The sequence below is a fragment of the Triticum urartu genome, chromosome 3A (assembly GCF_056163025.1).
Source record: "Triticum urartu cultivar PI428250 chromosome 3A, HENAU_Tu73, whole genome shotgun sequence".
NCBI lineage: Eukaryota > Viridiplantae > Streptophyta > Magnoliopsida > Poales > Poaceae > Triticum > Triticum urartu.
This window is the reverse complement of record NC_141875.1, coordinates 306,014,711-306,086,610: the sequence shown is the minus strand read 5'-3', so window position 1 is coordinate 306,086,610 and position 71,900 is coordinate 306,014,711. Positions and strand designations below refer to the sequence as shown.

Genomic DNA, 71,900 nt, shown 5'->3' with positions numbered 1-71,900 from the left:
GGGTGAATATCAAGCGTCCTCTCCGTGTCCGTTTGGACTTGCATATAATCTAGGAGTCCTAGAAGCGGTTGGGTAGCCCACGCCCGTATTGATGAGAATCCCGGGATAAGGGGACACGATCTCTGCTTTAACAAGACGTGCCAAGGAAACCGCCTCGCATGATGCGCTGAGGTGGGATAATGAAGCGACTCGGATAAAGGCTTGGCCGTGGTGTGACACGCTACGGAATACGTCAGCGGACTAGATTGGCGTAAATATTATTCTCTCTATGGCAATATGTGGAAACTTATTTTGCAGAGTCGGACACTATCTTCGTGTTCAAAATCTTCTATGAAGTACTTGGAGGAGGAACCCGCCTTGCAATGCCGAAGACAATCTGCGCGCCGAACTCGTCGTCATTGACGACTGGTTCAGGGGCTACTGAGGGAGTCCTAGATTAGGGGGTGTTCGGATAGCCGGACTATACCTTCAGCCGGACTCCTGGACTATGAAGATACAAGATTGAAGACTCTGTCCCGTGTCCGGAAGGGACTTTCCTTGGCGTGGAAGGCAAGCTTGGCGATACGGATATGAAGATCTCCTACCATTGTAACCGACTTTGTGTAACCCTAACCCTCTCCGGTGTCTATATAAACCGGAGGGTTTTAGTCCGTAGGACAACATACACATCAACAATCATACCATAGGCTAGCTTCTAGGGTTTAGCCTCCTCGATCTCGTGGTAGATCTACTCTTGTACTACCCATATCATCAATATTAATCAAGCAGGACGTAGGGTTTTGCCTCCATCAAGAGGGCCCGAACCTGGGTAAAACTTCATGTCCCTTGCCTCCTGTTACCATCCGGCCTAGACGCACAGTTCGGGAACCCCTACCCGAGATCTGCCGATTTTGACATCGACAGACGGCGTTCCACGGACGTAACGGAGCACCCGCTTGATCAGATTCTGGTGACACACACGAGGGTCGTGCATGTGGAGGCAGATCTGTTGGACCACATAGGAGAGCTCAGGGCGCGTGATGGTGAGATACGGCAGCGCTCCGGCGAGGCTGCGGTAGGCCGAGGCGTCGTCGACAGCAGGCCCGTCAGCCTGCGGCAGCTTGCTCTTGGTGTCCACAGGCGTGGGGGAAGGCCTGCAAGTGTCCATCCCGGCGCGCTTGAGCACGTCCTCGGCGTATTGCTGCTGACAGAGGAAGAAGCCAGCAGCAGTGCGAGTGACCCGGATGCTGAGGAAGAAGTGCAGAGCTCCCAGGTCTTTCATGGAAAACTCACTAGTGAGCTGGCGTACGATGTGTTGAAGAAGAGCCGGAGAAGATGTCGTGAGCACGACGTCGTCAACGTAGAGCAGGAGGAACGCGGCATCCGCGCTGCGTGCCAGCGTGAACAGGGAGGAGTCAGAGCGCGTGGCGACGAACTCGATGGTCTTGAGGTGCCCGGCAAACCGCAGGAACCAGGCACGGGGCGCCTGTTTGAGACCGTAGAGTGATTTGGCCAGTCGACAAACTTGATCGGGCTTGCTGGAGTCGATGAAGCCGGCGGCCTGCAAACAGTAGACCTCCTCCTCAAGCGTGTCGTGGAGGAACGCGTTCTTGACGTCCAGTTGGTGCACTGGCCAGTGGCACGACGCAGCGATGGTGAGAACGGAGCGGATCGTGGCCGTCTTGACGACAGGCGTGAAGGTCTTGCCGTAGTCGACGCCGGTGCGCTGGCGGAAGCCGCGCACGACCCAGCGGGCCTTGTAACGCTCGAGGGAGCCATCCGCCCGGTACTTGTGCTTGAAGATCCACTTGCCAGTGAAAAAGTTGGCGCCCGGCTGGCACGGCACCAGGTCCCAGGTCCGGTTGCTGACCAGAGCCGTGTACTCCTCGCGCATGGCCGCGCGCCAGTTGGGATCGCACACGGCCACATGGACAGAGCTGGGCACGGGTGAGACCGCCGTCGTGGAGGTAGCCGTAGCTGCATCATAGTACCGTGGGTTAGGCCGGACGATGCCAGACTTGGACCGCATGAACATCAGCCGCGGCGGCACCGCAGGGGGCGCGCGAGCAGCGGGTGGTGAGGCGGCAGGCAAGCTTGAAGGAGCGGACGGCGCACTGTCAGCGCTGGAGCTAGTGGAGAGCTCACTACAAGCGCCAGTGCCACGCGAGCCGTCGATCCCAGATCCGACGCTGGCGCTTGAATTCGTCGAGCGCGCGTCTGGACGCGAGCCGTCGATCCCAGATCCGACGCTGGTGCTTCAATTCGTCGAGCGCGCGTCGGGCGAGGAAGGCGCGGGAGCGTCCGATCGGGATCGTACGCCTATGCTTGAACTGCCAAAACATGCGAGAGAGTTGATGATGGTGCGAGGCGGAGCAGGCACCTGCAAAACAAGCGGTGCGGCAGGCAGTGGTGCGGGCGGTGCGCTGTCAGTGATGGCGGTGCGAGCAAAGGGAAAAGTGCCCTCGTCGAAGAGGACATGGCGTGAGGTGAGAACCCGGCGAGAGGACAGATCGAAGCAGCGGTAGCCGCGATGATCAGACGGATATCCGAGGAAGACGCAGGCGGCAGAGCGGATGTCGAGCTTATGGCGAGAGGTAGCGGCAGTGTTTGGGTAGCAGAGGCACCCGAAGACATGAAGCACGCTGTAGTCAGGAGCAACACCCAGGAGCAGCTCATGCGGCGTGCGCGGTGTGCTGGCATGGAATGGCCTGCGATTCAGCAGGTAGGTGGCAGTGTTGAGCTCCTCAGTCCAGAAGCGAGGCGGCATGGAGGCATGGAGCAGGAGAGCTCGAACGCCGTTGTTGAGAGTGCGCAACACATGCTCTGCCTTGCCGTTTTGCTGACTTGTGTAGGGGCATGAGAGGCGAAGGACAGAGCCATGTTCAGAGAGAAGAGAGCGCACAGAGTGGCTGACGAATTCACGACCATTGTCAGTTTGCAGAGAGAAGATGGGAAGCTGAAACTGGGTGCGAGCATATGCATAGAATTCGTGCAAAATAGGCAGCACATCTGATTTGTCCTTAAGTGGGAAAGTCCACACGAAATGGGTGTAATCATCGAGGATGACGAGATAGTACTGATAACCAGAGATGCTTGTAACAGGAGATGTCCATACATTAAGATGTAATAACTGAAATGGAAAATAGGTACAACTCTGAGAGTTCTGAAATGGTAAACATGCATGCTTTCCTAAGCAACAGGCATGGCAGCTATGTGGAGCAGACTTGCTGAAACTAAACTGTTGCGGAGAGGCGATGTGCTGGACTGCGGCAGCGCCGGGGTGACCAAGACGCTGGTGAAGCAGATCGGTGGTGACCGCGCCCGTGAACGAATGCGCGCGCGATGGTGCTGGAGCAGCCACAGGGTACAGATCGCCGGTGGAATTACAGCGCAGGATCACCGCCCTGGTCCTGAGATCCTTGACAGAGAAACCAAAGAGGTCAAATTCAACAGAAACCGGGTTGTCTCTACAGAGTTGTCAAACAGAAAGAAGCTTTTTGATGAGAGAGGGAGCAACGAGCACATTGCGAAGTTGAATGGGGGAGGTGCCCTCGATCAGAGAGCCCATGCCAGTGTGTGTGATCGGAAGGTGCTCACCACTCCCCACAATGATGTGTGAATGAGAAGAAGGAAGAAGGGAGTGGAGGTTACCAGAGGAGTTGGACATGTGAGAGGCCGCGCCAGAGTCCAAGTACCAGTCGGAAGTGCTGCCAGACAACGAGGGCCCGGCGGTGGCACTATGCAGGGTGGCTTGGAGGGACGCCATGTCCCATGGCTGAGGAGGCGGGCCAGCGGGCACAGGAGCGTACGTGGGTGGGGCGCCGTAGGCCGAGGCACCGTAGCCACCAGGCGGCGGCACGTAAGGCGTGGCGTACATCGCCTGCTGCGGTGGGGTGCCGGGCCGAGGGCCAAGGACACCAGAGCTCGGCGCGCGCCATGGCATGGGCCACGCTTGAACAAGGCCTGTCCAGGAGTTGGAGCCGGGTGCGGGAGGTGGGAGCCCCCCTGGGTGCGAGCGGCGCAGACGACGCTGGAGAATTGGTGGAGACGATGTTGCCACGCCTACGGCAACGCTGACGGCCCCGCCCACGGCCAACGGAGGGATCCACGGGCGCCGGCGGAGCAGGGTTGGAGGGCCCGGCGCCACGGCCGGCGATGAGAGCATGGGCGCCCTGCTGGCGGGCGAACTGCTCGGCACGATGTTCCTCGAGAAGGAGGAAGGAACGAGCTTGCAGGAAGGAGGGTAGCGGGGTACGCGCAGTGATGTGCGGGATGGCGCCATGGTACTTACGGTCGAGCCCGCACGGGAGGTGGAAGACCTGCTGTGTGTCCGACACGGGCTGCCCAAGATCGCGCAGCTGATCGGCGTAGGTTTTCAGCTTGGTGCAGTACTGCATGATGGTCATGTCGCCTTGGACGATGGCGTGTTACTCGGCGTCGACGTACACCGCGCGAGCGAGGTGGTTATCGCGGAAGCGACCGTCGATCACCGTCCACACGGTCAGCGCGGTGTCCTCATGCTGCATCACGGCGACTGTCGGTGTCAAAACCGGCGGATCTCGGGTAGGGGGGTCCCGAACTGTGCGTCTAAGGCGGATGGTAACAGGAGGTAGGGGACACGATGTTTTACCCAGGTTCGGGCCCTCTTGATGGAGGTAAAACCCTATGTCCTGCTTGATTTATTCTTGATGATATGAGTATTACAAGAGTTGATCTACCACGAGATCGGAGAGGCTAAACCCTAGAAGCTAGCCTATGGTATGATTGTATGTTGTCCTACGGACTAAAACCCTCCAGTTTATATAGACACCGGAGGGGGCTAGGGTTACACAAGGTCGGTTACAAAGGAGGAGATATCAATATCCGTACTGCCTAGCTTGCCTTCCACGCCAAGTAGAGTCCCATCCGGACACGAGACGAAGTCTTCAATCTTGTATCTTCATAGTCCAACAGTCCGGCCAAAGGATATAGTCCGGCTGTCCGGAGACCCCCTAATCCAGGACTCCCTCAGTAGCCCCTGAATCAGGCTTCAATGATGATGAGTCCGGCGCGCAGTGTTGTCTTCGGCATTGCAAGGGCGGGTTCCTCCTCCGAATACACCACGGAAGAGTTCGAATAAAAGTATAGTGTCCGACCCTGCAAAATAAGTTCCACATACCACCGTAGAGAGAATAATATTTCCACAAATCTAATCTGCTGACACGTTTTGCCAACATGACATCATGCCATGGCGCGGTGATCATTCGAACCATTTTTCTAGCCCCGCACATAACGCGAGGCAGTTTCTTGACACGTCTTGTCAAAGTAGAGATCGTGTCCCCCTTATTACGGGATTCTCATCAATACGGGCGTGGGTAACCCAACCGCGCCATCAATTACGGCGCTTGGAGGATAAGCGAATTTTACCAGGCTAGTGGGGGCGCATAGCTTCCTCTGCCCTTATAAAGGGATAAGGTTTTACCTTTTTCTACCCACGCCTTCTTCCTCCTTGCTCATCCATTCTCGCGCACTCGAGCTCCAACACCCAAGTCCACATCCTTCTCCTCAACCTTCTCCAAACATGTCCGGAGCGGGAGGCAAGTGGATGGCTTCCTCCGTCACGGAGGGACACATCAAAAAGCTGCGCGGGGCCAGATACTTAGCCGCGAATATCGCGCATCGGCTGCCCGCTGTGGGGCAGATCGTCCCTACCCCGGAACCTCACGAGAGGGTATTTTTCCTCCACCACTTCCTCCGCGGACTGGGGTTTCCCCTCCATCCATTCGTCCGCGGTCTCATGTTCTACTATGGGCTGGACTTTCATGATCTGGCCCCGAACTTCATCCTCAACATTTTGGCGTTCATCGTCGTGTGTGAGGCTTTCCTCCGCATCTGGCCCCACTTCGGCCTGTGGCTGAAGACCTTCAATATCAAGCCGAAGGTGGTGGGAGGCCAACAAGCGGAATGCGGTGGAGCCATGGTGGGCAAGATGCCCAATGTTATATGGCTCGAAGGCTCCTTCGTGGAGACCATAAAGGGATGGCAATCGGTGTGGTTCTACATCACCGAGCCGCGCGACACCAACTGGGTGGTGGCCCCCGAGTTTCAATCCAGAATCCCCACGCGGCTCACCTCCTGGAAAGAGAAGGGCCTGTCCTGGGGTTCATCGGTGGAGCTGGACGGACTCCAGAAATGTATCCGGAATATGGCAAGCAAGAAGCTCAAGCTTGTCAACATAGTCCAGGTCATGCTCTTCCGCCGGATCCTCCCGTGTCAACAACGGGATTTTAACTTATGGGAGTTTGACCCGGCCTGGCACCAGACTCTAAGCGAGCTCTTCGACACGACGCACAAGGACGTCTGGAGGGTGTTGTTCAAGGGCGCCGAGATCCCTCCTTCTCTTACCGAGGACCGCGGTCTAAGCGCGAAGCACCTAGCGCATTCAGTGAGTTCTATACATCCGGTAGGATATTTATTTCCCCTAGCTTAACCATGTGTGGGGTCTGAGCTCCCATGCCTTTGACAGGGCTGGGTGGGGGCATCGGAGAAGATCAACTGTCCGGCCCCTCTGCCCGAAGACACTGCGGACGCTCTCCTGACGGAGATGCTGACTCCGGCTCCTTACGAGGTGCCGGAGAAGACCAAGAAGGCCAAGGGAACCCGAAAGAGTTCCCGACGCCAGGTAGTACCGGACTCATCGTCCGATGACTCTGCGACGCACTCCTCCCCCGAAGGCGAGGAGGAAGATGAAGATGCTCCCCCTCTAGTCGGGGGAGACAAGAAAAGGAAGGCCACCCCACCTGGGGGGTCGAAGGGTCCAAGAAGGGAAGGACTCTCCTTTCGGACTGCTCCACCACCACCGCCGAAGACGAAGACGAGTGGTTGCTCACGGCCAAGCCCCTGGCGAAGTCGTAAGTATTCGGATACCAGAGTAACTCATGGCATACCTTTGTTGCACAGCTTCTCCTAACGTCGAATATGATTATGCAGACCGCCCCAAGCCCGTATCGACGTATCTTCGTCGGGCGGCTCCTTGGACTCGTCGGATATGGATAGCGATCCACTTCCGACCGCCACCTCCCCTTGCCCTACGGACAATGCCGAGGTATTGTCTCAAGAGGCACCGGGTCGAGGGGAGACAATCCCGGAGGCGCCTCAAGGCGACCTTCTGGACTCCAGGAGCAGAGGGAGTAAGGCTCTCGAGGGCTCCGAGTTCAGCCCTCGACCGAACACCGCGCCGGAACCTCCAGTGGTTCCCGAATCGGGCAGGCGGCCTCCTTCCAAAAGGGGTAAGATGCCTGTGCCGGTGACCTCTGCCCATCCAGGGGCACTGGACAATCTGCTGGGAGCGCTTCGCAGCGCTTCCATCGACGAAGAGCACCGCACTATTATGAGTGCGGTGATCCAGAAGGTTCAGTCCACCAAGAGCGGACTGACTAAAGCCTGCGCCGGCCTTCTAACAGGCTTTGAGGTAAGTATTTGAAATATAGGAAAAATATTACTGCATAGACAGTAGCCCCTGATGCTCTGTTCGGTGTTCACAAAGAAAAGCCGAATAGAGGATCAAACAATATCGCAGGAGTCTAATATAAGTATGTCTATATGCGTATGCAGGCTTCGCTGCTGGCCTCTGCCGCACTGACTGCGGAGGTCGCCGCACTGAAGCAGGACCTCCAAGGGTCCAAGAAAGAGCTCGGCCTTGCAAAGAGGCAGCTCGAGGAGAACAAAGGTAAGTAATACCTAGTACGTCGATATGTATATATATAAAAGGGATGCGATTGCAAAATGACAGGATTATCTGTGATTTGCCAGGGTCCACGACCGAAGTGGCAACCCTGAAGCAAGCGCTATCTGAGGCCGAAAACAAAGCGGCCCAGGAGCGCACCGAGCGGGAAAAACAAGAGGCACGGGTGGGCGAGGTGCAGCAAGAGCTCCACGCTCTCGTGATGAAGCACGAGGCGTTGGAGCTTGACTTGAAGACGCGAGAGTCCGAGCTTGCCGTGGCCCTTGATAGTGCAAAGAGTGCCAAGGCTGAAGCCCAAAAGGCCCTCCAGGAGATTGATGCGATGAAGAAGATAGCGGCGGGTAAGGCATTCTATATGCAAAGCAAGCATGTGAAAGTAAATTACTTGTTACTTACCCGAATTCGGAGCTCTCTAGGAGCATTCACAGATTTGCCCCGCAGCGTGTCGGATGCCGCACAGTTTTACCAGGCCGGGGAGGGAAGCTCAATGGAGAACCTATTCTGGTCTCAGTATACTGGGACCGAACACCCGATGCCTCTGAGCGACCAGCTGAAGCAACTGGTCGACCTGCACAAGGAGGCCGAAGAGGCCATGAAGGTCTTTATAGTCCGGATGTGGCCTGGCGACGCCCTTCCCAACAGCTACTTCGGCCTGGTGAGGCGGCTTGTGGATGCCTGCCCATGGCTGGAAATCATCAAGCGGTCCATCTACATCGAAGGTGCACGTCGGGCTTTCGCCCGTGCGAAGGTGCACTGGGCTAAGATGGACGTCGTGAAGCTGGTGAAGGAGGGGCCGCCGCAGGGCAAGGAGCATCGCCACCCCGAGATGTACTATGAGGGTGTCCTGAAGGGTGCCCGTCTTGTAGCGAACGAGTGTGCGAAAGATGTAATATTTGAATAACCTTGCTCGTGTAATCATGTATTATGAAAACTTGTTCATATGCGCTATGCAATGCTTGTCTGAATTTAAAATATTATCTTCTGTTCGGCTGTTTATCAAATCTGAGAGATGGCTAGTCGTCGGCTTCTGCCCCCCATGCCACGAGTGCTGGGGTGTTCGGGATAAACCTGAGCACTCTTGTTCCCATTTTTGGGTCCTTCGAGGGAGGTGCTCAGCACAACGAACAAGGCAATCGGACTATAATGCGTTATCACACTCACTTAGCCATAGAATTCTATAATTTTAAATTTCGGTGAAGCCCCTAGTATTCGGAAGGCCGAATTCGGGGCGCAATACACGCCTTAAGCCGGACAGGGCCGACTCCTCGCTCTAAGCGGCATAAGTCTTTAGGGACTTGAAACCTCTCGAACAGTGACCAGTCTCTCGCCTTATCATGACAGTCAGTTTTAGCTTTCTCTACTGAGGTGCTTAGCCTAGCAGAACCGGGGCACAATCGCAGTAGTTCTCCCAGTGCTACCTTAGCCGATATAGCGGAACGTAAGGTACCAAAACATGGGAGCCGGGCAAACCCAACTATTGACCCAAGACATGATTCGGAGCTGATGCATATAATGCTATAAGTTCGGGGTGCCGCACTATCGAAAGTGTTCGGACTTCTCACGTCATATTATGGGGTATGCTTAAGCCCCTAGCGTATTTGCCGTACCAGAGTGTACGGGTGCTAGATGTCATGAATGAACATATATATAGAGAGAGAGAAAGGAAGAATGCAATAGTAGTCTTAATGCTATGCATTGTTTATTCAAAAAGGTGCGTTAAAGCAGAATGAGTGCGATAAGCAAAAAGTAGGACTGTTTGACATGTCCCTTCCAAGGGCAAGCTTAGGAATAGTATTAAAGCAAATATTTCACTTGTTATCGTAATCCACATGGGAGTTCTGTGGTGTGACATAGCTTTCTGCCTCCTTGGTTGATACATCATGTGTTCGGCAATCATGCTGCCGGACAGGGTTTCCAGAGATTAAAGTCCTGAAAGAGAAAAATAACAAAGCGGGAAGCCCCTAGTGCGGTTTAAGCCGCGACTTGGAGCGTGCCGCAGTCGTGCCCCCTTCCCTGCCTGTGCCCATGGTATTTTTAATGCGTAATTATGTACGCGTGGCACGGATTTCGCCGTTTGGCTGGGACCGGGGTGGGGCCGCATTGCTATGCGAGCTCAGAACGTGCCAGGCGGTCCTGTTGCCGATTACTCCGGGCACGCTTGAAGGTGTCCGGGTCTTTAATCGCCGAACTAGTGGATTGCCTTAAGAGGCTGCTTTGCGCTTCTGCTGCGAGGGCCGCAGTGTGCTCCTCCGTGCGGAGAGAGCGCTCTGTGTTTCCATTGACTGTGATGACCCCCCGTGGTCCTGGCATCTTGAGCTTGAGATATGCGTAATGCGGTACCGCATTGAATCTCGCAAATGCGGTTCGCCCGAGCAGTGCATGGTAGCCACTGCGGAATGGGACTATGTCGAAGATTAACTCTTCGCTTCGGAAGTTATCCGGAGATCTGAAGACCACTTCCAGTGTTACTGAGCCTATGCAATGGGCCTCTACACCTGGTATGACGCCTTTAAAGGTCGTTTTAGTGGGTTTGATCCTTGAGGGGTCTATACCCATTTTGCGCACTGTGTCCTGATAAAGCAGGTTCAGGCTACTGCCGCCATCCATAAGGACTCGAGTGAGGTAAAATCCGTCAATGATTGGGTCTAAGACCAATGCGGCGAATCCGCCATGACGGATACTAGTGGGGTGGTCCCTGCGGTCGAAGGTGATCGGGCAGGAAGACCATGGGTTGAACTTTGGGGCGACTGGCTCCAACGCATATACGTCCCTGAGCGCACGCTTCCGCTCCCTCTTGGGGATGTGGGTTGCGTATATCATGTTCACCGTCCGCACTTGTGGGGGGAACCTCTTCTGTCCTCCGGTGTTCGGCTGTCGGGGCTCCTCCTCATCATCGCTATGTGACCCCTTATCTTTGTTTTCAGCATTTATCTTGCCGGCCTGCTTGAACACCCAACAATCCCTATTGGTGTGGTTGGCTAGCTTGTCGGGGGTGCCGTGTATTTGGCACGAGTGATCGAGTATACGGTCCAAACTGGACAGGCCCGGAGTGCTTCTTTTGAATGGCTTTTTCCGCTGACCGGGTTTAGAGCCTTTGAATCCGGCATTAACTGCCGTATCCTCGGTATTGTCGCTGTTAATGCGGCGCTTATGTTTGTTGCGACGTGACCTGCCATTGCCATCCTTGGTATCTGAAGTACCATGGTTCTTTGATATGTTATTGCTGCGAGCCAGCCAATTGTCTTCTCCCGCACAAAAGCGGGTCATGAGTGTCATGAGGGCTGCCATAGATTTTGGCTTTTCCTGACCAAGGTGCCGGGCGAGCCACTCGTCACGGATGTTGTGCTTAGAAGCTGCTAGGGCCTCTGCATCCGGATAGTCGATGATTTGATTTTTCTTTGTTAGGAACCATGTCCAGAATTGCCTGACTGATTCCTCTGGCTGCTGAATTATGTGGCTCAAGTCATCGGCATCTGGTGGTCGCACGTAAGTGCCCTGGAAGTTGTCGAGGAATGCGGCTTCTAGATCCTCCCAACAACCAATGGACTCTGCTGGCAAGCTATTGAGCCAATGCCGAGCTGGTCCTTTGAGCTTGAGTGGGAGGTATTTAATGGCGTGTAGATCATCACCGTGGGCCATGTGGATATGCAGGAGGAAATCCTCGATCCATACCACAGGATCTGTTGTGCCGTCGTATGATTCTATATTTACGGGTTTGAAACCCTCTGGGATTTGATGATCCATTACTTCTTCTGTGAAGCATAGGGGTGTGCGGCGCCTCTGTACTGGGCTATGTCGCGACGCAGCTCGAATGAGTCTTGCCCGCTGTGTTCGGCCTGGCCGAACTTACTTTTATTGTATCCAGCGTGACGATTATCGTCTCGCATAGTGGCGCGCCCTCATGATCCGTAGATCGATCCTGCATGTTTTTCTTTGTCCTCCAATACGTCTCGTAGGTCTGGCGTATTTCCCCATGCCTTGACATTTTTATGTGAGTGGCGTTGAAGTGCAGACTGAGCTTTTGGCTGAAATGCCTCTCTGTCGCGACCACGAGGTGGCCGGTAAGCCGCATCATGTGCTGGAGATGTGGGTTTGAATGCTTCCTCCTCCAGTCGGGGTAGAAACCTGTGCTTTGGGTAACTCTTGGAGGGATGTTTGAGTTTATATTTCTTGGCCGCAAGGACTTCGGTCCATCTGTCGGCTAGCAAATCTTGATCAGCTTGAAGCTGTTGTTGCTTTTTCTTAAGGCTATTAGCCGTGGCTATAAGCCGACGCTTGAAGCGCTCTTGTTTGACGGGATCCTCAGACACGACGAATTCGTCATCGTCGAGGCTTGCCTCGTCTTCGGAGCGAGGCATGTAATTATCATCCTCCGCCTCTCCATCTGCCGCTCTCTCTGGAGGGCTGGCTTCTCCATCCTCCTGCCCTAAATCTTGCTGGAGGGGATTGTTGCCGTCTTTGGCACTGTCCGGAGTGCTATTATCTCCTGTGCTGGTATCACCGCTTTTGCCTTGGCGGGACTTAGAGCGGCGCCGCTGACGCCGGCACTTGGGTTGCTTCTTGGAGGGGTCATCCTCCATTGTCTCGTCGCCATTGCCTTCTTTGGGTGTGTCCACCATGTATATATCGTATGATGAGGTGGCTGTCCAGTTCCCTGTGGGCAGTGGTTCCTCTTCGTCTCCCGCATCATCGTCCATACCGTCAATGTCTTCGGAGTCGAAGTCGAGCATGTCGGTTAAGTCGTCGACAGTGGCTACTAAGTGGGTGGTGGGTGGGTGGCGAATTTCTTCGTCATCCGCATCCCAATCCTGCCGGACATAGTTCGGCCAGGATCCTCCTGACATGGAGAGAGACCTTAATTAGTTCAGTATGTCGCCGAAGGGCGAGTGCTGAAAAATATTCGCGGAGGTAAACTCCATGATTGGCGCCCAATCGGATTCAATAGGAACGGGCGCAGGCGGTTCAGAGTCCGTGGCCGGAGAAGGATCCGGCATTTTGGCAACATGGCTGTCGTGAAGGGTAAGGTTGATATTCGGCTCGATCGCCGCTGAGGATACGGCCTCCGTGACGGGGTCTATCCACCCGTCCATGGATGGCGCAACTGGCTCCGAATTGAGGCTCGGAGCGGCTGCCGGTGCGATCTCCTAAATATGATCCGATGGTGGAGCTAAATCATACTCAACGTGACCGCGTGGCGCACAAGGCAGGGGCTCGAATCCGTCGAAGATCAAGTCTCCGCGGACATAATCCGTGTAATTTAAGCTTCCAAACCTGACCTGGTGGCCAGGGGCGTAACTTTCGATCTGCTCCAGATGGCCAAGCGAGTTGGCCTGCAGTGCAAAGCCGCCGAACACAAAGATCTGTCCGGGAAGAAAAGTCTCACCCTGGACTGCATCGCTATCGATGATAGTAGGAGCCATCAAGCCTAACGGCGACGACACAGAGGAACTCTCAATGAAAGCACCAATGTCGGTGTCAAAACCGGCGGATCTCGGGTAGGGGGTCCCGAACTGTGCGTCTAAGGCAGATGGTAGCAGGAGGTAGGGGACATGATGTTTTACCCAGGTTCAGGCCCTCTTGATGGAGGTAAAACCCTACTTCCTGCTTGATTTATTCTTGATGATATGAGTATTACAAGAGTTGATCTACCATGAGATCGGAGAGGCTAAACCCTAGAAGCTAGCCTATGGTATGATTGTATGTTGTCCTACAGACTAAAACCCTCCGGTTTATATAGACACCAGAGGGGGCTAGGGTTACACAAGGTCGGTTACAAAGGAGGAGATATCCATATCCGTACTACCTAGCTTGCCTTCCATGCCAAGTAGAGTCCCATCCGGACACGAGACGAAGTCTTCAATCTTGTATCTTCATAGTCCAACAGTCCGGCCAAAGGATATAGTCCGGCTGTCCGGAGACCCCCTAATCCAGGACCAAAAGCTCGGGGGAGACGGTGGTGTTGAGCCAGTGAACGACGGCGTGATACGCCATAACCCACTCGGGGTGGTCAAAGCGCTGCACCGCGGTGGCGTCGATGTGGTCGCGAAGACCGAACATGCCGATCGCCGTGTCAAAGTGCCGGCGCCATTGCGCATGGTTGACGGCGAGGAGATCGAGAGTCACCATCACATGGCGACGGATGTCGAGCGTTTGAAGAAGAGAGGCCGACAGGACCGGAGCAGGCTGCTGCGGCCGGGGTGGGGCTGCGGCAAGAGAAGCGGGCGTGTCAGCGACAGCGGCGAGGGCAGCGGGCTGCGTTGCAGCGGGTGGAGAAGGGGCAATGGCCAGAGGAGCAATTGCATCGGCGGTGGGGGAGGAAGGTTGGGGCGGGTCATCCATGGTGATGGCGGAAGCGGGATCGTGGATCGGGGCAAAGGGATGGACCGGATCAGGAGCATCTGATACCATGTTCGAGGGAGAGGGAATTGGAGACTCAAGGCACACTCTTCCATTCATCGATGAGGCCGTATATATACAGTTACAGAGGCCACCGTTGGTGGTGAGCATGCGCCACTACTCTAGCCATCGTGCTCCACTACGTGGGCATCGTGGCTTACATACAACAGGTGCTCAAGGCTATCTACGTATAGTCTATCAAATGTAATTAAGGAAAGACCTATTAGTGGTAAATGTTTCATTATTTTTCTTTCAAATTTTGGAAAAAAAAACATGTGATTCTTTTGAAGTGCTCTATAAGTGTTGAATGAGGTAGATAATAAGTTAGTGAAATTGTAAGAATGTAAGTATATGTGTGAGCAGACATACCAATGCAAACCCAAAACGTTGGATCATATAATCTAACTTTGCTCACATAAAGCAGTATGGAAATCTACTAAATGTCAATATAAATTAATAATAATAATTAGATTTAACTAAAACATGTACATCAAATAAGAACCAAACAAAGTACATTGTATATGTTAGTACAAATATGCGACAAATAATAAATAATTGGTAGGTTACAACTGAAATTGTGAGGCTTACATAGATATGCACTTGTATTAGGACCATAAGCAGTTCTTGAAAATGAATTATACAGTAGGGTCATGTTGTTCCCCGGGTTTAAAAAATGTCTTGAAAAGGAGGCAATAAGAGAAATAAACTAGTCTTGAAAAGGAGGCAATGAGAGAAATAAATCATTTATAGAATAGTAGACATGATTAATACTAGAATGAGATGGTGCTCTTGGGCTCTAGCGACTGCACGGGCGCTCCGCCCACGCCAGTGCTAGGGGCCGCCCCCGCCGCCTTCCCGTGCTCCAGCGTCGCCCCGGTGACCGCGCCCCCCTTCGCCCCGCAGGCCCCCGGTGTCGCCACCGGTCCTCTGTCCCCCTCGCCCGCCCCTGCTCTGGCCCCGCGCCTCCGCTGGGCGGATTTGGCTGACGAGGAGCCGTTCCCCCATCCGATCAGCGCCTCCCCTCCCCAGGCCTCCGCTTCCCGTCACGCTGCTCTGCCCTGCAGGGCCGGTGGCCCAGCCCCCCACGTGCGGGGTCCGGTCACCGGCTCGCGGCCGCCGCAGTCGTCGACTCCGCCCTCGAGCTCGTCTCGGGCGTACGGGATGCAAGGTGCGCCCTTGCAGGTTGGCGGAGCGCACCGCCGGAGGCTCCGGGCCTGGGGCGTGGTCGGCCGCTCTGAGCAGGGTTGCGCTAGCGCGTCCTGGCGCCGACCGGCCGCATGTTGCTCGCCGGCGATGCCCCCTGGTCCGCCTGCGGCTCGCTGTGACTTGCACCCCGCGACGCTGCCCGTTCGATCGTCGCCGTTTCGCCCCTTCATCGCGTCCTTCGGCTCCTCCGCCATGTGCCTCCGTGTCATTCATTCCCGGCAGCGTGCTTGGCCAGCCTCCCCCTCGGGCTCACCGGCGGAGGCGGCGGTGAGTCTCGCTCCCCGGGGAGAAACCCTACGGGATGCGCCTCCCCCCGCTTGCTGGGCTGCGGCCCGGCCGGGCGAGGCATTCTGGGCCGCGCGCCGGCCCAACCGCCCTGTCCCCCTTCTGGGCCCGCCCCCCTCCTGTTGGGCTGGATGGCCTCTCCCGGGCTGTGCCCGCGCCCTAGGCCCAATGCCCCGGGCAACTCGATCTGGCTCCCTGGAGGCCTCCCTACCGCTCCATTTCCTCCCTCCGCCGCCACGCTCGACTCCGCTCGCTCCGCCCCCGCGCCGCCCCCGAACGCTTCATCCGCTGCCATCTCTCCCCCTCCTCCCGCGTCTCCTCCTCCCCCACCGCGCTCCGCCATGCCACGCGACTGGGAGGACGGGACGTCCCGGCCCAAGCGGCGGGCCGAGGACCACCGTGACGCCCCTTGCCCTTCCCCCGACGCCCTCCGCCGCGAGGAGGAGCTCCGGCGCGATCTCCGTGAGGGCCGCCGGGACGACCACTGCTCCCCGGCTCGCTGCGATGGTCGGGGCCGCTCCCGTTCCCCGCGCCCTACCGCCTCGAGGGACTGGAGACCGTGACGCCGCTCGCCCTCTCCGGCGCCTCGTCGGGGCCGCAGCCCGTCCCCGGCTCGTGCTGCTCGACCCCCGTCCCCCCGCGTCCAAGCCCCTTCTGCAGCACCGGCTCCCCGAAAATATGTGCCGCCCCTCGGCCCCTGCCACGGCAGCCACCTCGGGCGGCGCCCCCCTCGTAGCCGCCAAGGCCCTGCCAAGAAGAAGAAGCGTCGCGGCATGGGTCGTGGCAACCCGCCTGCACCGCCGTCCTCGGCTCCGGGCACCTCCGCTGCCCCAGGCCCCGACTCCAACCTCCCTCGCCCCCCGTGCTTCAATTGCGGGGTGCCGGTCACTCGCAAATCAACTATGTCAACCCCCAGTGCTGCTACATCTGCATGGACCCAGGGCACCCCGCTCCCTTATGCCCGGACCGCCCTGGGACATCCGAGCTCATGATGTACGGCCACGACATCGCGGGGCTAGGGTACTTCCATCTTGAGGTCCCAGATCTCCCCCCGCCCACCCCCTCCCTTCAGGTGATCGTTACGGTGGTCGACGGGGTGGCATCCCCAGAGATGATTGAGGCTGAGCTCAACCACCTCTACCGTCGCTAGTGGGACTGGGCGGTCACTCCCACAGCCGGCCACATCTTCACCGTGATCTTCCCCGACACCGTCAGTTACGGCTACGCCACTCGTAGTGGCCAGATCACCCTCGCCCTCAACCAGCTTGTCGTCGACATCATCGAGCCGGTCCTTGACGCCCCTGAAGTGGCTGTTCTGGACACCACTTGGATCTTTGTGGCTGGCCTCCCCGACATCGCCCGGTCAGAGCTCGTCATCCGCCAGATGTCCCGGATCCTGGGCAAGGTGGTGGTGGTTGACGAGCTCTCCCTCTGCAAGGAGGAGGAGGTCCAGGTCAAGGTCAAGTGTTTAGACTCCTCCAAGCTCCGCGTCACCGTCCGTGTTTTCTTCAACGACCGGGGCTACGACCTCCGCATCGCCCCCGAGCCCCCCAACCACGTCGACCGCCCCCGCTTCACCGACGATGGGCCCCCTGGCGGAAACCCGGGAACCGGGGGGGACTACCACGGCAGGCACCGCTCCCGCTCCCGCAGGTCGGAGGACGGGGAGGGTTCGGACGACTCGCCCTCCTGGTCGCAGTCCCGATCGCCTTCGCCCCCAGCCGATGGGGGGGATGGGCGCCAGGCCGCGCCGGGTCCCCCCCTCGAGCCCCCCTCGATCCTGTGGCCATGTCTCCGGCCGCCAGTGACGCCTCCAGCGTGGGCTTGGTCGTCTGCCCCGCCTCCTCACCATGCTCCCCGGTCTCCACCACTACAGACGGGCCGGTCCTGGACCTGGTTCTCCTTCCTACAGGGTCGGTGTTCTAGGACCCGCCCTCTCCGCTCGCCGGGGGCATGGCGGCCGCCCCTGATCCCTCCCCCGGCGCTGCTCCTGTCGTCGCCTCATAGGCCGCCATGCCGTCTTCGGCCGCGGCACCCCTGTCGTCCCCGGCCCCGCCTGTGGCCCGGGTGGATCTCGTCACCGACCCTGCTCCACCACCGCCATCGCCGTCTTCCACTCCGACCTCGGCTCTCCAGATACTCCCCGCGGCGGTCTTTGGCCTGTGCCGGGAGTCCCAGGTGACCACCTCCCTGGCTGGCCCGCCTCCGCCTCCACGCGTCGTGGCCTTCTCCCGGCGCGCCCGATCGGCCTCCTCTCCGGCGACTGCTTCTCGCCGGAGTGCTCGGCTGGACGCAGCGCGCCCGGAGGGTTGCCCGGTGCTGCCCATCCACGATCAGGCCGAGCTCCATGTCGCTGCACGAAACCTGGAGCCAGGTACCCCTTCAGTCCCTCCCTCGGCAGCTACTTGTTCCTTCTCTGCTCTTGAGTCGGTACCGCTTGGAAACCTTGTGAAGATCGTGACCAACTCCGCCATCATCTTTAGGGGGGAGGTCGGCCCCACCTTAGCCATGATCGAGGCCATTAGGGCCCGCGAGATCCTCGACGGGAGGCTGGCTGCAGCTAGAGCAGACCTGCTCTTGGCCCCCGACTCGTCATCCGAGTCGGCGGAACTGAGGCTGCCCCCTCCTTGTAGGATTGGTGGAATTCCCCCCCCCCCTGACCGCTACCGAGCTTCGGGTCGTACCTGCTCTCGGACGGCCGCTCTCCGCGCCCAAAGCGCATCTCGTGTCCTGGGGTCAAGCAGCCCCTCAATGGTTGCGTGATGCGTGCCCTCTTCTGGAACATCCGCGGTTTCGGCCATGATGGCCGCCACCGCCAACTCATCGAGTACATTCATGAAGAACACATTGATATTGTGGCCATCCAGGAGACCATGCGTATGGATTTCTCCCTCCCGGAGCTTGACCGCCTGAGCTCCCACCTTTTCGCCTGGCACTGGCTCCCTTCTAGTGGGACCGTGGGCCATTCCGATGGCATCCTGTTAGGTATGAAGGATGCCACCTTCGAGGTGGGTGTTAGTTCTTTGTTAGCATGGAGATTTTTGAACGCTCCCTTAACTTCAAGTGGGAGGTCATTATTTTCTACGGCCCTGCCGACCACAACCGATTCGCACCCTTCCTCGAGGAGCTTCACCGGAAGGTGTCAGCTGCATCACTGCCGGTTGTTGTGGGGGGTGACTTTAATCTCCTTAGGTGTGCGGAGGACAAGAGCAATGCCAATGTCAACTTTGCCCTTATGCAAATGTTCAATGATTGCATTACTGATCTTGGCCTCCGTGAGATCGACCGGGTTGGTGCCAGGTTCACCTGGACCAACCGTCAGGCTGCCCCGACCCAGTCCGTCCTGGACCGGGTCCTAGTTTCCCTGGAATGGGACTTCCGTTGCTCCCTCGCCTCCCTCCGGGCCATCACCCGGATTGGCTCCGACCACGTCCCCCTCCTGTCTTCCGCTGATGAACGCCCCCCGGTCCCCCCCCCCCTCCCCCGTTTCCGGTTTAAGACATTTTGGCTGTCCCAAGCTGGCTTCATCGACGCGGTCGGCGCCCATTGGTTGGAGACTCGGGCTCTCTTGCAGGCTCTTGCTCGCCCTCCCTCCGCTGTCGACTCCTGGCACATCTGCGCCAAGCGAGGCCGACAGTTCATGAAGGGGTGGGGCGCCAACCTGGGGCGTGACCTCCGCGGGCGTAAGAAGGTTCTTCTGTCTGCAATCCAAGCCTTGGACCTTCGTGCCGATGCTACCGGCCTTTCTCCCGAGGAGTGGCTCTCCCGCTACGACTTGGAGGATCAGCTCTCTATCATTTACACAGATGAAGAGGCCTACTAGCGGTTGCGTGGGGCTCAGAAATGGGTCCTGAAGGGTGACGCGAATACGGCTTACTTCCAAGCCATTGCAAATGGCCGACGCAGGCGCAACACCATCCCCCTCCTTTGGGATGGCTCGACCTTCCTGCAATCCCCGCGGGACATTAGGTCCCACGTCGACGGCTTCTATAGGTCCCTGTTCACAGCCGCTCCTCGGAGCGGCTTATCCCTGGCCCCTGACTGTTGGTCCGGGCGCCAGCTTGTTTCCGAGCCTGAGAACGCGGCTCTTATGGCCCCCTTCTCTAAGGGCGAGGTCTGGGCTGCCATCAAGGGCATGAACCCTACCTCGGCCCCTGGCCCGGATGGCCTTCCAGTTAAGTTCTTCCAGAGCTTCTGGAATGTGATCAAGACGGAGGTCATGGCCATCTTCGACGAGTTCTACGTTGGGTCCATCGACCTTGGGTGCCTTAACTATAGGACGATCTCGCTCATCCCCAAGGTTTCTGGCGCTGCTGACATCCGTCAGTTCCGCCCAATCACGGTGATTAACGTGATCTTCCAGATTCTGGCTAAAGGGTACGCCAATAGGGTGACCCTGCTCGCGGACCGTATTACCCACCCCAACCAATCGGCTTTCATCCAAGGCCGCTATATTCTGGATGGGGTGCTGATCCTTCACGAAGTCCTCCATGAAGTCCGCTCCAAGCACCTCAAGGCGGTGTTCCTGAAGATCGATTTCCATAAGGCCTATGACACTGTTAGCTGGCCCTTCTGCGAAAAGGCTTTGATGACCGTTGGGTGACACGGGTTATGCAAATGGTCTCGTGTGGGCGCACGGCCGTCAACATCAATGGGGAGATCGGCCCCTACTTCCCCACTTTCTGTGGGGTGAGGCAGGGTGACCCATTTTCCCCGTTCCTGTTTAATATGGTGGTCGATGCTCTCGCGGCCATCCTGGACAAGGCTAAGGCTGCGGGCCATATTCGTGGGATCACCCCCCACTTGACCAGTGGTACTGGCATCTCCCTGCTCCAGTACGCTGACGACACCATCATCATGGTCGAAGGCTCGGATTCGGACATCGCTAGCCTTAAATTCCTCCTCCTTTGCTTCCAACAAATGTCGGGTCTTAAGATCAACTTCGACAAGAGTGATGTGATGGTGATGGGCTATTCTCCGGCTGAGGCCCTTGACATTGCCAACCGCCTCAACTACCGCCTATGCTCCTTCCCAACAACCTACCTGGGAACACCCATTAGTGACTCCCGGCTCACTGTGGCGGACCTTCGCCCTATGGTTACCAAGTTGCAAACGCGCATGGAGCCTTGGCAAGGTCGATGGCTCTCGAAGGCGGCCTGGACGATTCTCATCAACTCCTCGCTCTCCAGTCTCCTCCTATTCCTTATGAGCTTCTACAGCCTCCACGAGACCCTCCATCACGAGATCGCTAAAATTCAATCTCGCTTCTATTGGGCTGGCGACAATAACAAGCAGAAGCATCATATGGTCAGTTGGCCCGACATCTGCAAGCCCCGGGAGTAGGGAGGCCTTGGCATCATGTGCTCGAAGCGCATGAACATTGCCCTCCTTTCCCGCTGGCTCTGGTGCATCTCACAAGGGCTTGGCGGTCTGTGGCTAGACATCATCCGGAATAAATACTTGCATGGCCAACCTCTGGCCTTCTGCCAACGGTCGGGTGGGTCCCAGTTCTGGCAGTCGGTCATCCAACTGCTCCCCGTCCTCCGCATTGGGACCTCCATCTCAGTTGGATCGGGAGCAGCAACCTTGTTCTGGTTTGACCGACGGGCAGGTGACGCCCCCTTCGCGGCCCACTTTCCAGACCTCTTCTCCATCGCAGTCGTCCCTACAATCTCAGTTCAACAGGCCCTTATTGACTTAGGGCGCCTCGCATTCCAGAGGCCATTTGGGCCTCCGGAAGTGGCCGCCTGGCATGAGCTTCTTGATTGTATTGCTCTCCATGAACCGACTGTTGATGCTGGCCCGGATGAGGTTCGGTGGCGCATTGAGCCTTAGGGTCAATTCTCCACCAAGTCCCTCTACGCGGCTATCGCCCCTTCCTCCGCCCCGCCGCCCCTCCAGACGGTTTGGTCCATTCGCCTGCCCCTTGAAATCCGGATCTTCATGTGGCAATGGATCCGCGGTCAGCTTCCGTCGAGAGTTGAGGTTCGCAAGCGCAATGGCCCGGGCTCTGGCCTCTGCCCCCTATGTGATACCCCCGAAGACTCGAACCACATTTTCTTCTCTTGCGTGTCTTCTCAGTTCGTTTGGAGCTGCTTTAGAGAGGCAGTTGGTGGGGATTGATGCCACTCCAACTTCCCCGACCTCTTCACCGAATTACAGGCCTCCCTGCTGCCCTCTCGCCACATTAGGTGGCTTGAGATTGGGGTCCTAGCATGGACGCTCTACACGATTCGCAATAAACTTATGATTCAGCGCTCCCCTCTTCGATGCTCTACTGATGCCCTCTTCAAACTGTCTGGTTACTTGCAGCTCTGGCGGCCGCTTAGCCGCCCTCGGGATCGGGACACCATCTCCGCCTTCATCGCCAACCTCCGCTCGATGGCCGTCCGCCTGTCACCGCCCCCTCTGCCGCCTCCTCCTGAGCCTGATTAGTCGTCTGTTGCCCTCCGGCTCCGGCTCCGGCTCCGGCCTTGGCCCCGGCTGAGCCTTGTTTCTTATTTCGTGTGTGTTTTGGGCTTGTTGAGCTGTGCCCTCAGCAGTACCTCTGGTTCTATTGTTGTGAGACTTGGGTGTGTGTGTGTTTTGAACTAGTCCCTGTATGTGCTCTTGGCGGTTTGCTTTATTTATAAAGCGGGGCGAAAGCCTTTTTCGGTAATAGTAGACATCAATAACCACATAAGTAGTCAAGAAGAAGCATGTATATTGATGGTCTTACATATATTCCATTCTCTACTTACTCTGATAACCTAGTAACTCAAGATTCAAGTTCAGACACAACTCAAATGCAAATAATGGCTATTGAATAATCTCAAATCTTTAGCTTCAAGAATTGCTCATGAGACCTCTTGCATGGCTCTAAATTTTTTTCTCAACAACCCATGATGACTTAACCTGAATGAAGAAGTGCGTAACCCCACCTATGATTAATTTGAGTTCCTTTCCTATTGGTTCTTCTGGGTAGTGGAGATTAGCGAATTTTATTATGATAATTTGAATGCAGAAATTGTTTTTCTTTTCACTTTGTGATTAATTTTTTTCAGCATGTCCATCTTTCCACTATCCAACTTCTGTGCACACTTCTTTACATAGATCGACATCACAACCCATTTTTGGAAAAAAAAAAGAGGCAATAATATAAAGTAAGCATTCATAGAAGAGAACCTGGCTTGATTATTATTTACAAATATATATGTGGGGATGTAGAAGCATTAATACCGATTTTCTTTTCTCTCTTCCATCTTATGTGTTTGTTTGTGCAACTTACACATACATGCAAGTAGTGTCCATCACTACATGCAAGAAAATAGAGATATATACCTACAGTGTTATGGTCGAGTACCTACCTCGGTAATCAGGCATATATTTTTCAGCAAACTTGTCGTTGAAGTTCTCCATCCCTGAAGATAAGACTGTCGTCAAACGTAACACTGTTGCCTAAAAAGTTGAAGACACGCAATCATTTGTTATAGAAAACACAAAATTGACTTTACAGACTGAAGATAAGACACTGAAGTTTCAGGATTTCAAGCATCTTGTCACATCATATTAAAAACTAATGAGATTACCTGATCAATATTTGTTCTAAGAGAATATTCTATTGCCTAAATTGTACGAAATGACATATATTATGTCCCAAGGGGCTAAAGCTTTATGCATTGACAGATTGGAATTAATCAAGGACGTCTAGAAATAGCAGAAGTGTGGAAGATTTAAAACATTTTCTAACCACACCTGATCTACTAATGGATGACAACAAACATTAAGCATCTCAGTCTTACAATAGTTTTTTTTTACTTCCATTCAAGAATGCTGACCTTCCTATCTAGACCATAGTGGCCCGTTCGCTACTTCTTTTTGCTCCACATACTGATGGGTTGTGCTCGAAACAAATTTACAGGAACCCGGTAAGTAACTAATGATGCCACTATAAAAACACAAGCTATAACTTGATGTCTCCACCTATAGTAAGTTGTTCCTATATTTCTCGCATCAATCTGACTACCTTCATAATGCACTATTGTGTTTCAAAGAAGGTGTGACCGAGGGCTATGAGTTGTACCATTGTAGACATTGACAACGATGCTGAGAGGATCCATACCTATGCACATCAAGTGCGTCTGGTTCTCCAATATCCAAACACTCTGGTTAGTGGTTCTCCAATATCCAATTGCGCTGGCTAGTGGTTCTCCTAGCGGAATTGGCTGCCATGACCAATATGGTGATTGTACACTGGCGCAGGTCCATCATCCATCATAGTGGTTCTCAAAGCATTCTTCACCAAGTGTTCTTCACCAAATGATCTTCGCCATCTCCTCTGGTAGGTATGTGGTATGAACATGAGCAGGGAGCGGTGTAGCATACGCTCGGCTGGGCATCCTTGAGGTCGTCGGTGGCGAAGCCGACCTTGTCAAGGTTGTAGGTCTTGTTGTCGAGCCGGACACAGGCGACACACACTTGGTGGTTGAGCCCGACGTAAGGCATGCGATAGGTTGTTGAGCTCTCTGTAGATCTGTGTCTTTTCTAGTAAACAATTTAACATAGGTGGTATGCATGAATAGATATAGCATTATCTTTTTCTGAATCCAATAAATAGAAGGGCTAAATTAGTACAAACGCGCAATCAATATCTATGCATTATGATCTAAATATAATATAAAAATAGGTTTTTGCTAATAGACAGAGTAATTCGAAACAACCTCAGATTCACTAATGATTAAAGATTAGTTTTTCATCTAACTTGTTCAAGGCGTAAGAAAAAGCAAAACTAAAAAAATAAAATCACTTGCATTTATCTTATTCACCTTCTCTTGCTAACTCGCCCCTCTTCAGATATATAGTCGGTGTAGTGACCCTAGCAAGCTGCAGTAGAGCTATTGGATGAAGTTAGCAATTGGTTGTATGGTTGCATGTCTTTAGACCGAAAAGGTTCACTCCAAGAAGTGAATCATGTCGGAGTGCTGATTGATTTGTGTATGTAATCGTAATCAAACATCCATGATTGATGATTCTTCTAGCTATTAGGAGGAATCTGAGGTAAGCATGTATGGACAATTTTTCTATTTTTCAGAGGCTTGAGTACAGCACGTCGACGTCCACCATCTTGGACCTGTAGCAGATTAGATGAGGCAGCAACATAAGGAAAACAGGGGCCTCATAACATCGACAATTAGATAGGAGATTTTTAGGAAAAACAAAGACCTAACAATAGCGACAAATACAGAGGAGTTTTTTCTGGTCTTCATGCATCCTCAGCATCCAGATTACAACATCAACAAAGCAGTGGTGACGGCGGGAGTGATTAGGCGGCTCTAGCCTCTAGGGCAAGACATATACGTGAATATGTGTATAGCTGGTCTTTATGCATCCTCGGCATCCAGATAAAAACATGCGCAAAGCAGCAGCGGCTGCGGGAGTAATCGGGAGGCTCTAGCCTATAGGGCAAGATATACACGTGAATATATGTAAAAAAATGTTAAACCAAGGCCAATTTCCATGTATGTAATGGCAATGGTGGGTAATTTTAATCACTTAAATCTAATGGCTATTAATCATTAATCCACCAAATAGATGGTTAGATCTTTCTAATTATTGTGGCAATTTTAATCTATTTTTCTTTTTTGTGGCTAACCCATCAATCACTTTTTATATATAAATAGATAGATATAAATGATGCTACGGTGTTTGTATTTTGTTTTTATTGACACCTCTCTCTCTCTCTCTAAACATGTGGACATGATTTTCGATATTGACTTTCGCTTGAGGACAAGTGAGGTCTAAGATTGGGGGAATTGATATGTCCATTTTGCATCATGTTTTACTACTATTATTTATAATGTTTTATGCATAATAATGCTTTATGGAAGAATTCTAATGCTTTTTCTTTCATTATATGCAAGGTTTATACAAAGAGGGAGAATGCCGACAGCTGGAATTCTAGACCTGAAAAAGCTACATCAGAGTTACCTATTCTGCACTTCTCCAAATGAGCTAAAAATTTACGAAAAATTATTTTGGAATAAATAAAAAATACTTGAGAAAATAGTTACCAGAGGGGGGCTGCCAGGTGCCCACAAGACACCAGAGCGTGCCAGGGCCCCCAGGCGCGCCCTGGTGGGTGGTGGGCTGCCCAGCCCACCTCTGGTGCCCAGCTTTTGGTATATAAGGTCTTTTGACCTACAACAAATAAGTAGAGGACTTTCGGGATGGAGTGTCGCCATCTCGAGGCAGAACTTGGACAGGAGCACTTTTTCCCTCCGACGAAGCGATTCCGTCGGGGAAACTTTCATCCCAGAGGGGCAAATCGACGCCATCGTCATCACCAACAACCCTCGCATCCTTAGGAGGCGCATCTCCATCAACATCTTCAACAACACCATCTCATCTCAAACCCTAGTTCATCTCTTGTGTTCAATATTTGTACCGGAACCTCAGATTGGTGCGTGTCGGTGACTAGTAGTGTTGATTACATCTTGTAGTTGATTACTATATGGTTTATTTGGTGGAAGATTATATGTTTAGATCCATTATGCTATTTAATACCCCTGTGATATTGAGCATGAATATCATTTGTGAGTACTTACTTTTGTTCTTGAGGTCATTGGAGATGTCATGTTGCAAGTAATCATGTGAATTTGATATGTGTTTGATATTTTGGTGATATGTATGTTGTGATTCCATTAGTGATGTCATGTGAACATCGACTACATGACACTTCACCATCTTTGGGCCTAAGAGAATGCATTGTGGAGTAGTTATTAGATGATAGGTTCCTAGAGTGATAGAAGATTAAACCCTAGTTTATGTGCTACTTCGTAAGGGACCGATTTGGATCCATATGTTTAATGCTATGGTTAGATTTTATCTTAATACTTTTGTCGTAGTTGCAGATGCTTGCGAGGGGGTTAATCATAATTGGGAGGTTTGTTCAAGTAACAACAGCAACCAAGCGCCGGTCCACCTACATATCAAATTATCAAAGTAGTGAACGCGAATCAAACCAACATGATGAAAGTGACTAGATGAAATTCCCGTGTACCCTCAAGAACGCTTTGTTTATTATAAGAGACCGTTTTGGCCTATTGATACGTCTCCATCGTATCTACTTTTCCAAACTCTTTTACCCTTGTTTTGGACTCTAATTTGCATGATTTGAATGGAAGTAACCCGGACTGACGCTGTTTTCAACAGAATTGCCATGGTGTTATTTTTGTGTAGAAATAAAGGTTCTCAGAATGACCTCAAACTTCACGGAGATCATTTTTGGAATAAATAAAAAATATTGGTGAAAGAATCAACCGAAGGGGACCCACACCCTGTCCACAAGGGTGGAGGGCGCGCCCTTTGGTCTTGTGGGTCCCACGGACCTCCACCGACCTCAACTCCAACTCCATATATTCACGTTCAAGGAGAAAAATCAGAGAGAAGGATTCATCACGTTTTACGATACGAAGCCACCGCCACCTCCTGTTCTTCCTCGGGAGGGAAGATCCGGAGTCTATTTTGGGCTCTGGTGAGGGGAAATCGTCGCCATCGTCATCATCAACCATCCTCCATCACCAATTTCATGATGCTCGCCGCCGTGCGTGAGTAATCCCATCGTAGGCTTGCTAGACGGTGATGGGTTGGATGAGATTTACCATGTAATCGAGTTAGTTTTGGTAGGGTTTGATCCCTAGTATCCACTGTGTTCTAAGATTAATGTTGCTATGACTTTGATATGCCTAATGCTTGTCACTAGGGTCCGAGTGCCATGATTTCAGATCTGAACCTATTGTGTTTCCATGAATATATTTGTGTTCTTGATCCTATCTTGCAAGTTATAGTCACCTACGATGTGTTATGATCCGGCAACCCCGAAGTGACAATAGTTGGGACACTTCCCGGTGATGACCGTAGTTTGAGGACTTCATGTATTCACTAAATGCTAATGCTTTGGTCCGGTACTCTATTAAAAGCAGGCCTTAATATCCCTTAGTTTTCATTAGGACCCCACTGCCACGGGAGGGTAGGACAAAAGATGTCATGCAAGTTCTTTTCCATAAGCATGTATGACTATATTCGGAATACATGCCTACATTATATTGATGAATTGGAGCTAGTTCTGTGTCGCCTTATGTTATAACTATTGCATGATGAATGCTATACGACATAATTATCCATCATTGATCCATTGCCTACGAGTTCGTTTCATATTGATCTTTGCTTCGTTACTTTGTCGTTGCCACTGTTACAATTGCTACAAAACTTCTACGGTTACTTTTGCCACTGTTGCCGTTACTTCCATACTACTTTGCTAATAAATACTTTGTTGTAGATATTAAGTCTTTCGGGTGTGGTTGAATTGACAACTCAGCTGCTAATACTTGAGAATATTCTTTGGCTCCCCTTGTGTCGAATCAATAAATTTGGGTTGAATACTCTACCCTTGAAAACTGTTGCGATCCCCTATACTTGTGGGTTATCAAGGCCTTTTTCTGGCGCCATTGCCGGGTAGCATAGCTCTATTATCTGAGTCACTTGGGATTTATATCTGTTGATCACTATGAGGAATTTGAAAGATCAAAGAACCAAGATTTTTCCCTCAACTACGAGGGGAGGTAAGGAACTACCATCTAGCTCTGCACTTGATTCTCCTTCTGTTTTGAGTAAACTTGCGACACCCGCACCTGCTATTGATTCCGATATACCGCATATTATTGATGATGACACTTCTGCTATGCATGATGCTTATGATGAAACTACTTCTTTGCTTGATAATATTGTGCCACTTGGTGAATTTCTTGATGAACAACATGCTAGGGCTAGAGAGTATGAAATTACTGAAACCGATGATATTATTGAAACTAAAGATTATGATTCTCCCCCTAGATATGAATTGTCTATTGTACCTGAGGGTTATATTATGGATGAGGAAACTGTTAGACTTTCTTGCTTGTAATGATACAGATGATCTTAAGAAATTGTTAGCTAAGCTGGAAGAAAATTCTTTGAATGCTAGAATGCAATATGACCCTATGTTTGCTATTTCACCTATCTTTGTTACTAATAAGGATTATGAATTCCCTGTCGATCCTGAGTTAATTACTTTGGTAGAATCTGATCCTTTCTATGGTTATGAATCTGAAACTGTTGTGGCACATCTTACTAAATTGAATGATATAGCCACCCTATTTGCTCATGAGGAAAAAACGCTATTACTATATTCTTACATTGTTTCCTTTCTCATTAAAGGGTGATGCTAAGTTATGGTTTAATTCTCTTGCTCCTGGTTTCAGGATTCCACAATTTAAAACCTTTAACACTAGATTTCTAACCATGAAAGATGCACTTAACAGCCTTGCGCTCCAACTTCCCATTATCAACATGAGCATAAGAAGTGCAACCAAAAACTCTCAACTATGAATAATCAGCAACAGAACCAGACCATACCTTAATTGGAGTTCTCTTATTAAGAGCAATAGATGGTGATCGATTAATGAGATAACAAGCAATGGAAGTGGCTTCGGCCCAAATACGTTTATGCAAACTTGCATTAAACAACATGCAACGGGCTTTGGAAATAATGGTCGTGTTCATACGCATAGCAACACCGTTTTGTTGAGAAGTATAAGGAACAGTGTAATGTTTGACAATGACTTCAGACTTGCAATAATACTCAAATAGCTTAGAACAAAGTTCCATACCAGTATCAATGCGGAGTATCTTTACCTTCTTTTCAGTTCGCCTTTCAATCATAATATTCCACTCCTTAAAAGATGAGAATGCTTGATATTTATGCTTCAAGAAATAAGACCAGACTTTTCTCGGGTAATCATCAATAATAGTCAACATGTAACTAGCACCACCTAGTTTCTTTCTGCGAGATGATCCCCATAAATTAGAATGTACATAATCAAGCATATCTTTAGTTGTATGAACCAAAGTGTTGAACTTCAACCTCTTGTGCTTGCCGAAGATACAATGCTCACGAAATTTTAGTTTACCAGTTTCATATCAATCAAGCATACCTCTCTTATTTAACTCACCCAAACCAAGTTCACTCGTATGTCCAAGGTGCATATGCCAAAGATTAGCAGCATCACAATCAAAATTCTTTGAAATAACTGCAATAGCGCCACCTGAAACGATAGAACCACGAAGGTAATAAAGACCATTAGTCAAACTTAAGTCACCTTTCATTAAAATAAGAGAACCTTTGGTGACTTTCAAAATGATATCTCCACCTGAATACTTGTATCCTTTGCATCAAGGGCACTTATAGAGATAAGATTTCTCTTCATCTTCGGAATATACCAAACATCTGTCAAAGTTCTGATTGTGCCATCAAACATCTTGATTTGACTGGAACCTATGCCTTCAATCTTGCATGGTGAATTATCAAAACCCAAAACGGAACCAGCAACAATGGTGAAATCAAAAGTAGTAAACCAATCTCTATGCAGGCACATATGAAAAGTACATGCAATGTCAAGTACCCACTCATCATTGGTCTCAACACATCCAGCAATAATAACAAGAGCATCATCAAAACTATCATCACGAGCAACATTAGCAAAATTTTCACCTTGTTTGTTACCTTTCAGTTTATATGTGACATTCTTCCTTTCCTTGTTCTGCAGCTTGAAACATTATGAGATGTCATGCCCGTCTCTCTTTCAATATCTGCAATATTGTTTCCTATCTCTAGATTGCGATATGTCGTCCCTTGTAGCCGATTTTACTTTTGCCTCTGTTTTTATTATGTGAGTTCTTCTCCCTTGTCCTGCCATTAACACATAATGCCGCGAGTAACCTGTGCAGGAATAATTTTTTCTTTAGATGCATCTTGCTGGTAAGATCTTTTGCCATGGAAATCCCTTCCAGCTTTAACCATAGAGCGGCGGCAATTTTCTCGCTCAATACTTCATGCAAAATATTATTATGCAAATGGAGTTGAATTTGTGACAAAGCCTTAAGGTCTTTTCTTTTCTCCTCCCCAGTCCAATCCTGAATTCCATTCTTTCCAAAACTATCCAGTGCATCATCATAATCGGCTTGCACCAAGAACACCTACATCTTGACTTGCCGTAGGGTAAGCTTGTGTCATGATCCAGTAGCGGAAGATCGCACTTCATGGATGCCCTGAGTCGATAAATCCGGTAGCTCTCCGAGGTGGATGTAGCGGTTTGTGAATAAAATACTATCTGGAATAGTACATCAACCTTGCCCTCCACGTGAGAAATAGAGTAGTACTAGTTGCTTGGTCGGAGAAGCTAAAAAACAAATCTGGAGTAGCTCACGTAAGGGAACAGTGGTTGGACGGATTGCTCCTTCTTGGGACTTGATCCAATAGCAACAACTTGCGGATGAATGACTATAGCCTGGGCGATTTGCGGGTGTGTGTGAAGGAACTCCTGTCGGTCTCGGCTTCTTAATCGATCTGGCTTCGGAATGACGGATCGCAAGTCACGTGCGTCGGCGCACCACACAACCCTAACTTCTCTCCCAATCTAATCTCATATATGAACTTGGCTATGTATATTATTTGTTAGATCAAACGAGACAAGAGACACAGTTTTAACGTGGAAAATCCTTGCAGGGAAAAACCATGAACACACGAAGGTGCAATTCACTATGATAGAGGAGTATTACAAGCACGAGATGACGGGTCGTCTTTAGGAGCGACTACATGGGGTATATATGAGGGCAATACATAAGAGTCCTTGGAGGACAAGTAAACGAGTTGTACTTGCACGTGTCGACATCAACGCAATGCCCCACACCGTTTGTACTACGTCTAGTCCAACACGGTACTAGAATTTGGATCACAATTTAACAAGGATCTGTTCCATCTGCCCCTTTCTGTCAAGCTTATGAGGAGTGGAAAGATAATATCATCTTTCAACAGAAACAACCCTCATTTCAAAAGTGGAAAGACACATAATTCATGGATCTCAACATGTTGAGATATAGAATCAAGAAGAAATATGTTTTAATGTATAATGATTTTCTTAGACAACATGTTGTAATTTTTAGTTGATCTTCTTCTCATCTATTAGAATTATATTTATGATGCCCTTTAGCTTTCTATATTTTGTCCTTTGGTCTCCCACTTGTACTTGTATATATGATGGCTTTGGCCTCCGGATAATACCAAGTTGTTATTCATAACATGTTATCAGAGCCCTAGGTTTGTTTTTCTCGTGCGCAACTCGTTCTCTTTTGATCAAATTTCTCCTCCCTCCGGTCGGTTGTTGTTTCCTGCTTCGGCTTCCGCTGCTCCTTTCACTCTAAATGATTGTCATATAGGTATGTCGATTGGTTCTGTTTTTGTCTGCGCCAGGACGCGGCCGCCTGGATCCAATTCGCCGGATCGAGCTATCACTCATCGGATCCTGCCGCCCCTCACCAAATCTCGCCGCCAGCTGGGCCGCTGGATCCACGACGGCTAATTGCCACATCATCCTTAGTTGGCCATTGTCTCCACCACCCCGATTCATCTGCCTTCGTCCGGGTTCGGCTGCTTCTCGATCCTGATCGAGCCGCCAATCCCGATTGAGTCGATCTTGGACCAATCCCTCAGGATCGAGTAGCCTGATCCACTCCATCTCCATGTGGATCGCGTCACCCTGGTCTACTTCCTCAAGTTCCAGCAGCGCCGTTCATCTACCCGCAGGCTCGTGTGATCCACCTGTGTGTGCGTACCTCTTCACGCCCGTGAATCAATCTACCTGATTGGGATCCCTCAAAAATCTATCTGATTGGGCTGTTGGTGGGCCACGGTGCTACTCGGTTGATTGGCCAGCCTCATTCGGCTGGTTGAGACCTGACTTTGGTCCGCTGTTGACCTGAAGCTTGATTGTTCCGTTGTTGCCTAAAAAATCTGATGCCTTTGTCATCCAGTGTTCCCTATGTTGATCCTGACTTGCACGCACGCCGTCTTTCGGTGCTTGGTCCTCATCCACATGTGATGGTGTCCTCTCTGGCCTCTTCAACCATATGTGGTGGTCGCTCTTCCACGACTCGTCTTGCGGCTTCTGCTCGTGGTTATGGTCACTCTTCGTCGACACCTCTCACGGCTTCTGCTCGCGGTTGTGGCCGCACTACGTCGACTCCTCTGGCGCCTTCTGCGCGCGGTTATGGTTGTCCTATGTCGACTTGTTTGATGGCATCCACACGTGACGATGGACACTCTACATCGACTCCTCTGGCGGCGACCATACGTGGTGGTGGTCTCTCTAAGTCGACTCCCCCGGTGGCTTTCACATGCCACTCTATGTCGACTTGCTGCTCTCCGTCCACTCTACGCACGGCTTCCACGGGTGGTGACGTCCACCTTTCGTCGGTGAGTGTTTCTACCTCGACCTCTTCCGATGTGTCACTGTCTACGCATGAGATTGCACAACTCCGCTGACTGCTGCTTGGGATTCTGCATCAGCAAGATCTGCATGTTCTGCAACTGAATTTTCTGGCACTGAGAGACCACCATCTCATTCAAGTACATCCCCATGGATTTTTTATATTGGAGCATCTTTTCATATGACTTATGATTCTTCATTTTAACCTTTGTTTGACCTATTAAGTCTCCTGTTCATGTTCTTACTAATGATGATACTCCCCTCCCTGTCGCTAGTCGAGGCACTCTTAGCACATCTTCCTTTCATGTTGCCTCTGTTCCTCACGTTCCCCGACTTAGCATGCAGCTCTTTTCAGCTAGTTAGATTGTTGACTCTCATTGTAGGGTCAACATCGACTTTGATTCATAGTCTGTTTAGGATCGTCGCACGGGCACTCTACTTGGTGCTGGGCCCCGACACCATGATGGGCTCTGGGAGCTTGTCTGGCTTCGTCTTCCCTCCGATGCCACCGCTGCCAGTCTCATGGCCTCTGTTGCCACATCTACTAGCTCTTTTCAGCAATGGCATCATCGTCTTGGCCATTTATGTGGTGCTCTCTCTTGTCTTTAGTTTATCGTGGTGTTCTAGGGCCTGTCTCCAGTAAAGCTTCATTAGATTGTCTGGGTTGTAGGCTTGGTAAGCAGATTCAGTTACCCTATCCTCACAATGAGTTGGTGTCCAAGCGTCCTTTTGATCTCGTTCACTCAGATGATTGGGACCGGCTCCGTTCGCCTCGAAAGGGGGTCATCGCTACTATATTCTCTTTATAGACGATTTTACTAGCTGCACTTGGATCTATTTCATGTCTTCTCATGGTGACGGTTTATCTATATACAAAAAATTTGCTGCCATACTTCATACCCAATACTCCACTCCTATTCGTATTTTTCATGCAGATTCTACTGGTGAGTATATATCTCATGCATTGTGAGGATTTCTTGCTGAATAGGGTACTCTTCCCTAGTTCTCTTGTACTGGTGCTCATGCTCAAAATGGTGCAGCTGAACGCAAGCACCACCACCTTCTTGAGACCGCGCGTGTGATGATGATCGTCGCCTCTCTTCCGCCTCACTTTTGGGATGAGGTTGTATCCACTTCTACCTATCTCATCAATATCCAGCCATTTGTTGCTCTGCAGAGTGGTATTCCTTTCGAGCGTCTTTTTGATCGTTCTCCTGATTATTCGACACTTCGTTTGTTTGGTTGTGTTTGCTATGTTCTTCTTCCTTCATGTGAACACACCAAACTGACCGCTCAGTCTGTTGAGTGTGTCTTTCTAGGATACAGCGATGATCATAAGGGTTATCGGTGTTGGGATCATGTTGGTCAACGGATGCATATTAACCGGGATGTGGCCTTTGAGGAGTCTCGACCTTTCTACCCACGTCCATCCTCGACCTTCTTTGTGGAGGACATCTATTTTCTCATGTTTCCCGATACACCTCCCTTTATGCCCCATATCCCTACCCCTCCTCCCCCTGTTGTTACAGATATGTCGCCGTCCTCTCCCACAGATTCTTCTCCTCCATTGTCACATGACTCTCCACCTTCATTACTGATACCTTCCTCATCTCCACCTTCATCGCTGATACCTTCCCCATCTCCACCTTCATCAACGATGCCTTCCCCATCAACATCGATGTCTTCCCCGTCTCCACCTCATGTGATCCCTACTCGTCCCTCTTTTCCTTTCCATTACACTCATCGTCCACGTGTTGTGGATGCATCCACTAATGCGCCATCTACTTCTAGTGTGTCGTCTTCCTCTTCTCAACCGACTTATGGTCTCCGGGCTCGGCCTTGTCCTTCTCCTCGCCGCTATTCTCCTTCCCGATATGGTTTTTTGGCTATACTTGAGCCTACCACTTATCGCGATGATGTTGTTCATCCTGCATGGAAGTTTGCGATGGCAGAGGAGATTGTTGCACTTGAGCGCACTGGCACGTGGGATATGGTTTCTCTTTCTCCCCATGTGCATCCCATCACTTGTAAGTGGGTCTATAAGATTAAGACTCGCTCTGATGGTTCTCTTGAGCGTTATAAAGCTTGTATTGTGGCTTGTGGCTTTCAGCAAGAGCATGGTTGTGATTATGATGAGACATTTTCTCATGTGGCCCATATGACCACTATCCGCACACTTCTCGCCGTGGCCTTTGTTCGTCATTGGTCTGCATCTCAGTTTGATGTTAAGAATGCCTTTCTTAATGGTGAGTTGCGTGAGGAGGTTTGTATGCAGCCACCACCTGGGTATTCTGTTCCTAATGGCATGGTTTGTCGTCTTCGTCGCTCTCTCTATGGTCTTAGGTAAGCCCCCTGCATAGGGCTGGAATTCAAGCCGAGTCGAGCCAGCTCGGCTCGACTCGGTAGAGCTCGTTTCATTAACGAGCTAGCTCGACTCGACTAGTTATTATAACGAGCTCAAATCCAAGATTGGCTCGACTCGTATAACTCGCGAGCTGGCTCGTTTAGCTTGTTAAGCTCGTTAAAGATATGAACATAAAACCATCAAATATTAAAAATATGATTATGTATATATTGAACATATATATCACTAAATAATAGTAATTTCCTTGTAACACATGAGTCTCCTAGACGGCTGGGCCTTCAACGGCTAGGCCTTGTGTTGTGCGCCTGGGACATAAGGTGCTGAGTGGCTGATCTTTTTTGTATTGAGAGTAGCTGATCTTTTGTGCCGAGCCTAACGAGTTACACGAGTACTCGTGAGATTGGCTCGTTTAACTTGGTCTATAAACGGTCTTAAACTAAAGCTCGGCTCGACTCGTTATTCTTCGAGTTTGAGTTGATTCGAGCCGAGTCACGAGGTACTCATTTAGCTCACGAGCTTCGAGCTTTTTTTTAGCCCTACCCCTGCGCTTGGTTTGAGTGTGTTTGCCTCTGTTTGTGATCTAGCACTGTTTGTCCATCTTTCTGCTCGCGGTCGCACTCTTCTTTCTCTATATGTTGATGACATGATCTTCACTAGTGATGATCTTGAGTACACTGCCTTTGTCAAGGCCCATCTCAATGAGCAGTTTCTTATGTCTGATCTTGGTCTTCTTCGTTACTTTCTTGGGATTGAGATTTCCTCCAACTTCATCTTCTTAGCTTTCATTCATTTTCTTTTGTTTTCCTTTTTATTCTTTCTTTCTTCTTTCTTCTTATCTTTCTCTGAGGCTTAGCTCAAGCCTTGTAAGACATATTTACTGTAATTTTAAGCCTTGTAAGACATATTTACTGTAATTTTATTTAAAAAAAGTGAATGTCACTGGGAGTCATATAACTTGCGCTCGATGTTTAGTTTGGCTCTAAAACTTGCAAAATACGAAATTGTGGTCATATAACTTGTCCTCATGTTTAAATACGGTGCTTCCTCTTGTATCTAAACGTATGGCTTGCATATATGGCCTGCCAGCGAGGCATAGGTCCACCTGTCAGTGGCTTGAAACATTTTTTTATAGATGACTCATGTGCATTTTATTTATTTCCGTACAAAATTGGTCAATTAAAATGAAGAACATGTTGCCGATGTGGATCGATCCCATGATCGCCTACTTAGGGCCTAACATGGGCAACCACTAGGCTGACACTGGTTCACGTCTAAGTGTTACAACTATATTTCATATGTCCTTGATTTGAAGATAGTACAAATTAAAATTAAAATCTAAACAAAAAATAGGAGCCCCGCAGTTCAAACCTTTGTCATGTTGGTCGCTCGATGCATGCGCATGGGCTAACCACTGAACCATGATGATGCTCGGTACTATAAAGGGACCCAAACCTTTGTTACCCAATATTCTTTTATTTATGTAAAAAAATCTTACATTCTTTTTTTCAAAATTTTAACAACTTACATTCTAATGTATCTTGTGTTTTCTTTATGTTGTCTTTGCATTTACATTGTTTAGATATCCTTTTAGCAATTGCAGTTTGAGTGTAAGTATCGTCAATTAGCTAATGATATACTTGATTTTATTTTTCTTATAGATAAATATGAGCCCCAAATCCAGCCAGCAATATATAAATTTTCTTCTGTGGGGAACCTATTTTTAAAGTTAGTTATTGTGTGCAAATTTGTAGTCTTACTTACCCTCTTATTATCTAGGGATAGGTGCCAATTCAACCTAAATATAGTAAGTAATCTTAACAATCTTCCTCACGATGAAAAGTTTCACTATTATCGAAGAAAAGCCCGTAAAATCATAAATTTAGTTTTGGATATACATGACATAAGAACTAACAACATAAAAACTTTAACCACATGACACATGTGGTAGGCAATTCAAATTATTCAAAAGAATGAAATTGCGAGAACTAACAACATAAACGTTGTTTGTCCCACGCACAAAGTGTAACATGGTCTGCTGCTTAGCCCATGCACGCGCGAGGTTTGACCAGGAGGTCATTGGTCCTCGTATATAATATAGCAATGTTTAGTTGTGCCCATTAAGCGTCCGGCGCGTGTGGTCTAGTGGTTATCTGTGCAATTCACTTACCTTTACATCATGTGTTTGAATCCCATTAATTGCAGTTTTTTTTCATTTTATTTGACTGATTTTGTACGTGAATAAATAAAAAGCACAAGACTTATCTGCAAAAAAACGTTTCCAACCACCAACAGGTGGACCTATGTTGCACTGATAGGTCACTTGTGCAGGCCGTACGTCCTGATACGAGCAGAAGCGCCGTATTTGCACTCTAAGACAAATTAAGTGACCACAATTTCATACTTTATAAGTTTTAAAATCAAACTGAACATCGAGCACAAGTTCTATGACTTACAGTGATAATACCTCTAAAAAATTGTAGCGGGTTTTTACCCTACTGTGTATAGTAAAAAAAGACGGTCGACGAGGGAAACGAGATCCAGCGACATGCCCATGGCATGTCATGTCGTAACATGGCCATTGATCTACAATGAACAACCCAGACCAAATATTGTAGAAATAGATTGGTTACTGTTCATGGGACCCTATAGATTGGGACATTGGGTACTATATATGCGTCCTATGGCTCGACATTATTTATTTCGATTTGGGCGTTGTTTTTTGATCGGGTGGTTGTTAGAAGGGATAGAGAAGGATTGGTGGAATCGCTTGTTTATTGCTTGAGCCTCTTGGGCATATATATAGGAGTACATGGTCATCTTGGAGTACAAGACAAGGCAGAATAAATACTACACTATCATATGTTTCCTAAATAACAATGATACTCAACATCCCCCGCAGTCCCAACGATAGCGACGCAGACGGTGAGACTGGAGGAGAATCCAAAGGTAAGCTGATGGACACCCCCCACAGTCGTAACGGTCGATGTATCGCGCAAGTCGTGGCTGGAGTGAAAACCGACGAGGTTGCTCAAGCAATGCAATAGCCCTTTGTGCCGATGTCGATGTAGCCGAGAGCGTAGATTGGTGTAGTCGTGATTGAGGTAGTCGTGCGAGGGATGCCATGGTCGATGTCGAGTCGGGGTGGTCGGTGTCTAGGTAGTCGTCGTGGACCGGGAAGAAGAGCGACGGTGACGGCCTAAGGAGGCGGCGGCCACTAGGTTAGGAGTGCGACGACGGTGCTCGAAGTAGGCGAGGAAGAACCCGACAGTATGGCGAAGACCGGCGCGGACGGTGGCGCTCCCGCTCCTAGGAAGGCGGTGTGGCGCATACCACACAGAAATCGGCACGCGTGGACGGTGAAGTGGACTGCATTTCGCGACGCTAGGGCCCGAAGGGGTGACGCAGTAGCAACGCACGGATCGGGCCGACGACGGGGAAGACATTAGGACAGCAGCAGGAACCGCGTGCCACGCTCGCTAGGACCCGATGGGGCGATGCAGCGGCAGTGGAGGGTCGGTGCAGCCAAGGGGATGGCCTGGAGCGGGTGGCCTCAGGGCGACGATGGACCACGAGTCGTGGCACTACGACCCGAGCCCAATGAACCGTAGTCTCTGTGCAGTGTCATCCCTGGATCGATATGTTGACACACACAATACTAGAGGAATTGTAACAGAATTCAATCACACACTTATTACATCGAGGTCCTCATAAAGAGTAATTATTACAATAATATGGCTGAAGGCCATCTAATAAAATAAATGCGGAAGCTTCGAAGGTAAATGAGTCCATCCTACTCCACAGCAAAAACCGAGTGCAAGACAATGACCTGTCGCACCTTAATCCTCGTCTGAAAATTCTGCAACATGAGACGTTGCAGCCATGTAGGTCAGCACATGGAACATGCTGGCAAGATCACACTATAGAACAATGATGAACAATAGCTATCACTACATGCATATTTGGCTGGTGGAGGCTCTAAGTTCACATTTGCATAAAGCTAATTTTTCCCTACAGCAAAGGAATGGATTTTATTTTACTACCAAGTTTATACCATTATTGAGAAGGTAACCCCAACTCAATCCTAAAATTAATCAAGCATCAATAATAATATTAGCAACCCAACAAATTTATTAAGTAAAGTGATGAGATCAACCAATAACTCAAATACCAGATACTCAAAATTGTCCATAACCGGGGACACGGCTAATCATGATTAGTTTGTACACTCTGCAGAGGTTTGCGCATTTTTTCCCACAAGACTCGGCCGCATCCATGATCAGAAGATCGAGACATAGCCTTTCTAAAGAGGTCCCCTTAACTGATAGATAGGCCGGTACACCTACAATTCCCCTACATCTACTAGCCCATCATGAAAAGGATTCCCACAACTTACTCAACTATGCCAGAGCCCATAATGGCTTGTGGTTGCACACGAAAGTTTCTGAGCATGAATAATCTTATGATCCCTTTGAGTCTGGGTGGCATTCCATAGGATGATCACACGGGTACTCCGGGATCTTCTAGGACAACACTAGATTCCCCCGGTGCCCACAACCAATCCACCCAGATATGTATTAAAGTAACCACCTTAAGTTTCTCTTAGTTAATATCTCTCACAACTTGCATGATTCTCACATACCAATCCCCGTCTACGTGCATGGCTAAGCAATATGAGCATAACGTATATTCTCGGGTGATCAAAGGTATGAGGTTCCTACCTCATCAACTACATAACAATAACCACATGTTCCCAATCCTACTCATGCAATGTTTGAGGGTGTAACTAATGCATAAAAACTGGGTAATAAAAGGGTATGATCAAAGTGTAACTTGCCTTGCTGACATTGGGAAAACCCTAGAGATTCGTAGTAGCAACCTTCGCACTCCGAAAAATCTATCGTAGACAAACAATAGCATATATAAGCACTCAAGCATGAAGATGCAAAGAAAACCAAAGAAAAAGATCTTAACAGAAAGTTTAAGTCAAGAACTTTGATTTGCAAAAAGAATCAACCAAATCGGAATTACGAAACTCAAGTTATGATCAAAAGAAATTCAAATTCAAATCTGTTTGAAACCAAATTTTAAACTTTCAAAAATATGTTTAAGTTGGTTATCTGGATAGAGGGGATCATAACGAAGAATTTGGCATTGGTTTTATTGGATTTGGACAAATGGGCAAAAAGTTGTGACCGTTTGAAGAACAAGGACTTATCTGCGAAGAAAATAATTACGAATAGGTCCCTAGACAAAAATAAACAAAAAAAGAAAAATCTATCGGACGAACATCCGCTACAAAAACTAATCTAACAAATCTGTTCGTCAAAGATCATAAACGAACAAACGTTCAATAAAACCAATCGGGTTTTTAAACAAAACCAGGAAAAACCGTAATTAAAAAAATAAACCGGACCCGGGCGGTTTTACCGGTTCGGTCTTCGACGGTGACGGCAGGCTCCGACGACAGCGAGGCGAGGCGAGGCGGCGGCTCGAGCGTCGACGACGGCGGCTCGGAGATAGCGGCAACGGCGCGAGCAGCGACGACGGGTCGAGAGAGGGGGGGCGAGGAGGCGGCTTATAAGAAGGGGGGCGACTTGGAGAAGGGGCAGGGGAGGAGGAGTCCGACAAGGAGACGGCGCTGGCGAGCCGTGGCGGCGGCAGACTCCCGCCTGGAGTCGGTCGCGCGAGGGAGACGGACGGCTGGGCCAACAAGGCTTCGGCCCAATTCGGTCCAGAAACTTTTTTTTAATAAAACATTTTTCTAAAAATACAAAAAAATAGAAAACACTATAAATATATTTTTTAAAATCACAGAAAAATTCACACATACTTAGGGCCTTATTATTGAACTAGTGAACATTTTTCTGAGCCTAAATGCCTAAAATAAAAATGAACTTTTTGCACTAATAAAAATAATTAAACACGCAAATAAAATATAATTTTATTCAAAAATAAATTTCCAATGTTTCTTTACTATTTTTGAATAAGTCATATTATCTTCTCTCTTTATTTTATTTATTTAAAATTATTGGAGAAATATTTTGAATAAAACTCTTTGATCCAATTTGACAATTTTGAAAATTCAAAAATGGATTTTTATGAAAACCTCCAACTCTCTCAATTGATTCTTGAGTTGCTTAAGGTTTTAGGATCAAAATTCAAATAATAAATAAATTCCAAAATGCACAAATGATGAATGCATATGAATGATCTAATTAACATCCAAATTAAAAATTAAGATGTTATACTAATGTCGCCGGCGTGCATGCACATAATGTGTTTGATAATGTCATGCAGAGAGAATGTGGTTATTTTGCAAGAAAGGGGAAGGTGACACTGACCGGACGTTTGGGGGTCCAAAATCCAATTAGTGCATCCCAATTGTTATTAGATGCTCCAAGGACACGCACCAGCTGGTCGGGAAGGCAACCTGCATCCAGTCTTTTTCCAAGCATTATGCAGTGTTGCAACAATGGGACACGTCAAAGCTACCCCAGCTTCCTTTTCTATCCATAATATACAATGATACTAGTGGTTGAGGCCCGCCATTGCAGGCCTCTTGAGAGAAAGTTGTGCATGTATTTCTCCGTCTCAAAGAAACTTAAAATTAAAAAGAAAACTTTCTCACAACACATGAACATCACATCCATCTCAAAAAGAAAAAGGAAAAGCCAAAAAAACATTCTTAAAATGAAAAAGAAACAAAATTCTCACTTTCATCTTTCAAAAATAATCTCAAAAAAACCTTTTCTCAAAAGAAAAAAGTCTCGATTTCATCTTCAAAAAAAAAATCAAAAAGTTCACCAATTTCATCTTCCAAAAAAATCAAAATGTTTTTTGCCACGGCCAACCAGCATGCGGCCATTCTCCCGTAGCTTAATGTGTTTGATGATCAATCACTCCAACTGGTTTTATATATGCTACAGTACAAATATTACAAGAACCAAATGCATCCTCTAAAATACCACTCAGATTAATAAAACTGGAAATGAATGAATGTAATTAAGGCTTCCATATCTTCATCATACAATCTTCGGCATAGGTGGCAACCAAGTTCCTGTGAGGGTGGTGAGTAATGCCAATCACATCCTTGTCATGGGCCTGAAATGGTGTCAAGGTGTTTTTTAGCATTTCAATAAAAATCAGTGTAACACAACCAGGTAAAGATTTCCATTTGAGAAATCCTACAAACCTTCATTAGATGCTCAAGTTTACCGGACTGTTGGCTAAAGCAATACATGTTCCTACAAGATAAGTAGAAAAACTCTGGATCATCATCAAGAAACTCGGAAGCAGCATGAATGAATGTAGCAATTAGCAATAAACATAATATCCTCACATGTCTTCACCAACACAATATATCCATTCTCCTTTTGGTGAAACAGAAGCTGCAACAAAATCTCCTCCTTCCCGTTTACCAGATGAGAAGCTCTTTACAACCTGCAACAAATTTTCAAGGCAAGAATAACCATAAGATAGAATTCATCATAACGCTCAACACTAAGGGTAAATTTGGCAATGCATATCCATTCTCCTTTTATCGTTTGACTAACCAGTTTTTTTCCTATTTTGTGGCTACTTCTCCATATCAGATTATACAATAATAAATTCAACATTAGCACAGTTACACCGCAAACTGAGCCTAAATTACAATGCACTTCCTTAGCGCCAGAACCACGAAACTCTTAGTCTCTAAGGGTCAAGAAAGATAACTTCCAAGGGTTCAAGAAAGATAATGTCAAGCCTTTGAGAAGACAAAGATCTACCTGATACTCTCAGAAAAATATAGGTGTATATTTCGTCCCTCAACTTAATCAGGTTGTGTAGGTTTCGCCCCTCATCTTTTTTGAGGTGTAATATTTAGCCTTAACTGTCAATAGTGGATATTTTGGTACCTCAAGCGACTACTCGGTGATCAAATCTGACCAGGACGTAGCACCACGGGAGAAGGCAGATGTGATGAGAGACCATATCTCCATGCTCCTATTGTCGTACACACAGACGTCAGCGTCCAAGGACCTGGAGCCGTTCATCTCCTCGCAGTTGTTCCTTTCGATCAATGATATCACGGCTAGGGTGCGTGACATGCTGCATGAAGAGGTTCAGCCTATGGTGATGCCCGAGGCCTGGGTCAAGCTGCACGGCATCCCCAAGAAACACCGCAGGGTGGAGCGCATCATGGAGGGGCTTAAGATGTTGGGCCGTCCGATTGTGGTCGACGAGCTCTCTCTCATTAGGTTGGGGCCTGTGAAAATGAAGCTTGCGTGTAAAGCGCCGGAGAAGCTCAACAGTGTCGTCGAAGTTTGGTTTAACCATGAGGGTTATCAGATCAAGGTGGAGCTCGAGCGCTTGCCCAAGCGCGGGGGTGACGGTGGTGCTCAGGGGCCCGGCCCCTCGGACAAACAACCCCCAAGCAATGTTGACAAGTCAGGCCGTTCCCTTCCCCCGGACGGTTACAGCAAGCATAGCTGTGGCGCTTCCGGAAAGGATAAAGATGCTGCTGTGGCAACCATGGCATCGCTGAGAATATCGATGTGGATATGGGGGTGCAGGAGGACGAGCTTGAGGAGGGGGTAAGGAGAGGGGGGGGGGGGGGGTCCCTCATGCCCTCTTACCCTGTGGCAGTGGGTTTAGACTCCGGCTGCGTTCTGAACGAGGGGTCCGACATGACGCCTGCATCTGCACGGTGCGGCTTGAGTGGCTCGGGCAGGCAGCCCAAGAAGACGGCGGGGAGGAAGCCGGTGTCCAAGGGGGCGGCCTCTCTGGCCCCTGAACCGGCGACGACCCTGCGGAGCGAGCTCGGGGCGGCGGGGACAGGTGCCAAGGCCAAGCGCTCCAAGGCAACTCCAGTGGTGCAACATGCGCCCAGCGTCCGAGCCAAGGCCAAGCTGGGCGACATGACGTCCATGGAAAGCACCAAGCTCTGCCTCGCCGACAAGAACATGGAAGCCTCAGGTAACCCGTTGTCCTCTTTTAGGATTTTAAACGCCTTTTCGGATGAGCACCTGGCTTCGATTTTGAGAAATAGCGGCGTTGCGGTGACGGTTAGTAACGGCGATATCATATCCCTTGTACGTGCACGCGAGGAGGCCCAGGCCGCGCTTGCCGAGGCTGCTGCTAGGTGTGCGGCAGCACCAGATGGGTCCATGGCACCAGTTGGGGCTGTTGCTGGACCTGTGCCCGATGGGGAAGCAGAGGAGAGGGAGGCCTCTGCTATTCCTTCTTCTAGCCATGCCCGGCTAGGAAGCGCGTGGCAAAAGTGGTGAGCTCTAGAGGAGTTCGCCTTCGAAACCGTATTATTTAATGCACTATATATTTTGGAATATTCGGGACTGCGGTCATGTAGGGCGTCGCACGCAGCTTAGAGAGTACATGGCTAAAGAGCCTATCGATGTAGTGGCGTTGCAAGAGACTATTAAAGCAGACTTTACTTTCAGAGATCTACTTGCACTGGACCCGCTTCAGCGTTTTGATTGGCAATGGGTGATCTCCACCGGTCACTTGGGTGGCCTCTTAATGGGTTGTAATCGTGATGCATGTGATGTAACTGTGTGGGGAGTGTGGTGCGTTCTTTATTGCTGTTACCATTCGACACCGTGTTTCCGGGCTGTCTTGGGTGATTGTATGTGTGTACGGCCCGGCGGACCATGCGAGATCAGCCGAGTTTCTGTCTGAGCTCACAGATTTGGTCGGGGCCAAACGAGCGGCCAGCCTCCCTTTGATCGTGGGTGGGGATTTTAACTTGATCCGCTCGGGGGCGGACAAGAACAACGACAATGTTGACTGGGCGAGGGTGTCCATGTTCAACAACGCAATTGCGGCAGCGACGCTGCGAGAAGCTGCGCGTACAGGAGCTAGGTATACCTGGACTAACAAGCAATTGCGACCTGTTCACAGCGTTCTCGACCGAGTTTTCTTCACACCTGAGTGGGAAGCTCTCTTTCCCCTTTGCTCCTTGGTGGCGGAGACACGGATAGGATCCGACCATCTCCCCCTCATTCTCTCCTCAGGAGAGGAATCCATTTGTCGTAGCAGTAGGTTCTACTTCGAAACGGCATGGTTCGAGGCAGAGGGCTTCGAGCACATGGTTAATGAGCGGTGGTCGCTCATTATGTCGCAGTTAGGGTACCAATGTGGCCCGGCGGAGTTCTGGACTGCCGCGGCTGCCATTCTGCGCGCTTATCTACGTGGATGGGGGGCTAATCACGGAAGTGAATCCAAGAAGGAGCGGGCTAGACTTGTAGAGGAGATTGCGGCGCTGGACATACAAGCCGATACCCTTTTCCGAAAGCGAGTGGGCACATAGATATGCCCTTGAAAACCAAGTTCTCGCTATTCTGAGAGTAGAAAAAGAATATTGGCGTCGTAGGGGCGGCGTGAGATGGATGACTAAGGGAGATGCGAATACTAGCTATTTTCACTCATATGTGAATGGTCGGAAGCGTAAATGCTCTATTTTGCGTCTTAATTCGGATAATGGCCTCCTAGTATCCCAAAACGAAATTGCTAGTCACATCTATGATTTTTTCATTGGTCTGTTGGGAACGGCCGAGGAAAAAGTTTTGTGCCTACAGAGGGTGTCGCAGGTTCGGTGTCGCAGGCAGGGAACGACGGGTTGGCCTTGTCCTTCCTGCTGGAGGAGATTGACAAGGCGTTGACAGATATGAAGACGGACACAGTGCCGGGCCCCGATGGCTGGCCTGTGGAGTTCTTTAAAAAGTTTTGGCCCAGCCTTAAGCATATCTTCTATGCGTTAGTTAATGGCTTTGCGCTAGGAACAGTGGACCTGTCCCGCCTTAACTACGGTGCTACCAGTCTTATCCCTAAGGTTAAGGGCACGGACAATATTAAGCTGTTTAGGCCTATCACTCTTATTAACATCCCATTCAAGCTATGTGCTAGGGCGTACGCCACACGTCTGGCGCCAATTGCACAACGAGTGGTCCTAAAAGGCCAAACCGCCTTTCTTAAGGGACGCAATATTCTAGAGGGACCAATCGCGCTCCTTGAGATAGTTCATGAGCTAAAGCGCACCAAGGGGAAGGGTGTAATGCTTAAGCTCGACTTCGAAAAACCTACAACCAAGTGAACCGGGAGTTTGTTCGGGAGGTTCTCCTCAAAAAGGGCTTTGAGGCAGGCTTTGTTCACCATATCATGCACCTCGTCAGCTGCGGACAGACGGCGGTTACGATTAACGGTGAGGTGGGCAAGTTCTTCCGCAACAAAAGGGGCCTTCGCCAAGGTGACCCTAGCTCGCCGCTCATCTTCAATTTCGTTGCGGACGCCCTGTCGGCAATGCTCGCCAAGGACAGAGCGGCTGGGCACATCAAAGGGTTAGTGGCCCACCTCATTCCAGGAGGGGTGACCCACCTGCAATACGCAGACGACACGATGCTTCTCTTCGAGCCTGATAACCATAGTATCGCATCGATCAAGTTGTTGTTGCTTGCTTTTGAACTCCTTTCCGGTCTTAAAATAAACTTTCTAAAAAGTGAGGTAATCACCATAGGGATGGGACAATTGCAAGCTTGGGGGCTTTCCGATTAAGTACCTCGGCCTTCCGATTTCCCATCGAAAACTTTCGATCTCCGAGTGGGAGCCACTCTATGGCAAGGTGGCTAATAGGGTTAGCCTGTGGCGAGGGAGGTTTATGTCTTCGGCGGCTAGGCTGATTCTTACTAATTCTAGCCTCTCCTCCCTCCCACTTTTCACCATGGGAATGTTTCTTCTGGCGGTGGGGTCCACTCGAAGTTAGACACCCCTCGCTCCAGGTTCTTTTGGGAAGGAATTGGAATCAAACGGAAATATCACTTGGACAAGTGGGCGGCGGTGTGTAGGCCAAAAAAATTCGGAGGCTTGGGGATTACCAATTCCAAGCTTATGAATGTAGCCCTTCTCACCAAGTGGTGGTGGCGCCTGGCCCAAAACGAGTCGGGGCTCTGGGCGGATCTCCTACGGGCAGAATACTTCCCGGATGGAAATCTGTTTAAGGCGACACCTTCGGGCTCGGCGTTTTGGAACAGGATCCAAGCGGTCTGACCGGCATTTTCGGTAGGGGCCCATTTTGATATTAATAACGGCATGTCCACTCGATTTTGGCTAGATAACTGGTTAGATGCGAGGCCTCTATGCCAATCCTACCCTCCGCTCTTCCAATTAGCCACGGACACTAACATGATGGTGGGCGATGCCCTTAGTACCTCACCGCCAGCAATAAACTTTATGCGATCCCTCTCTTCGCTGGAAGCGGTGAGCTGGGATGAGCAGGTGGCCAAAATCGGAAACAAACAACTCAGCTCGAGAGCTCATTTGGTCACCTGGGGCCTGTCCGCGTCTCACAAATTCTCGGTAAAATCCTTGTACTCCAACTTGACAGAGGGAGACGGCCATGGTGGTTGCTGCTTCTCGTCGTGGAGAACGCCGGGGGGGAGGTGGAGTCGAACGCCAATCGTCAGCCGTCAGGATGGGGCGGCGCCGCGGCGAGCTGCCGAATCATAGCGGCTAGGGTTATTTGAGGATAGATAATGGTGAGATAGGAATAGCGGCCGCTACAGCAGTTAGCAGCCTAGCAGGGATCGGAAGGGGAATAGCCAACTCCTATTTGACCATCGAGTACTAGCAGTGGAGCAATTGGGCTTTAGTGGAGCATTTGGGCTTTGGTTCAGATGTTGGGCTGTGTGAGTTGCGAAGACTCGGATTAGGCATGTGTCCTGACATTCTCGGGTAATTCGGTGTACTCGGGTACTTGACGTATACAACCGAAATCACCGATACATGTTCGGTTTTTTAGGATCATTGACCGAAGCTCTGACCAAAGAATTCGGTTTTGGTATCTTCGGGCTCGGTCCCGGTTAATCCTGTTCGGTACTTCGGTCATCGGTTTATATGCCCACCCCTAGGTCCAAGGAGGCGGGGCGGCGGCAGCCTGGCCTGGGTGCCAAGGCGACGGACTGGAATCAACGACCGGGACGGAGATGCGGACCTTTGATAGCAGATTGAGAATGATTTTGCAGACGCCGAATTCCTTGGGCGATGGGATGTGACCAGGCAGGCGGAGGGCAGCGGCAGCAAGGTAATACAGGAGGAAGCAGCGGACTAGGTACGGGCTGCCAGACCCGGCCACTTCGATCTGGACGAGGAGAAGCCTCTTCAATCTGGACGGGGAGACCAGAGAAGGGGAACCGACTTCCTGAGGAGCGAGGACAGCCAGGGCGGTGTGGCCAAGCCGGAGAGAATCGGAGGAGACGTTCAGCTGGCCAGAAAGAAGACAGCGGCAGCAGCAGTACTAGATGGATCCAGCACGAGTTGCAATCGTGCAAAAAAAAGAACCTAAGCTCCATACCATGTCAGGGAAATATGCAACTTGTATTATCCAGAGGCTAAAGCCAGAGGCTCCATACCATGTCAGTATGCTCCACTGAAATACTTAATTTTTCGGGGGAAAAAAAAGAACCTAAGCTCGATACCATGTCAGTATGCTCCACTGAAATACTTAATTTTTCAAAAAAAAAGACACTTGAAAAACATGATGGGATGTGAAGGTAACAGTATACCTGTCCTTGTAAAGTCATGATGTATATTGACGAAGTCTTATTGCAGACAACAATGTGATCACTATTCTTTGGAAACAAATGGACAGAGTTAACAGATGCATCTCCTCCCTGGAAATTTAAGAATACATATGCATAAGAAAAAGCATGGCTGAAAGCCTGAGTTATGGAAGGAGTCCGTTAATGTGAAAAATAATGATTACCCTCAGAGGAGGAGGAGGCTTGAATGATTGCAAACAGTCTGCTGTTTTCGCATCCCATACCTACATCGAGAAATTATAAATGATGCGCACACAATTGTCTACCATACAGAACAATAGATGTGGGAAATTAATGAATTAATAAATAATAGTTCTCATCGGAACAGAAGTTCAAATGCTGATACACAAGATCTGCACCTTAACAGTACAGTCACTGGAAGCTGTGATAACACGGGTGCCATCAGTAGAAAAGATGGCATAGTTCACGTAGGAGTCATGACCGCGAAATTCTTTTAGCATCTTCCCGGACTTAAGGCCATGGATTCTGCAGAAATGAAGAGAATAACCCTGTAATTATTTTCAGGGGCTAAAGCAGAAACATGATAGGCACGGAATATATAAGACCAAAACTATGAACACAGCAGCAGCAAAAGAGAAGAAAAAATGGCATCATGGAAATGGCAACATGCAGGATGTTGCAGAATAAAACACAATTCAGTATGCAATTCATGGTTCAGATTTGTGGTGCTTGCACAGGTTGTTTTCCCACTCAAAACAGGGAAAAATTCACCAACTACCCAATGCATTTAAGTTCTGGTTTATTCTTTTGTTAAGTCTGATTTATATAACTTTGTTAACATAGAGGGAGAGGAAGGCTGTAAACATAATTTTGTAAACCATCCACACTGAACGTTAAACAACAACAACAACAACAAAGCCTTTAGTCCCAAACAAGTTGGGGTAGGCAAGAGGTGAAACCCATAAGACCTCGCGACCAACTCATGGCTCTGGCACATGGATAGCAAGCTTCCACGCACCCCTGTCCATGGCTAGTTCTTTGGTGATACTCCAATCCTTCAGGTCTCTCTTAACGGACTCCTCCTATGTCAAATTCAATCTACCCCGACCTCTCTTGACATTCTCCGCACGCTTTAGCCATCCGCTATGCACTGGAGCTTCTGGAGGCCTGCGCTGAATATGCCCAAACCATCTCAGACAATGTTGGACAAGCTTCTCTTCAATTGGTGCTACCCCAACTCTATCTCGTATATCATCATTCCGGACTCGATTCTTCCTCGTGTGGCCACACATCCATCTCAACATACGCATCTCCACCACACCTAACTATTGAACATGTCGCCTTTTAGTCGGCCAACACTCAGCGCCATACAACATTGCGGGTCGAACCGCCATCCTGTAGAACTTGCTTTTTAGCTTTTGTGGCACTCTCTTGTCGCAGAGAATGCCAGAAGCTTGGCGCCACTTCATCCATCCAGCTTTGATTCGATGGTTCACATCTTCATCAATACCCCCATCCTCCTGTAGCATTGACCCCAAATATCGAAAGGTGTCCTTCTGAGGCACCACCTGCCCATCAAGGCTAACCACCTCCTCCTCACACCTAGTAGTACTGAAACCGCACATCATGTACTCGGTTTTAGTTCTACTAAGCCTAAACCCTTTCGATTCCAAGGTTTGTCTCCATAACTCTAACTTCCTATTTACCCCCGTCCGACTATCGTCAACTAGCACCACATCATCCGCAAAGAGCATACACCATGGGATATCTCCTTGTATATCCCTTGTGACCTCATCCATCACCAAGGCAAAAAGATAAGGGTTCAAAGCTGACCCCTGATGCAGTCCTATCTTAATTGGGAAGTCATCAATGTCGACATCACTTGTTCGAACACTTGTCACAACATTATCGTACATGTCCTTGATGAGGGTAATGTACTTTGCTCGGACTTTGTGTTTCTCCAAGGCCCACCACATGACATTCCGCTGTATCTTATCATAGGCCTTCTCCAAGTCAATGAACACCATATGCAAGTCCTTCTTTTGCTCCCTGTATCTCCATAAGTTGTTGTACCAAGAAAATGGCTTCCATGGAAACCAAACTGATTTTTGGTCACGCTTGTCATTCTTCTTAAGCGGTGCTCCATAACTCTCTCCCATAGTTTCATTGTACGGCTCATCAGCCAAATTCCACGGTAATTAGTACAACTCTAAACATCCCCCTTGTTCTTGAAGATTGGTACTAATATACTCTGTCTCCATTCTTCTGGCATCTTGTTTGCCCGAAAAATGAGGTTGAAAAGTTTGGTTAGCCATACTATCGCTATGTCCCCGAGGCCTTTCCACACCTCAATGGGGATACAATCAGGGCCCATCGCCTTGCCTCCTTTCATCCTTTTCCATTACCACTTTAGACAAGAAAACTATGCACTGAGAAAAGGCAGTTTTGTTTCCCCCAGTTCAGGAAACAACCCATAATTTTATTTTGACTAACTCTCAAATGGATCAAATATTTCAATGATATGCAATTTAGCCATGAATACTGTGCGCAAACTAAACATCTTTTAACTGGACTATCTTAAAGAGACTGAAAAGAGAGCGCCCATATGAGAATAACAGAAGTGGTTAACGGGACAGCTGCACTATGTTACGAGTCCTCAAACACAAGGATGGACAAAAGCACGAGGATTTCCCAAATAATGCAACACTAGCTCACCACATGCAAAATATAATCTTTGACGATGCTTTGTCATGAGAACATAATATAACAGTGAAAAGCAAATAAGTATATATCCATTGTGAATTCAAATTGGTGGTATTGTAAGAAACCTTGCAGTAGTGTCAAAAGAGGTACTCAGTATCTGAGTTCCATCACGTGAAAATGTAACACTTGTAACACCTTTCGCGTGTGAACGCTCGAGGCGTCGCAAGCACTGGCCAGTTCGTATACGCCAAACCTGAAAAGCAGTGAAAAGAAACAGTTAAATACGGCAATGCAATTCTTCTCTCATAAACAGACTGAATGGCTGGTGAAATAATGACCCATAATGAAGGTCTAAGAAATTAGTTGGCCACATGTATTGACTAATGATGTACTTTTACCAACTGATGATTGTATGGTCGAACATGACCAATGATACCATGCATAAATGTACTCAATATGACTGCACTCCACAGGAGGAAGAAAAAATATAGCAATTAACACATGCCGGCACATTAAACAATCAGAACTGTAAAGAGGTCAGGCTTTGTCTCTGAGCAAACACACTTACAAGCAGTTCACATGACTACAAACACAGTGACCACTAGGAACAGTGAACTTGCAATAAATATTGCCAAGGGAGAGGGGGTGTGGGGGGATGGGGGAGAGAACAGTGAGAGTACCTTAATTTTTCCATCCTGTGATCCAGATGCCAGCATCTCAGAATCTCTACTAAAATCAACACAGAGCACAGCATCCTCATGCATCATAAAGCTTTCCTGGAAAGTATTTTCAAACAAACGTTATGCAGAACCTAACAATCTTGTCAGTATCTAAATCAAATAACACGACATATTGATGTCCCTCAAAAGCTATTGATCTTGAATAGCTTGGCTACATGCACAATTACAGGGTTCATGTAAAATCCATGTTAAAGGCGAAAAGCTCCAATGCTAGGGCCTTACATCGGCTTGATATTGAAGATCCTTTTTCAGCTTGCCGCTGACATAATCCCAGACCTGAAAATGTTAATGAAATTTAGCCATGTACGACAAAAGAGCTAACCTGTAAAACACACTAGCAACCAACTTACTTCGATGATTCCATCCACTGAGCATGAAACAAGGTACTGGCCATCGGGTGAGAATCGAGCACACTCAGGGTGGGTTTTCTTCCCGAACTGAAATAAAAAACAAAATGTCGAGTTGTAACCATGAGGAAAAGCCTGAGAACAGCAATTCTCCAGGCAGTCATGTGTTTCTATATCCTCCTTTCAGCATGGAAGTGAAGATGGTAGAATCCTTAACTACATCTTACAGCATGTTAACATGTCCTAGTGTGTTTTGCATCGATATTTTCCAAAGAATTTTGGGACCACCATAATGTCCCAATGAAAGTCAGAGTCACATGCAATTAAGCCAACGCAAAAAATATCATTAATTAGTTGTGTCAATATTCTTCTGCTGTCAACTTAAGTAAGAAATCATCATTTTAGGCTTCTGAAAGTCATTGATATCAATTATCAAATATGTTTATCAATAATTTATCTTCTGCAGTTTCCAAAAATCCGGCGTGTACATGAAAAAGCCAATGTAAGCTCGCTGATACAGCCACAAGATAACCTTTATTTGATGTGACAAAGTAGTAGGATATGCCTCTTCTTCGTCTTGCTTCATTGCAGCGGTTCCTCTGAACAAATCAAACTGTGTGCCAGGGGGTAACAAACCTATGCAAGAGGAACAAAAAAGGAGCTAGGATGAGTTCGCAATTGGCAATGCGGGGATCGTCACAGTATCACAGGTTAAAAACGTGCGACCAAGAGAGTACCTTGGTGCTGTTGCCATTTCAAAGCCTGGGTAATCAGTGCCATTAGCCGAGCTGGTGGGACTACTGAAACTTCAGAAGCAATTGCTGACATCGGCAAGGCAGGTGAAGCGTTAGTATTGAGGATCAGAAAGGCAGAACTTCAATTGCAGCTATTATTGCAAAAGTAGGACATGTCTATGAGCATTGCACAACTTTAAATCATCAATTAATAAGTCCCTCGTATTCAACAGCACATGGAACAATAAAACTTATAATTTTAAAAAATGTTCAAGAAAAATATTCCCTCCATGGCTCCGTTCCAAAATATAAGGTGTTATTGGAAAAGTCAAACTTCTCTATGTTTGACCAATCTTATCTTTCCCTTAATAATAAAGCACGGATTGAGTCTGTCGGGTTCACCATCACGCCGTTTTTACAAAAAGGTCCCTGTCGTTTTTGATAATTAACCCGCGCTACAGTACTTAGTGGTAAACAGAGGAAAAACATTTCGTGTGTTTGGGCGTGGGACTCGCTTGGCCTTCAGGGAAAAAAATAGCACGGCAGCCTGTCCTCTCCTCTGCGCATGCACAACAGCACGGGTCCTTCTTCCTGGGACGGCACAGCACCGCCGCCATGAATCCCGCCGCCACGCGCGGCCGGTCTACCTCTCCAGCTACCCTCCAGCAGCGCCGCTGTTGCCCTGTTCTTCCCCTCCTCACCCGCCCCAACTCCTCACCCCTAGCCTCCTTCGCCTCAAGGCGGACGTCTCCGATTTGGATAGGATTCCATGGCGTGTTCACGCCGCCACGCACAGTCGGTCTTCCTCTCCAGCTACCTTCCAGCAGTGTCGTCGTTGCCCTGTTCTTCCCCTCCTCCCCTTCCCCAACTCCTCACCCCCAGCCTCCTCCGCCTCAGAGGCGGACGTCTCCAATTTGGAGCTCAAGTACTGCCTCCCCGGCACCTCCATCCCCATGTACGTCCTCCCGTCAGGTGTGTACAAATTTAAGATCTAGAATTAAAGGATTCTAAGGTTGAATAGAAGGAGGAACAGAAAGAATGGGTAGCAATTTGTTCGGGGATTTCATTTTTTGTGCCAACCTCTGAGACCCCTTCTCTGCCATGGATTTGGATGCTTGCAGATTTGGATTGGGGTGCAACAGAGATGAGGAAGGACAAAGCACGAACAGCTCAAGTGAGAGTGAACGGATATGAACACCACAACCCTCTCAGGTGGGATTGCCATATTCTATGCTCATATTCAAAGTATCATCTAATGTTTGGCCAAAGGCTCCATAAAACCACATGTGCCATTTGATTTCAGAGTATCTATTAATTTTTCCTGTTCTTCAGATCATTGAGAGGTAGTTAGGTTTGCCGTGGTTTTTGCAGGGGACGTTGGCTGATCAGGATACCCAATTCTCAAACAAGCATCCTGAGATGCTCTAGATATGGAAGTTCACCCCCAAGCTCGACCAACAAGTTTTTTGGTTCATGTTCAATGGGAGGTGAAGAGTGTCGAGCAGGTATTGATGCAGGTCCAAGGTAAACTCTATTTTGCTTCTTTTATTGTGTTTAGATGAACATGTCAAAGGTGCAGATGGACATGATGAAGCCGTGAATTGTCACACAGGTCACTGAGCTTCTTGGGTTTGACAAACTACCTAACTGCTATTAACCTGAATTTAGTTTCATCTGAACTAAGAGGACCACATGTGCTTCTCCAACAAAGAATTACTCATTTGTTGTTCTCTTGCACTGTTAATTTTTGTTCAAATTGGTGTGAGTGCGACCTCTTTGTCATGTTAGATAAGCCTTTCTGTATCACATGGATGTGACCTGTAGTATGGTGTACAAAAGTGATGAAAGGTATTCGTTGGAATTAAATTTCTGCAGCTGTACTTTTGTGTCATCTCCCTCATGTAGATATATATGTATATATACTAGCAGACTAGCACATAAATTATTTACATCAAAACTGAGACGTATCTATTTATGATGAAGGCATCTTTTTTCTTTATATTTAGCAGTACCTCTTGCTGCTATAAAGAAAGTAGAAACATGGTTGATAAATAATCAGATTGTTCTGCCCATTTTTCATTTCACAATCCATTACAACTGCTATGTCCTTGCAATCATACCACTACACATGAAGCTTCCTAGATCTGGAACCCAACCAAAGAACAATCAAGTTTGATTCGTGCTCTTATTAGGCCTCGCTGCGACGCTGATGTTTTTTGGCCAGGTTGCGCAGAATCTACTCATGCTTATAAAACAAGTTTGTTAACAGATTAAATAGTCCCACCTTGCTTCTTACACCTAATTCCATCAAGTTAAAAAAAACTAATTTATCAATTTATATATGCCTGTAAGTATGTGTTATGACCAACATATTAGGGGCTTAGCCTAGTGGGCTGTGGCCCAAGTTATCTTATCATTATTAGGGGCTTAGCCCAATTATCTTATTGTTATTAGGGTCGTTTGCTTAGGAGTCGAGTAAACCTCTCTATATAAGGAGAGGAGATGTATCAATCTAATCAAGCAAGAAGCAATCAGTATTTGCTCGGCTTCCCTTAGGGAGCCGGGAGACCTAACCCTAGCCGCCTCTTGCCAACGCCGCCGCCTCCTCCCTCGCGCACGACGGCGCCCAGCCGCCAGCGACCGCGAGTTCGCCCTCGTCCAGCCCCCTCCTTCCCCTACACCCTCCGGCCTAGACCCGGTAGAACCCTAGTTTCTACCACTAAGGTGTTAGGAGCTAGGGTTCTGCCGGTTCTAGGGCGGAGACTATAGGGGAAAGATGGAGGAAGACGAAGCCGAGGGCGCGGCGGCCGGCGGCGCAAGAGGCGGCTAGGGTTAGGTCTCCCGGCTCCCTAAGGGAAGCCGAGCAAATACTGATTGCTTCTTGCTTGATTAGATTGATGCATCTCCTCTCCTTATATAAAGAGGTTTACTTGACTCCTAAGCAAACAATAAGATAATTGGGCTAAGCCCCTAATAACGATAAGATAACTTGGGCCACAACCCACTGGGCTAAGCCCCTAATATGATGGTCATAACACTTCTCCCTGCCTGCACAAACAGCTCGTCCTCGAGCTGTAAGGTGGGGAAGCGCTTGTTGAACTCCTCGAGGTGATCAACCAGCGTCAAACACCTTCGCGACAGTTGGGGCGGTCAGGTCGACGGCGACGGCGTCCTCCTCAATGTAGTCTGCAACCTCCAGGTAGAAGAGTGACGGGCAGACGTGGCCGGGCGTGTAGGGCTCGTCGCAGTTGAAGCACAACTCTTGGCGGCGACGCTCGAGTAGCTCAGCCGAGGTGAACCGGCGGAACGGGCGCGCCGCGGTCGCGACGAGGGGTGTCGCGGAAGCCTGAGCAAGCCGACCCTGCGCGGGAACATCCAGCCCGGGTAGCGGCCCAGCGGCCCGGGACGGTGATGCCTGTTGGATGGCCACCGCGCGGCGCTCGAACGCACGGGCGTAGTACATGGCCGTCTGGAGATCCTGGGGTCCCCGAAGCTCCACGTCCACGCGGATGTGATCCGGAAGTCCACCGACGAAGAGGTCGGCCCGATGCTGCGCTGTCACGCCCGACGCGTGGCATGCTAGGGCCTGGAAACGGTCGGCGAAGTCCTGAACCGTGGAGGTGAAGGGAAGGCGGCCTAGCTCTGCCAGGCGGCTCCCGCGAATCGGTGGCCCAAAACGAAGAAGACAGAGCTCGCGGAAGCGCTCCCAAGGGGGCATGCTACCCTCGTCCCGCTCGAGGGCGTAGTACCAGGTCTGTGCCGCGCCGCGGAGGTGGTAAGAGGCGTGCCAGGTACGCTCCGAGGCAAGGGTGCGCTGCCCACGAAAGAACTGCTCGCACTGGTTGAGCCAGTTGAGGGGGTCCTCCGTGCCGTCATAAGTGGCGAAGTCCAGTTTGGCAAACCGTGGCGGTGTCTGAGTCGGAGCGTCGTGGCCGACTGGCTCGGAGGTGCGAAGCAGCGAGGAATGGGGAGCCCGGTCAGCATGGCCATGGCCCGTGGAGTGCCCCGCCGAGCCGGAGGGATCACCGAAATGCAGAGTGGGTGCCAGCGGGTCTCCAGCCGACGTGTAGACGGGTGGCGGCGATGATCCGGTCAGCTAGGCCGGTATTGGGGACGGCGACGGCGAGAAGCGCACTTGCTGGATCGGTACGCCTCCCTGCGTGGGTGACCCGGGCCCCGTGCTGGGCGGTGGCGAGGCCGGCAGCTGCGGTTGCGGCGGCACGGACCCGGGTGGCGTGGGGGACGCAGCGAGGGCCGAGGCCGGCCACTGTTCCCGCCCTCGCCGTCCCAGCTTCCGGCCTGGTTGGCCGGGACGTCACCGCCGCCAGTCTACACCATGGCCGCGGACCAGCCGGCGCCCTCCCTATCGTACGACGGGCCCTCCGGCTCCGCGGGTTTCCACGCTGGCTTCGACGGGCCACCGCTTTCCTGCGGACCACCTGTGCACACCGGACCAACGCCATCCTCTTCGCTGCTCCGTACCGCCAAGCCGTACACTCACGGCGGTCATGCTCAGACACCGTCGCGCTTCGCCAAGCTCGCCTTCGCCACCTACGACTGCGCCGAGGACCCCCTCAACTGGCTCAACCAGTGCGAGCAGTTCTTCAGGGGGCAACGGACGCTCGCGTCGGACCGCACCTGGCTCGCCTCTTATCACCTCCGCGGCTCCGCGCAGACGTGGTACTATGCCCTCGAGCAGGACAAGGGCGACATGCCCCCATGGGAGCGTTTTCGCGAGTTCTGCCTCCTTCGATTTGGACTACCGATACGTGGGAGCCGGCTGGCGGAGTTGGGCCGCCTTCCCTTCACCTCTACGGTGCAGGACTATGTTGTTGCCGCTCTCTCTCTCTCTCTCACGCCGGACGAAGGTGGAAGAAGGAGAACACGGACACAAGATTTTCTGGCCGGCGCACGAACGCCGCCACGGGCGCACAAACGCCCCAATCCTTTTCTTCCTTACAGTGGCTACATGGCTACACACGGCTCAGATTACAACATACAGCAGTACAAATGTATTCAAGTCCCCGGCACACTCACACAGGGCACTGCCCACCCCTCCTACTCGCGTGTGCACGACCTGCATGCTCGGCCAGCCGCGCTAACTACGCGCACTACGTCCGCCGCTAGTGCAGTTCTCCTCAACGGCCACCCAGCCTGATCATGCGGGCTAACAAACCCATGCATGCATGGATCTAACAAACTTGCACTAACACACGAGACTGCATGCACCCACCCTCGCCCGAGCCCACCACGGTCGGACCCGACGCGGCCACCGCACGCACGTACACGCACCGCGCCTGACCCGTCCTGAGCCGTGGCTTATTGCCTAACATTCTCCCCTCTAAGCCACGATCTCGCCGTCGCCGGAGTTGTTGCAGCTCCTGTCATTGTCGTCGTCACGACCGTGACCCAGCCCGCGGACCCGACCCGGCGCATCGACGCCGGTCACACCGCCACGGACCCGACCTGGCGCACTGACGCCGGTCGCACCGTGCTCCGTCACGACCCCGGCGACATATGTCGAGCTCCTTCTCCGCCGGCGACACACGCCTGACGTCCCTCGACGCCCCGCACGTCCCGCGCGCACCCGACGCGCCCGACCGCCCCAGTGCGTCCCGCACGTCCCGCGCGCACCCGACGCGCCCGACGAGCCCGACCACACCAGTGAGTCCCGCACGTCCCGCGCGCATCCGACGCGCCCGACGAGCCCGACCGCACCAGACACTCACCGCGCGCTCGCGGTCCCGACGCGCCCGACGCGTCCAGTGTGCACCCATAACACGCACCAGTCGCGCCCGGCTCGCCGCCGCGGCTTATTGCCCTGCACCGCGGCGGCCTCCATGCCGCCATGCAGTGCCTCCACGCCGCCACGCCGTGCTGCGCCGCCGCGCCACCACGCAGCGCCTCGGCGGCCTCCGCGGTCGCCGCACGTATGACGTCACCACCCGCCGCCTCTGCCGCGCGCCATGACAGCCACCGCACCGCCCACCTCCATGGGCCGACACACGGCCCGGAGCTCCGTCGCATAGCCGCCGGCGAGCGCCGCCATCACTGCCACGCCTCCGGCACGGCAAGCACGCCCAAGACACCAAGCTCATGATACCAAATGTTGTTGCCGCTCTCTCTCTCTCACGCCGGACGAAGGTGGAAGAAGGAGAACACGGACACAAGATTTTCCGGCCGGCGCATGAACGCCGTCGCGGGCGCACGAACGCCCCAATCCTTTTCTTCCTTACAGTGGCTACATGGCTACACACGGCTCAGATTACAACATACAGCAGTACAAAGGTATTTAAGTCCCCGGCACACTCACACAGGGCACTGCCCACCCCTCCTACTCGCGCGTGCACGACCTGCATGCTCGGCCGGCCGCGCTAACTACGCGCACTACGTCCGCCGCTAGTGCAGCTCTCCTCAACGGCCACCCAACGGTCATGCGGGCTAACAAACCCATGCATGCATGGATCTAACAAACTTGCACTAACACACGAGACTGCACGCACACACCCTCGCCCGAGCCCACCACAGTCGGACCCGACACGGCCACCGCACGCACGTACACGCACCGCGCTTGACCCGTCCTGAGTCGTGGCTTATTGCCTAACAGACTACACCGACCGCTTTCAGGCCCTGGCGTGCCACGCGTCCGGCGTGACAGCTCACTAGTAGGCCGAACTCTTCGTCAGCAGTCTGCCAGATCATATCCGCATGGACGTCGAGCTGCAGGGACCCCAGGACCTCCAGACGGCCATGTACTACGCCCGCGCGTTCGAGCGCCGCGCGGTGGCCATCCAGCAGGCATCACCGTCCCGGGCCGCTGGGCCGCCCCCCTGGCCGGATGTTCCCGCGCAGGGTCGGCCTGCTCAGGCTTCCGCGACACCCCTTGTCGCGACCGCGGCACACCCATTCTGCCGGCTCACCTCGGCCGAGCTACTCGAGCCACGTCTGCCCCCGACTCTTCTACCTAGAGGCTGCGAACTACATTGAGGAGGACACCGTCGCCGCCGGGCTCGGCGACCTGGCCGCCCCAGCAATCGCGGAGGTGTTTGACGCTGGTTGATCACCTCGAGGAGCTCAGCAAGCGCTTCCCCGCCTTACAGCTCGAGGACGAGTTGTTTGTGCAGGCAGGGAGAAGTGTTATGACCAACATATTAGGGGCTTAGCCCAGTGGGCTGTGGCCCAAGTTATCTTATCATTATTAGGGGCTTAGCCCAATTATCTTATCGTTATTAGGGTCGTTTGCTTAGGAGAAGTAAACCTCTCTATATAAGGAGAGGAGATGTATCAATCTAATCAAGCAAGAAGCAATCAGTATTTGCTCGGCTTCCCTTAGGGAGCCGGGAGACCTAACCCTAGCCGCCTCTTGCGCCGCCGCCGCCTCTTCTCCACCACGCAAGGACGGCGCCCAGCCGCCGGCCGCCGTGCCCTCGACCTCGTCTTCCTCCATCTTTCCCCTACAATCTCCGCCCTAGAACCGGCAGAACCCTAGCTCCTAACAGTATGAGAATTAACAAGCAGCCTGAGAATAAACTAACGGAGGGTGAGCTGTGTTTAGGAAAAAGTATCACCCGGTTGGCGTAATAAATAAAAGGAGTTGGGGATTGTTGGCTGCAAAACGAAAAATCTCGGCAGGCCTAAATGAAAGGGGTCGTGGGCTGCGAATCAAAAAACCACGGTTAGTATAAATAAAGGAAATTGTGGGCTCTAAAGCGAAAAATTCCAGTTGACATAAATAAAGGGGATTGTGGGCTACGAAACAAATATCTCAATTGAGCAGGATTGTTGTATGCTAAATGAAAAATAAAAGCAACTGTGGTCTGTGAAACGAAAAATAAGCAAAGGCCTCCCAGTTGGCATAAATAAACGGGCACTGGTTGAACAACTTCAGTATTTTATACTAATGCTATTTTCATTTAAAGGCTGAATTTTGTCACCCCGTTGCAATGCACGGGCATATGTCCTAGAATATATTTGGAAGGCAGAGTTCATGAAAACAAATGTCGGTCCTTTTTTTTCTTCTGAAAAGCTCTCTTCATTCTTTTTCACGTCTATTCTTATTGCTTGAGAATTGTTGCAGTCCGTACCATGTATCCACCGTTTCCTAAGGAGAGTGTTCCTATGCTAAAAGCTGTTGTTTTCTCCTCGCAGATTTTTGTTCTATGGGATTTGTGCGGTCTAAATAGTACTGTATTTAGTTTTCTGAAAGGATGCAAAAGCAATACTGGGCTTCCTGTGTATACTGATTGCTAAAGGATGTAATAGTATTTGTGTGGTGGGGAAGTGTCATTCCCTCTGTTTACCGATTGGCCTCACCCTCTTAAGAGATCTAACCCTTGTCACCGTAAGGAAAAAGCAAAGAGTATTATGACGCCATAAAGTTTGAATTCAGAGAAGTATATGCTGAAGAACACCAGAATTAGTCTTCATGAACCATCGTCGCCTTGTTGATGATGCTTCACATATAAGTTTTCTGGTCCTTTGACATGGTCTTCTAATTATTCAGAAGCGATGTCAAATGGTACGTGCCATTTTTAATTTTAATTTTCTTGAATTGTTAAGTTGAGAACGGATGCTTGCATTTCCATTTGGGAAAAAGAGAGGAGAAAGTGATGGATTGGAGCTTTCACGGAACATTATTACTGTCTAGAAAATTCATGGCAACAGGGCCAATGGTTGAACATATAAATCTTTTTGAAGTAAATCCTTTTGTAACTCTCAGTCTCAGTACTACCTTGTCGATTGATACTTAGAGGACCAGAGGGAAAAATCCAAAGCAAAGCCCTACACATGCAGGCCCTGCCCAAAAGGAGCAACTGCATTTTGTCTATAATGCATGTTTGACTGAAATTCCTGTTTCTATTTTTTGCAGAGCACTCACAAATTAAACAATCTATGAAATGGCTAGAAGGGACCGGATATCCTACTTGGTATGTGGTTTTAGAAGCAACTTAGGTTCCAGCTTGCTGTGAATTTTATGATTTATCACTGCTATACTGTTAATTAATTAACTCGATACTGAAACATTGGAGCCATAGTATTTGCAGTGGAATTCCGAACAGGCTTCAACAATTCAGTAAAGGCCTATGAAACATCTATGACTTCACTAGAGAGTGGATTTGCACTCGAGGAGCAACTCGAGCAGCTTTGCGCACATGCCTAGACCTATTTTCCTGTCGGTGCTGTTCATATGTGTGTTGTTCTGTATCATTCTTTACCTCTAGCTTGTGATTATAATCCATTTTCAAACTTTTTCTAATAGATGCTCATTGAGCTTATTTTCATGTAAAAGTGCATATACATTCTCAGAAAAAACAAGAAAGTGTGGTGTGCCCGACCTTCTCCCAGTCCAACCTTGACCAGGAAGCATGTCAAACAAAAACGCCAATCTTTACACCAGCATCAAGCCCCTAGAAATAGTCTATCACCTGTATATTTGCGTATCACTGAGACGGAGCCAAAAGACAGTTTTTTTATCAGTTTAGGTGTTAACTCCGTGTGACAGGTATATGTGAGTATCATTGTTGTGTAGAGATAGAAATATTCAGATTAGCAAACATTTAGCTTAAGGTGTAACTAGTAACCAATTACTCTTGGTCTCACTATTTTATCTTTTTGCTGGACATTTTACATCTCTTTCGATTACTAAGTCTTTTATTTTCTATTATTTTTCCTTCCTGTTCTGATGTCAGCTGAAACAAGAACACGAGGCACATCACTTTGCTTCTAACCTCACGCAATTAAGGGAATTTCTTTCTTTCTTTAAACATCACCTGATTTTCTCTCTTTGTTTCGAGAATATGGTCCTTGGTACTTTTGATTATATTAAATGTTGTTTTGCTACTTGCAAAGTTGTTTAAGTGGTGAATTGTTTTTCAGGTTTCTAAGCATTTTTCTTTTATACCCGTTGCAACGCACGGGCCTTTGTGCTAGTAGAGAAAATATCAATATCCACAATACAGCATAATTAAGTTCATCATGATATATAATTTATATTTTATTTATTTGGTACTGTAGATATTGATATATTTCTCTACTGAAGTTGGTAAAACATAGAAACTTTTGACTTTTTGAAAAAAATCAGTACACCTTATATTTTGGAACACAGGAATTATGTTACATTCTGAAAGTGTAGCATATCTCAGAATCAAGAAGCACTCAAACTTCTCTACTAAGTATGAGAATCATTAACATATATGCCTCAAGAAAAGACAATCAGCAGCCTAACCTTGGGCAATCTGCGCACGTCGCTTTTCCTTGGTAGATTCTTGGTAAGCCTGTTGGCAGAGTGACATCCCAGCATTTCACAGTTAAGAACAATAGCACAACAAATTAACAATAACTAAATAGCAAAGCAGGCTACCAACCTCATTCGGGTCAAAGTATGTCCGGACAAGGAGGTGCTCTAGTCGGAGGTATCGTTCGGGTTCCTCCTGTTTCATGACCCCCATCACCTGTGTCTGGCGAAGGATTGCACGGGCCGTGTCAAGCTCACGGAGCTCTGCCATCTCCAGCACAATCTGCTCGTAGAGGTCCTCGAGCTTCTTGCGCGGCAGCTTCAGCTGGGCAACCTGCGGCAGCACGGCATCCCAGCGCCCAGCATTAATGTCGGCAATGAAGGTGTCCATGCTGTCCACCGTGTTGAGCGAGACCTGGCACTCGTTCTGCAGGGTCTGGAACGTCTGATGAAGCGAGTTTTCCTTGCAGAACTGCAGCATTATCTTCACCACGCTGCATCAATGGATGCAAGAAACAAATCAAACCCAGCTTTCCAGATTGTCCTCTTCAAACTAAGTTACTACTAGTATAGATTTAGCAAACATCATGGAAATCACAATCTCCCGCTTCACTGTGTAAGCCGCAGATGGGCTGCAGAAACATTAAGCACTAGAGGGGTTCGTGTGAGAATGGGCGGATTCAAGAAAAGGCGCGTAGGGTTTAGGGTTCTTTGGTTGCCTTCGTTGCCGTAAGGTGTAGGGCACGAAAAGAAAGAAGGTTTTGTGCGTACTCGCGAGCCTCGATCTCTAGGGTGGACGTCGAAGACGCCATCTGCGGCTCCTGCGGGTGGCAGCACGCGGGCACCAAGTCTGAGGCGGCGGCCAGAGAAGAACGGGAGGAGGTGGCGGTGGCGATGGCGAAGGAGAGGACAGGGATTGTGGTTGTAGGCCAAAGCTCGATAGCGAGGAGAGTCTACTTGCTGGGTCTGTACATCAAGACAGAATTGGACTTGAGCATCTCCAATCGACGAGGAAAGTCTTCTTGGGCTGAACAAGGGGCGACCTTCAGGTCGCTACCCGGCCTTGGAAGGGACCCGTTGTTTCTTGGCAGGCCTAGGGTTAGGTTTTTTTCTTCGGTGCGGGAGCGATCTGTCTAGGGTTTTGCCATGACGAACCGAGGCAGCTCTTCGACAGCAAACAAGGGGAAGGGAAACCTGGAGAACATGATGAAGGAACTTACCCTCGAGGAGGGTGATCTGGACGATGTGGTTTTTGAGGACGAAGATGCGCCGGTAGATGAGAATCTCCGCTGGATGATCTTGGTCAGAGTTCACATGGATAAGGACTTCAGCAACTAATGGTTTTTCCGCACGATGCATGCAGCATGGGATCTGGCTAGGCCGGTTAAGATCAAAACTTTGAAGGAGAATCTCTCCGTCATGCACTTCGATTGCCTGGGAGATTGGGAAAGAGTAACGCAAGGAGGTCCGTGGCACTCCAAAGGCAACCCAGCGATCATCGCCCCATATGACGGATTCACCAAGCCATCTACAATTGAACTCTTTAAATTTGAGATATGGGATCGGATCATTGATCTCTCTCCGGCGTATCACGGAAAGGTAAAGGCACTAGCCTCCAAGATTGATGAATTTGTGGATGTTGAACCCGTCTCCTTCGATTTTGAAGGAAATTTCCTCAGGGTGAGGGTCCATCTGCATGTGCGCAATTCTCTGAAAAAGGCAACTTCACTGATTCGAGGCAGGGAACGAGAGATATTTGCAGTCCGCTATGAGAGGCTCCTGAATTGGTGTTAGGTGTGTGGTATGATGGGGCACCCGTTTAAGGAACATGGTGACGGCATTCACCCCTCGTCTGCTTTGGTCTACAAAAGTCTGCGTGCACCGGCCACCACCGGCTGGGCTACCAAGCGAAGAAACAACAGTCAGAAGCAGCAGCCTTCGAGAGGCGACAACTCTGAATCTGTAAGGCGTAATACTAAGGAGGCCGAGATGGTCTACAGTGGGGTGGATGATCCTGATCTGAACCGCAGGAGGTCATCAACTGCGATAGTGATCAATACCCCGACGGAGGTGACAGGCATGGAGCTAACTCTGGTCGCTGAAGATACTGGAGGGGCGTCGATCCCCCAGATCAGCGGTGACAGAGTATAAAGCTAAAAAGTACTTTAGGTTATGACAATTCTTTTGATGTTGATTCCTCTGGTAGGAGCGGAAGTTTATGTATCTTCTGGAACAACGAAATAAAGATTCATAATTTAGGGTATTTCAAGTATCACATAGATGTAAAGATTACTATGCTTGGGGCGGACCATGGAGACTCTCTTGTTTCTATGGGGAGGCCCAAACGCACTTGCGATATCACACCTGGACCACTATGAGAAATCTGGCCACCCTACATGACATGCCTTGGTTGTATTTGGGGGACTTTAACGAGGTGCTACGCCAAGAGGAGCATGATGGGATTGGAACTCGAAGTCAATCCCAGATTCAAGGGTTCAGGGACGTAGTGGATGTGTGCGGTCTTGTAGACCTTGGTTTCACTGGAAGGATGTGGACGTATGAGAAGAAGGTAGTCGGGGGGTCCTTTACACGTGTACGGATGGATAGGGCTCTCGGGACAGCCGAATGGTGCACGCAAATTCCTAGTGCGGCTGTAGAGCATCTCACCGCAGCAACTTGAGATCATTCACTGATTCTTGTACACCTTGCGCCACGGATTCCACCCTTGTGGACGCCCCGTGTCTCTTTCGAACTACTTTTAATTTTCCTAAATTTTTAAACATTTCAAAACAGAGAAAAAATGCTATTAGAACAGTTCTGGAGTCGGTTTACTTACCGTACCACATACCTATTCTTTTTCGGAGTCTGAAACATTCTGAAAAGTATCCCTTATGTACTCCTCTGATGTTATGGTATTAATTATATTGGTCTCAACATTTATGGGAGTACCTGAGATATAATGTTTGATTCTTTAACCGTTTACCACCTTCGGCGTTATTGATTTTTATGGCACCGGAATGATAGACCTCCTCGATGATGTAAGGACCTTCCCATTTAGAGAGAAGCTTTCCTACAAAAAATCTTAAACAAGAGTTGTATAGCAAGACATGATCACCTATATTAAACTCACGCTTTTGTATCCTTTTGTCATGCCATCTTTTAACTTTTTCTTTAAACAACTTAGCATTCTCATAGGCTTGGATTCTCCATTCATCAAGTGAGCTAATGTCAAATAATTTCTTCTCACCGACAAGTTTGAAATCATAATTGAGCTCTTTAATAGCCCAATAAGCTTTATATTCTAGTTCAAGAGGCAAGTGACATGCTTTTTCGTAAACCATTTTGTACGGAGACATACCCATAGGATTTTTATAAGCAGTTCTATAAGCCCATAATGCATCATCAAGTTTCTTAGACCAATTCTTTCTAGATATATTAACAGTATTTTGCAAAATCAATTTAATCTCTCTATTACTCAATTCTACTTGACCACTAGACTTAGGATGATATGGAGATGCAACTCTATGGTTGACATCATATTTAGCAAGAATTTTACAGAAAGCACCATGAATAAAATGTGAACCACCATCAGTCATTAAATATCTAGGGACTCCAAACCTTGGAAAAATAACTTCTTTAAGCATCTTAATAGAAGTATTATGATCATCACTACTGGTTGGAATAACTTCTACCCACTTAGTAACGTAATTAACAGCAACTAAAATATGTGTATACCCATTAGAGGGAGGAAAATGTCCCATATAATCAAAGCCCCAAACATCAAATGGTTCAATAACAAGTGAATAGTTCATAGGCATTTCCTGACGTCTACTAATATTACCAATTCTCTGGCATTCATCACAAGACAATACAAACTTACGGGCATCCTTGAAGAGAGTAGGCCAATAAAAACCGGATTGCAATACCTTGTGAGCAGTTCTATCTCCAACGTGGTGTCCTCCGAAGACTCAGAGTGGCACTTGCGTAGGATCTGTTCCTGTTAATGCTCAGGTACACAACGTCTAATGACACCATCTACTCCTTCATAAAGGTGTGGGTCATCCCAGTTGTAATGTCTTAAATCATAAAAAAACTTTCTCTTTTGTTGGTATGTGAAACTAGGTGGTATAAATTTAGCAACAATGTAATTAGCATAATCAGCATACCATGGAGTATTATGAGAAGCATTTATGACAGCTAGTTGTTCATCAGGAAAACTATCATCAATAGGCAGTGGGTCATCAAGAACATTTTCTAACCTAGACAAGTTGTCTGCAACAGGGTTCTCAGCCCCCTTTCTATCGATAATATGCAAATCAAATTCTTGTAACAAGAGAGCCCATCTAATAAGTCTAGGTTTAGCATCTTTCTTTTCCATAAGATATTTAATAGCAGCATGATCACTGTGAACAGTTACTTTGGAATCAACAATATAAGATCTGAACTTATCACAAGCAAATACAACTGCTAAAAATTCTTTTTCGGTGGTAGCATAATTTCTCTAGGCACTGTCTAGAGTTTTACTAGCATAATGAATAACATTTAATTTCTTATCAACTCTTTGCTCGAGAACAACACCAACATCATAATCACTAGCATCACACATAATTTCAAAGGCTAAATTCCAATCAGGTGGCTGAACAATAGGTGCAGAAATCAAGGCTTTCTTAAGTATTTCAAATACTTCTACACAATCATCATCAAAAACAAAAGGAACATCTTTTTGTAAGAGATAAGTGAGAGGCCTAGAAATTTTAGAGAAGTCTTTAATAAACCTCCTATAGAAATAGCATGACCAAGGAAACTCCTTATACCTTTGATATCTTTAGGACATGACATCTTTTCAATAGCATCTACTTTAGCTTTATCAACTTCAATACATCTTTCAGAAATTTTATGCCCCAAGACAATACCTTCATTAACCATAAAGTGGCACCTCTCCCAATTCAAGACAAGATTAGTTTCTTCACATCTCTGCAAAACTCGATCAAGGTTTGTTAAGCAATCATCAAAAGAAGTTCTGTAAACGGAGAAATCATCCATGAAAACCTCAACAATCTTTTGAGAATATAGCAGTCATACATCTTTGAAAGGTAGCAGGTGCATTGCATAAACCAAAAGGCATACGTCTATAAGCAAAGGTACCGAAAGGGCAAGCAAAAGTGGTCTTCTCCTGATCATCTTTTGACACGGGTATTTGAGAAACACCAGAATAACCATCTAGAAAGCAAAAATGTGTATGTTTGGATAGTATTTCTAGCATTTGATCAATAAAAGGTAGAGGTTAATGATATTTTCTAGTAGCTTTATTCAATTTATGGAAATCAGTTACCATTCTATAACCTGTAACAATTCTTTGTGGGATCAATTCATTCTTATCATTAGGAACTACAGTAATACCTCCCTTCTTAGGGACTCAATGAACATGACTTACCCATTTACTATCAGCAATAGGATAAATTATACCTACCTCCAAAAGCTTTAATATTTCATTTCTTACCACTTCTTTCATCTTAGGATTTAACCGTCATTGGTGATCAACAACTGGTTTAGCATCATTCTCCAATTTAATTTTGTGCTGACATAGAGTGGGACTAATGCCCTTAAGACCATCAAGAGTATATCCAATAGCGGCATGGTGCTTCTTCAGAGTTTTCAATAATTTCTTTTTTTCATGCTCTGAAAGGTTAGCACTAATAATAACAGGATATATCCTCTTTTCATCAAGATAAGCATATTTCAAAGTATCAGGTGATTGTTTAAGCTCAAACACGGGATCACCCTTGGGTGGAGGAGGATCTCCAAGGATTTCAACAGGCAAACCGTGTTTCAAAATAGGCCCTTGATTAAAGAATACTTCATCTATTTTCCTTCTTTCATTCATAAACATATCATTTTCATGGTCTAGCAAATATTGTTCTAATGGATCAGTAGGAGGCACAAAAATAGAAGCAAGACCAATAATTTCATCCTTACTAGGTAATTCTTTATCATGGGGTTGTCTAGGAAATTTAGAGAAATTAAAATCATGAGATATATCCCCTAAACCAACTGTAACAATATCTTTCTCGCATTCTAGCTTAGCATTAACAGTATTCAAGAAAGGTCTACCAGATATAATAGGACAAAAATTATCTTGTGGGGAATCAAGAACAAGAAAATCAGTAGGATATTTAATTTTCCCACACAAGACTTCAACATCTCTAACAATCCCAATTGGTGATATAGTATCTCTATTGGGAAGTTTAATAGTAACATCAATATCTTCTATCCCAGCAGGTGCAATGTCATTCATAATTTCCTTATATAAGGAATAAGTAATTGCACTCACACTAGCACCCACATCACACAAACCATGATAACAATGATCTCCTATTTTAACAGAAACAACAGGCATGCCAACAACATGTCTATGTTTATCTTTAGTATCAGGTTTAGCAATTCTAGCAGCTTCATCACAGAAAAAAATAGCATGCCCATCATGTTGGGGAACGTAGTAATTTCAAAAAAATTCCTACGCACACGCAAGATCATGGTGATGCATAGCAACGAGAGGGGAGAGTGTGATCTACGTACCCTTGGAGATCGCAACAGAAGCATTGACACAATGTAGAGGAAGTAGTCGTACGTCTTCCCGATCCGACCGATCCAAGCACCGTTACTCCGGCACCTCCGAGTTCTTACCACACGTACAGCTCGATGACGATCCCCGGGCTCCGATCCAGCAAAGCGTCGGGGAAGAGTTCCGTCAGCACGACGACGTGGTGACGATCTTGATGTTCTACCATCGCAGGGCTTCGCCTAAGCATCGCTACAATATGACCGAGGTGGAATATGGTGGAAGGGGGCACCGCACACGGCTAAGGAACGATCACGATGATCAACTTGTGTGTCTAGGGGTGCCCCCTGCCCCCGTATATAAAGGAGCCAAGGGGAGGGGGCGGCCGGCCAAGGTGGGGCGCGCCAAGGGGGAGTCCTACTCCCGGTAGTTGGACAAGGAGAGAGGGGGAAAGAGGAGGAAGAGAGGGGGAAAGAGGAGGAAGAGAGGAAGGAAAGGGGGGGCGCCGCCCCCCTTCCCTTGTCCTATTCGGACTAGGAAGGGGAGGGGCGCACGGCCACCTCCTGCCTCCTTCTCTCTTCTCCCTCAAGGCCCATGTAGGCCCAATAAACCCCCCGGGGGGGGGGGGTTCCGGTAACCCCCCGGTACTCCGGAAAAATGCCGATTTCACCCGGAACGATTCCGATGTCCAAATATAGGCTTCCAATATATCGATCTTTATGTCTCGACCATTTCGAGACTCCTCGTCATGTCCGTGATCACATCCGGGACTCCGAACAAACTTCGGTACATCAAAATGCATAAAACTCATAATAACTGTCATCGTAACTTTAAGCGTGCGGACCCTATGGTTCGAGAACAATGTAGACATGACCGAGACACGTCTCCGGTCAATAACCAATAGCGGGACCTGGATGCCCATATTGGCTCCTACATATTCTACGAAGATCTTTATCGGTCAGACCGCATAACAACATACGTTGTTCCCTTTGTCATCGATATGTTACTTGCCCGAGATTCGATCGTCGGTATCCAATACCTAGTTCAATCTCGTTACCGGCAAGTCTCTTTACTCATTCCGTAATACATCATCTCACAACTAACATATTAGTTGTAATGCTTGCAAGGCTTATGTGATGTGCATTACCGAGAGGGCCCAGAGATACCTCTCCGACAATCGGAGTGACAAATCCTAATCTCGAAATACGCCAACCCAACATGTACCTTTGGAGACACCTGTAGAGCTCCTTTATAATCACCCAGTTACGTTGTGACGTTTGGTAGCACACAAAGTGTTCCTCCGGCAAACGGGAGTTGCATAATCTCATAGTCATAGGAACATGTATTAGTCATGAAGAAAGCAATAGCAACATACTAAACGATCGAGTGCTAAGCTAATGGAATGGGTCATGTCAATCAGATCATTCAACTAATGATGTGATCTCGTTAATCAAATAACAACTTCTTTGTCTATGGTTAGGAAACATAACCATCTTTGATTAACGAGCTAGTCAAGTAGAGGCATACTAGTGACACTCTGTTTGTCTATGTATTCACACATGTATTATGTTTCCGGTTAATACAATTCTAGCATGAATAATAAAAATTTATCATGAAATAAGGAAATAAATAATAACTTTATTATTGCCTCTAGGGCATATTTCCTTCAGTCTCCCACTTGCACTAGAGTCAATAATCTAGATTACACAGTAATGATTCTAACACCCATGGAGTCTTGGT

At 49.0% G+C, this 71,900-nt stretch overlaps 2 protein-coding genes and 1 pseudogene across 3 annotated transcripts; 1 reads left to right on the top strand and 2 right to left on the bottom strand.

Moving 5' to 3' along the window:
- Nucleotides 1-15,930: 15,930 nt before the first annotated feature.
- LOC147979529 (uncharacterized) lies at nt 15,931-18,352 on the top strand (annotated as a pseudogene).
- A 23,734-nt stretch (nt 18,353-42,086) lies between these two features.
- On the bottom strand, nt 42,087-64,706 carry SMU1 (transducin family protein / WD-40 repeat family protein). 2 transcript variants are annotated; one of them, XM_048707294.2, is made up of 16 exons: nt 64,373-64,706; nt 64,017-64,095; nt 63,732-63,935; nt 63,593-63,641; nt 53,371-53,454; nt 53,166-53,269; nt 52,637-52,723; nt 52,509-52,562; nt 52,227-52,322; nt 51,672-51,799; nt 49,242-49,368; nt 49,047-49,106; nt 48,847-48,954; nt 42,633-42,733; nt 42,486-42,537; nt 42,087-42,394 (listed from the first exon to the last, which is right to left on the bottom strand). In XM_048707294.2, the coding sequence occupies exons 1-16, from the start codon at nt 64,411-64,413 to the stop codon at nt 42,296-42,298; spliced, it is 1,473 nt and encodes a 490-aa protein (XP_048563251.1). In that variant the 5' UTR covers nt 64,414-64,706; the 3' UTR covers nt 42,087-42,295. The 2 variants fall into 2 exon arrangements, with proteins under 2 accessions (XP_048563251.1, XP_048563250.1); XM_048707293.2 differs by having other exon boundaries at nt 63,732-64,095; nt 64,373-64,702.
- On the bottom strand, nt 56,308-57,085 carry LOC147979528 (uncharacterized). Its single transcript, XM_087546983.1, has one exon. The coding sequence runs from the start codon at nt 57,083-57,085 to the stop codon at nt 56,480-56,482; it is 606 nt and encodes a 201-aa protein (XP_087403109.1). The 3' UTR covers nt 56,308-56,479.
- Nucleotides 64,707-71,900: the final 7,194 nt, after the last annotated feature.

Bases quoted from the DNA above. Each gene is read 5' to 3' on its own strand.
- LOC147979528 (XM_087546983.1), bottom strand. From the start codon at position 57,085: ATGCCCCCTTGGGAGCGCTTCCGCGAGCTCTGTCTTCTTCGTTTTGGG.
- SMU1 (XM_048707293.2), bottom strand. From the start codon at position 64,413: ATGGCGTCTTCGACGTCCACCCTAGAGATCGAGGCTCGCGA. The intron at 49,369-51,671 runs GTTTCTTACAAT...TCATTTCTGCAG, and splicing joins TCTTTTGACACTACTGCAAG to AATCCATGGCCTTAAGTCCG. The intron at 48,955-49,046 runs GTAATCATTATT...TTAAATTTCCAG, and splicing joins AGCCTCCTCCTCCTCTGAGG to GGAGGAGATGCATCTGTTAA.